The 72,089-nt window shown below is 43.6% G+C and overlaps 1 protein-coding gene and 7 non-coding genes across 8 annotated transcripts; 4 read left to right on the top strand and 4 right to left on the bottom strand.

Annotated features, from left to right (window-relative positions):
- Positions 1-27,555: 27,555 nt before the first annotated feature.
- Positions 27,556-28,437, bottom strand: LOC114430289 (uncharacterized). Its single transcript, XM_028398597.1, has 2 exons — positions 28,105-28,437; positions 27,556-28,011 (listed from the first exon to the last, which is right to left on the bottom strand). The coding sequence occupies exons 1-2, from the start codon at positions 28,435-28,437 to the stop codon at positions 27,556-27,558; spliced, it is 789 nt and encodes a 262-aa protein (XP_028254398.1).
- Positions 28,438-29,210: 773 nt separating this feature from the next.
- trnaa-agc (transfer RNA alanine (anticodon AGC)) lies at positions 29,211-29,283 on the top strand. The gene has a single exon. It is a non-coding gene; the product is annotated as a tRNA-Ala (tRNA).
- Positions 29,284-32,294: 3,011 nt separating this feature from the next.
- Positions 32,295-32,366, bottom strand: trnas-uga (transfer RNA serine (anticodon UGA)). Its single transcript has one exon. It is a non-coding gene; the product is annotated as a tRNA-Ser (tRNA).
- Positions 32,367-32,628: 262 nt separating this feature from the next.
- Positions 32,629-32,701, top strand: trnar-ccu (transfer RNA arginine (anticodon CCU)). Its single transcript has one exon. It is a non-coding gene; the product is annotated as a tRNA-Arg (tRNA).
- A 4,826-nt stretch (positions 32,702-37,527) lies between these two features.
- On the bottom strand, positions 37,528-37,599 carry trnap-cgg (transfer RNA proline (anticodon CGG)). Its single transcript has one exon. It is a non-coding gene; the product is annotated as a tRNA-Pro (tRNA).
- A 3,014-nt stretch (positions 37,600-40,613) lies between these two features.
- On the top strand, positions 40,614-40,705 carry trnar-ucu (transfer RNA arginine (anticodon UCU)). Its single transcript is given in 2 exon segments — positions 40,614-40,650; positions 40,670-40,705. It is a non-coding gene; the product is annotated as a tRNA-Arg (tRNA).
- Positions 40,706-42,560: 1,855 nt separating this feature from the next.
- On the top strand, positions 42,561-42,633 carry trnaa-agc (transfer RNA alanine (anticodon AGC)). Its single transcript has one exon. It is a non-coding gene; the product is annotated as a tRNA-Ala (tRNA).
- Positions 42,634-57,909: 15,276 nt separating this feature from the next.
- On the bottom strand, positions 57,910-57,982 carry trnak-uuu (transfer RNA lysine (anticodon UUU)). The gene has a single exon. It is a non-coding gene; the product is annotated as a tRNA-Lys (tRNA).
- Between the last annotated feature and the right edge of the window lie 14,107 nt (positions 57,983-72,089).

Genomic DNA, 72,089 nt, shown 5'->3' with positions numbered 1-72,089 from the left:
CTGGACAGTCCTCACTGCATACTGCAGGTTCTTAGGTCAGTTAATGTTATTATTAGGCTGAGGTCCAGTTTTTAAATCATCTGTCAGGACTGACAGACAGAAAAGGACCACAGACATGTGTATCTTCAGTCACTGTTGCTCTGATGACCAATCAGATCTACTCATATGTTCAAATGTTGCTCAGTAATTCAGTGAATAATTATTATTTTCTTCCCTCCCAGTAACAGTAAACTGTATGTTTTAATGTTATCCCATATTATTAGATGATCAGTGGTATCAATGGCTCTATCAATGTCTTGTATTGTTTTATTAGGTTGTGTGGCTGTGGTTTGTCAGAGATCAGCTCTCTGGGATCAGCTCTGAAGGCTAACCCCTCCCAGCTGAGATATCTGGACCTCAGTGGGAACCACCTGCAGGATGTGGAGCAGCTACGTGGTTTTCTGGAGAGTTGTGGACTGCAGACTCTGAGGTCAGTCTCAATAGTTTTATGTGTTGTGATGTAAAGTTTGTGGTGGGGTGAGCTCTGAAGTCCCAAGACTGCAGATCCTCGGGTCAGGGTAAATCTGGGTGTTGATCCAGTCTTCACATTTCATTGGTTGATCGGTTGGATTTTGCTGCTTATGTTTTGAACTGATGATGCATTACTAACCCCACCCAACCCCAGATGTTGAATGTCTGTAGGGGTTTAGTTCTTGCTTTTTGAGTTTATGATTTTGTAACTCTACTCTTGTCAAGTTGTCTGATCAATGAGGGAGGTTTGGGTTTACTAAAGCTCTTTGAGATGCAGCATGGTTTTGTTTTCAGTTGTATATCAGCATGAGTTGCAGATATAACTAGTACAAATGAGTTCCAAGATGAAATTGTTGGAACTTTCTGGTGTAAAATATTTCCGACAAACATGTGTGAACATAGAAAACACTTCAACAACATGTAGCACTCCCCTCTGTAGCCATATTGATGATGTTATGTGCGATCACAGACGGAGATCCAGAAGCAGGTACATTTACTCACTTTAATAGAGAAAACAAAAAACTACCACTGAGGCGAAAACTGAGCTGAGTCCAAAATATAACCAAAAACAACCACAAGGGCGAACTACGAGGTAACTTGAAGGAGGAACGAAAAACAACCACGAGGGCGAAGCACAACTCAGGTCCAGGGCGAGAAACAACCGGGTGGCGTGGCTGGAGGCCTAGGCAAACAACAAGGTAAGTCACTGGTCACTTAGAACGGACAGAAAGGTGGCTGGTTGCTTAGTACGAAAATAGCAGTGAAGAACTGGCGCCGAGGAGAAGGGAGGCGGCGCTTAAGTAGCCGGCGGAATGACGGGAAACGGAACCCAGGTGAGAAGAAGCCACGACTCCACCCAGCTGGACCATCGCGCCTGGAAAGAACAAAAACAAGGAAACGAGCAAGAAATGAAAAACACAGGAAGTGCCAGAGGAGCAACTCTCACCACATTACAGATGAGGGCAGGCTTTTGGGTTCTTTTAAAGTATTTATCCAATGTTTCTTAACCCTGATTAACTCAGTTTTAATTATTATCTTGGATGTCCCTTTAATACACACAAGTGCAGTGTTTGACCCATCAATCAAATGGCCATCTTTAAATTATATTTTTAATAAAGATCTTAACTACGTCTGCATATGTCTCTGCAATTGAATCCCTGCCCTTTCTCAGGTGAGTAATAAGTAACACAACACAAGGTTTTAGAAAAATAATTCTCAGTTATTTAAGAAAAGGTTAATGCTGGTGAACTAAGAACATGAAAATAAAATTAGAATATTGTTTTGGAGCCTTAAACATCAAATGTCACTTTTTTAAAGAAAAACACTCCAGCTGTTTGGAGGCAAAAACACAATATAACCTTTTTTCTTAACCCTCTAATGAATTCAGAAACTCAGTTTACCAACCTCAGGGTCACTTAAACAAAAGTTGTGGCCCCCACACCTTAATACACTCTATAAAGCAGCAACTTAAATGATTACAGACTGACATATACCGCAGCAGGCCTGATGCGGTGCTTGTGTTTGTGGAATAAAGGCTTTCAGGATTTCAGACACACAGCAGCTCATCGAGACCTTGCACCAAAAGCAACTGTCATACCTAGGCCTGTCATGATAACAGATTTTGCTGGGTGATTAATTGATTAATTAAAGAGAAAATATTGCGATAATCGCTAACATTGTCGTTTTGAGACCATGTTCAACTAATATAATGATAACGACATACAATGCAGGTACACCCTTTCAAAGATCAATAAACTTTAATGTCTAAAGAACATTTAACACTGGAAAGGCCCCAATCATCAACATTATTATTATTATTGTTATTATTAATGATATTAATATTAATGTTGATATTATTATTATGAGTAGTGGTAGGCCTATTACCATGGCTTATCTGAGCATAGTCAATGGAGTTAAGTCAAACCAACTAGCACGTCATGAGCAACAGAGAGCGAAACAACACGCACTCTCTGGGAGTGGGCTCACCTGTGCGCACATGTGCTTGTGTGCGCACGCGTTTGCGTTTGCATGTGTGTATGCGCATCAGGCCGCTGCAGACAGCTGCAGTGAATTTTACAAACGCCACCATGTAGACAGAAACACATAGAAACTGACAGCAGAGATGGCACCAGAGGACTGGGCAAGAGGACTAATGGGTGGCGCTGCAGTGATACATACATACATGAGCATGTTTAGTGTCGTGGTGAATTGTGGCAAATTGTTGAAACGGTGTTGAGCAGCTTCACAGCTCTCTGTGTTGCTGTAACGTCCAAGCCCTGCAGCGCTGTGACGCACCGGAGTGACGCCTTTTGTCATCCAGTCTCTTTGGCAGCGAGAGGGAGAGAGAGAGGAAAACAAACCAGCATGCAAATGTAATTTATCACGGCCGAAAAACTTATCGAGCCCATTTAATTTATCGTGCAATTAATTGATTTATTGTTTATCGCGACAGGCCTAGTCATACCCCTACACTACAGGACACAGAGCCACCCTGCACAGAAGGCGTTAACTTTGAGAGCCCTAATAAATATATATCTGAGTCCTGATCGGGAGGTAACATCCGATTCCGATCGAGTCTGAAATCACGTACTCGGGCCCGATTTCCGATCACGTGATCGAATCGGGACATCCCTAATTTCACAATTTTACTGACAGAAGTAAAGGGTTAACTCAACAACTATCACTGAGAGATTCAATAACTCCTTATTTATTTTAAGCCATGATGACAAATATAAAACCAACTGAAAATGAAACAGTTCTGTCAGCCTCATGGTGGCACTACACTAACAGGTTATTAGAACAAAATGTTTACATCTGTTACTGTCTACCTCTGTGCCACCATGACTTTAACCACAAAAACCACATTTCTGTTTCACTGTATTCCCAATGAGGCCATCAGCTGCACTGTCAGGTTTTAGAGACTTCACAGAACAGATCAGATTAAACAGATTAGAAACAGATTACCCAAAGCCTCCAAAAAAAGCTGCACAACAGGTAACTTAGTTCACATGAATCTGTGCTGATGTGTCTGCTTGTGTTGATCAGCACACACAATCAGTTCACATGAAGTGACTGAAACACAGAGGGAGGATCAATATAGAAGGAAACCCGCTCCCTGTCTCTCACTCCTGGCCTGCCCTATATGCCATAACGTCTGCTGCACCGTGTGCTTGCAGCTGAATCTCAGACCTCACCTGGCAACAATACATTTTTTTCTGATTGGCTGATTCCTGTTCTCTGCCATAGAAATGACAGATGATTAATAATAAAAAATGTACAAACATAATTCACAAATTATAACCACTGACATTACTAAGCTTAGACAATAGTGTCCTTTCATGTTGTAGAATTGTTTTTTTCATTGCACTGCTCTACTTTCTACAATTATTCAGTATGTTAAATGTACACATTTCATTTCTTTCAGACTGAGCAGCTGTAACCTCTCAGAGAGAAGCTGCGAAGCTCTGTCCTCAGTCCTCAGCTCCCAGTCCTCTAGTCTGAGAGAGCTGGATCTGGATAATAACGACCTGCAGGATTCAGGAGTGAAGCAGCTGTCTCATGGATTAGGGGGTCCAGACTGCAGACTGGAGACTCTCAGGTCAGGATCCAGCTTGTTGATCATCAGTTAAATTCTGCTTCATGTTCATGTTGAAGATCTGTTGGATTTTCCTTCTTTCTTCTTGAGTTCATGACATGTTTTGTACCTCCAGTCTGTCAGGTTGTCTGATCACACAGGAGGGCTGTGCTTCTCTGGCCTCGGCTCTGACCTCCAACCCCTCTTATCTGAGAGAGCTGGACCTGAGCTACAATCATCCAGGAGACTCAGGAGTGAAGCTGCTGTCTGCTTTACTCAACAATCCAGATTGTAGTCTGAAGACTCTCAGGTACACAGAGACCACAGAGCATGAGTCCTCCTCAGTCTGTCAGTTTAGCTCATATATCCACAGCTGTTGATGGATGGACTGAAACTGCAGAGAAGAAATAATCACTGATCCCTGATGTTCATCTTCCTCCATCATTAAGTGTCCATCATGTTAACTTCACTTTTCTTTATACACGTTCTTCATGTCAAAATACAAACAGACTGATTTTCAGTCACACTTAGTGCAGATCAAATACAAAATGATGCCCTACTTATTAATGTCCTCAGCTGTAAGAACCACTGAATTATTTCCACAAACAAATGTTCCTGAAACAATCCATATGTGAAGCTTCAGAGGAGACAACAACACAATGGTAGAAGGAGGAGTTCCTTCAGTCAGAGACAGAGAGCAGGGAGACACTACAATATTATCACTGTAAAAACTACACACAGACATGAGTGAATGTATTTATTTGAAGTGTGTCAGAAACTCTTCCATCCATGACACATGTGAACCAGGCTTGTGTTTGCATATAGAGTGAAAGGAACAAACAGTCAGAGACAGTGTGGCTTGTTTGCTGCTTTGGATAAATGCACAATGCTGAGATCAAACCTACACTGTTGCTGCATGAAGAGGATTTTACAGTAAAGCACTGACAGAGAGCAATATTTCACAGAATGGAGGACATGAATAAACACAGAGCAGATCAGGAGAGACTCTTCTGGAGTCGACACAGATGAGTTTCAGTCTGTTTGTGTGTCTCTGACAAACTGAGGAACTCTGCTTCATGTTGATCAGCAGTTTGGACTCATGTTGGTTAGAAAATCATTCTGACTGTGTTTCTTCCTGCAGGGTGGAGCATGGTGGAGAGCAGAGGTTAAAACCTGGGCTGAGGAAGTGTAAGTTTGACTCAGTCTTTCCTCATGTTATTGTGCATGAGTCAGTGTTCTATCAGTCCATCAGAGCTGTTGTAGCGCAGCCTCGGCGGTTGGATTTCTTTGGTGTTTACTGGAGTTTATTACTCCCCAGCAGGAGTTTTAGGTTCCAGCTTTGTCATTGGTTTTCCTTTTTTCTCTTGTTAGGGAGCTTTAGTGTGTTGTAGTGTCTCTGTGTTTGTTTGGGCACTGCTCAGCTCTGAGTTCATGAACTGCAGCCTAACACTGAAACCAGCCTGTGTAGCTGCCGATCTGAGAGTGGGGACGAGTGGGGAGGTGCAGACATGCTGTGTGTGGGTTTCCCCTCAGCCTGGGACATAACAGAGACAACCAAAGCAGACAAAAGACAAAATCCAATAAGAGACCACAAAGGGTTGAAAAGGTCCAAACACAGGAAGAAACAGCTCCACAGTCCAAAAGCAGGCAGGACTCAGACACAAAGAATCTCATCCAAAGGGTCAGACTGGACTGATGGACTGAAGAGTGAAGGCACTGAGACACTGAGCTGTGAGCAGCATTATTAGGGTTAGGGTTAGGGCGAGAAACGCCACTGTTTAAGAAAACGAGTTACCACCAAAATAAGTTTCACACGGGGTCTCTGTTTAAAGTTTTTAATCAATTTTAACAAAACACGTTATCCGAAAACTAGAAGTTTCATATAAACCCTTTTTGAAAGAAAACACTTTTTTCTGGATTTATAGCGTTTTGGAAGCAATCTCTTCATTTGTTAGGCGGGACAGCCGAAACCAGTTAAACAAGCTTTTACTGACAGCTCTGAACAGACCACATTAACTTATTATTCATTTTAGTGCAGCCGCCACAACTTCCAGTTCACAAACCATTTTTTAATCTTCAGTTATTATATTTCCTTTTATTTTGCTTTGTGCTTTGGTTTCATTCTGTAACACTGGACTTATTTTTATGAAGGTTTGAACTCTGACAGTGTTTGAACAGGAGAGAAAGGAGTATAAAGTGTGTAGTGAGGGGTTCACAGCCTTAAAGCATCTAGAATAACTGTAAAAAATAAAGCCCATCACTTCACGGATTTCACCTTTTGCGGGTTATTTTTGGAACGTAACCCCGCGATTAACGAGGGACCTCTGATGAGAAGGAAGAGACTGGGCTCTCAGCTGCAGTAAAGGGGGCAGGTCTGGCTCCAACACAGGTTTCAATGTGCAAGATGTCTTGCCCTCACATTCTTCTTCCATTTCCACTTGTCCTGAAACTTCGGCCTTCGCTGTCAACCTTCCTTTTCTTACTCACACTTGCCATTTTAGAAATGGGCAATAAAAAAACACAGATCACTGGCAAACAGGGTGGTGAGAGTTTGACCATGTTTGCTGCCATCTTGTGGTGAAATGTTAAATATATATAAATAATAATCATTTTTAAAGGTGTGATTTCATCCTGTGGACAACAGTACTGGTGGCATATTATGACATTATTGATTTTATGCCAGAGGCTTCGGCCCAGTGAACATATGAACTGGACTTTTGGTCTGTTCTACAGGAAAAACCCTCAATGATAATGCACCAACAATCCCAACCAAAGAAAGGAACATAAGGACAGAAGAACCAAACAGGAAAGAAAATAGAAATAACTATTGTATATATAACCTAGAAAATTTCACAAGACATTTTGAGTGGGCCAATGCGCGCTCACCCACACTCTGCTGCCGGTCCGCCCCATTATATACCACCAAACCTCATTCCTGATCACCGGCAGATGTGAAAGATGCCACTGATGACATTTCATGCTTTTACAGTGTTTCTGATTGGTTTTATATAAGGTTTAATAGGCCCCAAGCTTCTCCATTCATTCTGAATGGAGGAATCCTAAAGATGTGGATGTGACTTTGGCTGCTATTTTATGAAGTTTGGTAAAAGACATGAACATGAGGACTCAGTATGATAAAGTCCAACTCCTTATGAGCAGTTTGCAGTTGAAGTTGCAGTTTTTCTGGATTTTTTCAAACACCGTTTATCCGATCGCTACCAAACCTCAGAGGGTAGTAGTCCTGACCGAGCCGGTCGATTTGATGTATAATTTGTAGGGGTGGCTAGCACTAGTTAGCTGTGTAATGAAAAATCAGTGTGTGTCTGTGTAAGTGTGTGTGTGTGTGTGTGTGGGGGGGGGTGGGTTGGGGACACTCCCTAATGCATGTTAAAACATGTTTAAGTGTTTTATTTTGAAAATATACACCCATATCCTGTTATTGTGCAGGGTCTTTTATTTTGAAACTCCATGTTTGTGTGTCTGTGTGTTGGCAGGTGTGTATAGTGTGTGTCTGCATATTTGTGGGTGGATTGTATGTAGTTTACCAGGCCTAGTAAGGTGTGTAATGATTTGGAGGCTTTTATTTTGAAAATTTGTGTGTGTGTGTGTGTGTGTGTGTGTGTGTGTGTGTGTGTGTGTGTAGTTGTGTATGTTCCTGTATAGTTGTGTATGTGTGTGTGTCTGCCTCTGTATGGATTAATACAGTGAAGTTACATTGGTTTGAATGAACCCAATGCATTGTTAATGGGAGCGGCCATCTTTGCTGATGTAATCAGAGAAGTCAGTTAGAGCAGCGGTCCCCAACCTTTTTTGCACCACGGACCGGTATCATGTAAAACAATATTTTTACGGACCGGCACAGAAAAAAATATATAAAATAAAAACAAAGTGCATACAATGACAACTTACTCTTATGCTTAATTAGTGGGAGCCTTTGAGCTTTCTCAGCAATGAGGCGGTCCTATCTAGGGATAATGGGAGACATGACACCCGAAGCGTGTTTCTTATGTCCAGTCCACTCCGTAATTTTGTTTTGGCCGTCATTTATTGCTTCTGTCCTTCTTGTTCACATTTTCTTCTTTCAAAAAACTCCATGGCTTGTCTTTTAATGCAGGGTGCTTGGTCTTAAGTGCCAAAGCAGTTTTGAAGGCTTCGCCACATGTCACTCAGAGCGGTCTTGTGTGAGAATCACCTGTTGCAATAAGGACTTCTGATAGTCTTTTAAATGCAGGTTTCTTTTTCTTTGAAGGGGTAGGCTCCTCTTCTTCTGTCCCCTCGTTAGGTCTTTCCCCTTTCCGAAGAAGCTCTCCAAAGACGTTTGTTTTTTATTCATTTTTGCTGCTTTTAGGCTTAATTTTGGGGGGCCGTATCCCGTGACCGAGACCAGCGTCTGCAGGTGCTTAAAGGCACAAGCGGATGAATCTGATCGATTTATAAATGAAACAGCTGTCAGACTCAGATAATGAATAATATATTTTTTGCTCAGTCGTTCTGTGCGGCCCGGTACCAAATGACCCACGGACCGGTACCGGTCCCCGGCCTGGTGGTTGGGGACCACTGAGTTAGAGTACCTGTGGAGGTTACCATGGAAACGGCTCCCTCAGTTTTCGGCTTCCTCCCTGGTTTTGTGACTTTTGCCTTTTTTTTCTCTCTCTCCCCATTCACTGTCTATGTCGTTCGCCCACTGGTTTTTTGCGATTTACGTGAAAACCGTACGTCGGAGCGGAAAGAAAAGTCATAGCGCAGGTGTCCCGGTACAGCCGGACGTCCTGTAAAAGTTTCAGGTCGCTCACATTAAAGCTGTGGGACTAGTTCTGCTGAAAATGTGTCCAGAAGAAGGAGAATAATACAGAAGCGGAATAAGTATTTACAATAGTAACAGTGGAACAATATCAGGATAGATCAGGAGGTCTGAGTCTGGTCTTTCAGTCCAGATCCTCCTCCAGACTCTGATGAAGGAGCTTTTGGATGATGCTCTTTATCCAATGATACAGTTGATGCTGCTGTTCTTCTCATGTTCTAAATGTGTCGTCTGTCTTTACTCACATTGCTGCAAATATCCAGTTTGTGTTTGAACACAAAGCTGATAGTTGTGTGTTTGTTCATTCAAACATTAGTGACAAAAAGTCTGATGATAAACTTTGTATGAATGAACAACACATCAGTCAGTAAAGACAGAATGAAGCCATCAGATGTGTCAGATGATAAACTGCAGCTGTGTCTTTTTCTCTCCATCAGATTTCTGTCAACTTGAAGTCGACACAAACTCAGTGAACACAAACCTCGAACTGTCTGACAACAACAGGAAGGTGACACGTGTGGAGGAGGAGCAGCCATATCCTGATCATCCAGACAGATTTGACAGGTGTCCTCAGCTGCTGTGTAGAAATGTTCTGACTGGTCGCTGTTACTGGGAGGTCGAGTGGAGAGGAGAGGTTCATATATCAGTGAGTTACAGAGGAATCAGAAGGAAAGGAAACAGTGATGACTGCGTGTTTGGAGGAAACAATCAGTCCTGGAGTCTGATCTGCTCTGATCGTGGTTACTCTGTCCGTCACAATAACAGAGGAACATCCATCTCCTCCTCCTCTGTCTCTCACAGAGCAGCAGTGTATGTGGACTGTCCTGCTGGCACTCTGTCCTTCTACAGAGTCTCCTCTGACACACTGATCCACCTCCACACCTTCAGCACCACATTCACTCAGCCTCTACATGCTGGGTTCAGGTTGTGGTTGTTTCCTGTTTCCTCAGTGAGTCTGTGCTGTGTGTAGAAGCAGAGTGTGTGGAAGTGACAGCAGCTTCAACTTTGTGCTTTAAATGTTGATGATGTTTCACTTTCATTTGAATCACTGACTGTGATTTCAGGTCAGAACATGTTTTTGTCTTAGAAGCAGTGAAATGAAGAATGTGAAGCTGAATTTATGATCATGAACTTTGACATGTCCTCACAAATGAAACCCTTACATTAAGAAATGCATGATTCCATGTTGTTATGGCTCTGATATTAAAATGTAGTATTATAATAGGAGTTAATGGACCTAAGTGGAAAACACCATTTAAAACTGCTGCAATACAAACACTAATAACTCCAACTCAATATTTTGGATGAACTTTGACATGACAGATATAAAATAATGCCTGAGCCTCCCAACTTGTAAAATAACTTGTCTGTCCGTTCTTTCTCTGCTCGCTCTCTCCCTCTCTCTCTCCCTCTCTCTCTCCCTCTCTCTCTCCCTCTCTCTCTCCCTCTCTCTCTCTCTCTCCCTCCCTCTCCAGCCTCATAGTTCATCACGTGAACTATACTTTATACTATACTACAGTAAACAGTCCAGAAACAACATTCAATCAAAGCGTTTAGTTTACAGCGCCTCGTATCAACAGGACGTCATGTTTGTAAATATAAAACTCATTTTTTTAATGCCGCTATCACTACTAGCATTTTAAAATTCTCGAACTACTGCTCTTTACTTACATTTAAATGTGAATTCGGCACTCCTGCCGCTGCCGCTTGCTTGGTCCGTCATTGTACTATTGGACAAAAAGTAGGCCCGCAAAGCATTGTGGGATATTTAAGGCCACGAAGGATGGTAGCGATGCATCCTCCAAATTCAGGCAAAAGGAGGACGCATTTGGAGGACGCATTTGAAGGACCCTTCGACTTTTGGCGAATTGGGACAGCCTTCGCGCAGCTTTGTGACGTAAGCGGCCTTAAAATGCGCACTCCGAAGGATGCAGACCCTGAAATGAGACACAGCTATTGTCAGACAGGCTAAGACACACAGCAGCAAAAGAGGTGAATGTAGAATCTTATATCACACAGAAAACCACACCACAGTCAGATCTTTGACATAGTACAGCTCCTAGTTTGCCAATCAATATAAATAAAAATAGGCTAACCCACACACTAGCATCAATATTACTAAGTAAAGAGGGACTGATTATCCACAGACATCTGTCAGCCATTTTGTAAGCCTGAAAACCTTCTATCAGAAAAAAGATGGCTGACAATTGTGGAAATGTATGGTCAAACTTGGTCAAAATATATGTTTGTCTGCACATATGGTAAAAGTGTATGGTTGCTCATAGATCGTGACCTCTGACTGAGGTCATAAAGCATTCTGATGTTTAATGGTTAGTTTAGAAATTCGAACTGCAAACCCCTAAGTTGACCCATACAAGCTTGCCAAAGAGACAAGATATACTCAAGGCCGTAACAGGAGGACCTGTGAGAATACACACACACACTCACATCAAAGATGTGAGTGGGAGAACTTCAATGTCTTTTAGTTTCGTATACGCCTTCCACCTTGTGATTATTGAATATGCATGTTTCACTGAAAAACATTACCTTTTATGCCTTTCTATGTAAATGTAACCACACCTTGTTGTAAGATTAATAAAACGAGCCTAATGCATGGGACGGACAGAATGCAAATGGTCAGCTGCAGGAGCAGATCGAGGGGTCTGTATTGAGCTGTGCATTCTCCCTTTATAAAGGCGAAACTGAAACTGATCAGTACTGGTTTTCATTCAATGTTCTGTGCTTCGGGGACGGAGTCTGGGAATCCGGGGTGACCAGATTAGGTCACAACAATTGGGGGCTCGTCCGGGATCAAAGGCAAAAATCATCCTCAGATCCGTCAATTGAACACAGGGGCCGATTACGAACAGACAGAGGACACGTGCCATGGCAACAATAAGGTAAGCAGACCTTTTATATCTGCATTGACTACTCTAAAATGTAACGTGTCCCGAGTCTTAGTAGTAATCTGTCTGTAAAAGCAAAAAGAACATTGACTGAATGAATTTAACTGTAAGTGAATGAATATGACTACAGTGAAATAACCGTAAGTGAATGTATATGACTACGGTAAATGAGTGAATGATTACAGCTGTTTAAGAGATAAGTAAATGATGCCTGCAGAGGAATAATGCCTGCAGAGGAATAATGCCTGCAGAGGGATAATGCCTGCAGAGGAATAAGAGAAAAAGGGGTAGCAATTCCTGAGTGTGGCGACTCCACCGGTACTCTGACGAGGGGCCGGAAAAGCTGGGTTTGAGGCCCGGGGCTTGAGGAACCCTAAATCACTACAAAAAAGAGAGAGAGAACAAGACCAGGCAGAAAACACATGGTATGCATGTTGGACAGACTGGAAACTGAAACAATGACCGCACTAGTTAGGCGGGAGTTGAAGTAAGTCAACAGGCTTCCAAATTACAGATATATAAGATTCTGGTGTCACGGACAGAGGCTAGTCTCGAATCCATTGGACTGAGTACCAGGGACACAGCGTGCCATATTTCTCAGTCGGCCAGAATCTAGAAAAGAAAGGCACTCTTGAGACTCATAACTGTGAGTCGTCTGAGATAAAGACGACAAGATCAGAGAGTAGAGAGTAATTAATAAATAACTGTGAGCTGTTCTTACACTGAACGGCAAGACCAGAGAATAAGTCCTGTGAGTTCATGAAGCACCCCTAAAGAGAAACAAAGAGAAGTGAAGATACAGTACTGACACACACACACCGAGCTCGCAGTATAAATGGGTAAAGCATGAGTGTGGAATGTGTATGAATGCCAGAGACGAGGTGAACTGAAGCAGCAGCACTGCTGGAAACCTTAATCGGTGTAAACGTAAAGCAGTGGCCTGTTGAAGTAGGTTCACTCACGAACTGGATTAGTGTTTTTTGTTGTGCACATACTTTTGTATATATTTCTGATGTGAACATAGTTTCTGAACTTTTCTAACATCATAGTTTTGTTAACTCTTCTGAGCACAGTTTTGTAAATAACACATTATTATTAAGCTTTAGTTTTAATTTTCACGTAATCACATGACTGAGACTTTGATGACTGACGACATGGACGGAGATTTTAACAGAGACACTGTTGATGATGGGTGGGGTCCGAACAGCCCACTAAAAACAGTAGAAGCTCAACTGATTATTTTGGAGAAAGCGCTGCATCAGGCTTTTGACTCTAAAACCGCATCTGAAGAGATGACTCAGATGAGGGAGGCAGTCATTATTTTGCTGGGAGAAATAGGCCGTGGCATGAAAGATAGAGGTTGTTTACAGAAGGAGTTTTGGAGAAAGGAGGGTGAAGCGAAGGCAGAGAGGGAGAAGGCCAGGAAGAGTGCAGAGCAGTGTGGCTGGTCTAAGAAAGGGAGATTTAAGAGGGAGCAGGAAAAAGCAGAGGAGAAGAGAGCTCAGTGGGCGCGATGGGCTTTGATAGGTCAGGGTGTAACTCACCTCATGACCGAGAAGCCCAAAACACAGGATGCCAAAGCAGAAAAACTTAAGGATCCCCCACCGTATACACCACCCCCTCCTACTGCACCACCATCCTCTCATTCATCTGCTGGATTATATCCAGTCTTACAAATAACTCAAGGCACACTGGCCATAACAGACATGCCTGATTCCTCTGAGACGTGGTCTGATGACAGCTCTCACACGTCCCAAGTGAGTAGTGTGTCTGCTTTACCCTCGGGAGTTAGCACCCGTGAAGGGCCTCCAGAGGCCCCTGCCCTTTCACCTTTCCAGCTGCGAAAGGACAGAGAACTGAGCTGCGACGGAGCACTATGTGTTGCAGCTGAAGCCCCGCTGTCACACAGAACACAGACACCAGACATTGTGAACACAAAGCAGGGAGAAATAGACAAGGTGCAACAGTTGCAGGAGGAATTAAAGGAGTTGCGGGCTGCTATAACTCAGGACTTAACACCACACACATATGCACACGCTAACCCCCAATTTGGAGACGCTACACTTCACGTGGGAGGCGTGTGGAAAGATGGATCACAGGAAGGGAGGACAGCTGGAATTCAGATGCAGGTCGAGGGTGTTTGGTCCGCGGAGCAGGGAGAGATGTTTGATCTATTGCAGAGACAGGCCAAGGCTACTGAGGAGTGGTTGAAAACACACGAAGCTGAACACTTAGCACACAGACATAAAACACACCACATGACAACTAGATCTCAAGGACATGATAATACACAGACACTCAACCATCAGTTACCACTGATTCAAACTGAACACCAGATCAAATATCGTCCATTCCCACTAGGTGATGTACAGGCACTAGTGGATAAATTACCTCCAGTGGCCGAAGGTGGAGCAATGTGGCTGAGTCAACTTGACAGTCTGACAGCAGGTCACAGACTCGCTCTAGGTGATTTTCGGGCCGTTATTTCTAGGTGTCTTACAGCTTCAGAAGTGAGGGACATAGAGGAGGACGCCGCCACTACTAGACAGAGAGATGACACACCTTTCACTCAGGTCAGCACTGAAATAGGCAGAGCACTAAGACATAAATATCCTCTGCCTGCTGGAGCCGCCGTTCCCACTTTGAAATGGGACCCCAAACAGAGTCCAAGAGAATATCTTAATCAAAGCAAAGACACATGGATCAAACACACCGGGTGCCACCCTGGTAACCCAGGCATTCAGAGGGTGTGGTACAGGACCGCCGTCTTAAACGGGGTTCCTGAGACTGTAAAAACTGCCATGGATAATAACCCAGACATGGCAGGGTGTGATTCCAGTGTGTGGGAGAGACATCTAGTACATCACTTGGCACGTGCCCAAGAGGCAGCACAAGCTGACAGTAAAGATGTCCAGGATTTGCAAGCACAATTATTGAAACTACAATTGACTGAGGCCAGACAGAAGGCCAATGAAAAAAAGAAAGATAAAAATAATAAAGTCATGGTTGTCACTGAAAGCTCTGACGCACCTCCGGTCACACCTTGGGTGCCTCCATCACCTTATTCTCCTGATTATCAGCAGCCTACGGGGTCCTACAGGGGGTACGGATCAGGGAGGGGCAGATGGAGAGACAGGCGCGGAAGGGGTGGAACACTTAGGGGACAGCCGAGGGGAGACCCAGGTCGTGACCGCTGCTATTACTGTGAGGAGTTGGGACACTGGGCCAAGGACTGTCCACACAGACAGGGACCGTATGCCCGAGGACGTGCAGTGTCTGGTCCACGGAGGGCTTCCTCCCGCCCCCCAGGACCTCCATTCACTGGACAGTTTCCTGTTTCCGGCTGGGAACAGTGGGATTGTGACTTCTCACAACACTGACACACCCCACAGAGCAGCTCAGATTACATCGGCACGGCAGACCCGATGTTATCTATGCAAGTAGAGGATGAGACACTGCCTTTTCTGGTGGATACTGGCGCCACCTGTTCTACACTGTTTCAATCATCTTCTATGGAATTGTCCAACAACTCTATCACTGTGATGGGCTTCTCTGGGGATAAACAGACTCTGCCTATAACCACTCCCATGACTGCTCAGTTGGGACATCAGACTGTTTCACACTGTTTTGTACACTCACCTCTTCTGCCTCTGAATATACTGGGGAGAGACTTGCTGATTAAGTTTGGAGCATCTATTTTGTGCGGCCCAGACGGGCTGACAGTGACACTGCCGGACGGCACCAAGTTCCACTGTAATGTTGCAGACACAGGCGGACAATATCTGATGAGACCTGTGACTGACCCATGTGCTGACATCTACTGGGGCATGTTACATCCTGAAACTCCCCAGAACCCAGGAATCCTTTCTGCCTACCTGCAGTGGAAGCCCTGGATAGCGCAGGTCGAACCATATGTTTCTCCCCCTGACCCCCCTCATGTGACTCTATTTTATGACAGGCAGCAAACTGATTGGTACCATGAGAAGTTTGCGCACTCCCTAGAGGGACAGGACTGGTCTATTACAGTCCGAGACATTTTTGTGGCACCTGAGGGCGTGGCAGCCGGTGTGGACCTCACTCCAGAACAAATGTCTTGGTACATGATGAGTGACGAAGGGCATCCCCACGTCTCATTAGCTGTACATCCAAACCACCAGGCCAAAGAACTAGGTGGCATGGTTAAACGTGCCATGGGGCAATCAGACTGGCAACCCACACCTTTACCTCAAATCATGTATTCTCCATCTGCTAAAGCATACAAAATAACTGTTTCAACTATGAACACTGTCACTCTGGCACATGAACTGCTTGCTAGACATCATGGTAGAGAGAAAACTGATCATCCTCTGGCACAGGCTGTGATTGACAGCTTGTCACCACATTTATGGGCAGACGGCCCCACTGACGTGGGTCTGGTGGACTGTGAACCTGTGACGTTTCAGATTAACACACCAGGCCCTTTGTGGATACCACAGTATCCACACAAGCCAGCAGCCGGAGCTGGCATTGCAGATACTATTCATGGACTTTTTGAAAATGGCGTGCTGGAACTCTCTCACTCAGACTGGAATACTCCCATCCTACCTGTAGAAAAGAAAGGGACAGGTAAATATCGCATGGCACATGATCTGAGGGACATTAACGCTGTACTGTCAACCCCCACGGTACCAGTTCCGAATCCATACGTGGCATTGGCCCAACTGGATCCTTCACAGAGCTGGTTCACCTGCATAGATTTAGCTAATGCTTTCTTTTGTCTCCCTCTGGCACCTGAATGCAGAGACATTTTCTCATTCACATATCAGGGAACACAGTATCGCTACACCAGGCTACCTCAAGGTTTTGCGCTCTCCCCCGGTATTTTTAATCAGGTTTTGAAACAGATACTCAGTCACTGCACCCTCCCAGAAAACACTACACTCATTCAGTACGTTGATGACCTTCTTATCGCAGCTCCAACGGCAGCAATCTGCCTGGATGCCACGCAGGCTGTTTTGCAACATCTGGCCACAGCTGGTTTTAAGGTCAGCAAATCTAAACTCCAATTAGTCAGGAAACAAGTTGCTTTCTTAGGACGCATTGTTTCACAAAAGGGGGTCAGCATATCGCCTTCGCACAAATCTACCATTTTGCATCATCCGCGTCCTGACAAAGTGAAGGACATGCTCTCATTTCTCGGTCTGACTGGCTACAGTAGAAACTTTGTTGCTAACTACACTGGCCTCACACAACCTCTCAGAGACCTTGTCAAAGAACATGGCATGCGTAATGTGTCAGCTCGCCTGAATTGGACGCAGGCCGCGGAACAAGCATTCATTGCTCTTAAACAATCTTTGGCCGCTGCAGCAGAACTAGCCTCACCTGACTACACTTTACCTTTCTATTTGGATGTCTCTGGAACGGATGCCTGCATCAATGGCATCCTGTTCCAGAGAAAAGGGGGAGAAAGACTAATACTGATGTACATCAGCGTCCCCCTGGACAACATGGAGAAAAGACACCCTCAGTGCACACAACACGCAGCAGGAATAGCTAAGCTAATTCAAAAAACCGCACACATGGTCATGGGACACCAGCTGTATGTACTGACAACACATAGTGTAGTCGCATATGTAAACTCAGAGACATTCACACTCACCCCATTGAGACAGAGGAGGTTGAGCAAGATTTTAGAAGCACCAAACATCACCTTCACACATGAGGGCATCAACATGGCAGACCAGATAGGAGCTGGAGAGCCACACACATGTGTAGAGAGGGTAACCAGAGAAGAAAAAGTCAGAATGGATTTACAGGCCACACCACTAACAGAGGCCAGAAATCTGTTCACAGATGGGTGCTGTTTTAGACATGAAACGGAAGGACTCAGAGCAGCATACGCGGTTGTTGAAGACACAGGGGAAGAAATGAGAACACTGAAAGCAGAAAGACTGAAAGCAGAAAGACTGGAGGGACAGCAGTCAGCGCAGAGAGCCGAGGTGAGGGCAGTGATTGAGGCACTAAAGATAGGTCGAGGACAGGACATCAATGTTTTTACTGACTCAGCATATGCGGCAGGAGCAGTGCATGTGGAATTAGGGCAATGGCTGAGAGCAGGTTTTCTCACTGCAACTAACAAACCTATACGGCATGAGGCTGAAATGAGAGAGCTTGCTGAAGCTCTGTTGTTGCCTAGCAAAGTGGCTGTGATTAAGTGCAAAGGTCATGGAGCAGGAACTGACAGGGTCACAAGAGGAAACAACGCAGCAGATCAGGCAGCAAAACAGGCAGCAGGCTATGTTGAGCGAATGCTTTTTATGTGTTCAGAAACAGACTTGCCTCCCCCTGTTGATTGGACTGATTTGATGGAATTGCAAAACAAAGCCTCTCCACAGGAAAAAACACTGTGGAAAGCTAGAGGGGCGACTGACACAGGAGGAGTATGGAGAGGGCCTGACGGACGCCCCATACTGCCACCTGGACTGAGACAGACTGCCATGGAAGAAGCGCATGGGGTAGGCCATGTGGGAGTGGCACAGATGATGAAAAATCTTGAGCACTGGTGGCACCCCTACATGAAAGACATGGCTCAGTATTTGATCAGAACATGTGACCAATGTTGTAAATACAACCCCAGACCGACTATCAAACCAGAAATTGGAAAATATCCTCTAGAGACCAAGACAGGTAGAGAAATAATCATTGACTACACTGACATGGTTGACTCTGTGAGAGGATACAGATACATTTTGATGTGTGTTGATGCATACTCAGGATGGCCAGAAGCCTGTCCTGCAAAAAGAGAGGACAGTAAAACAGTCATTAAGTTCCTGATTAACACCTACATTCCCAGACATGGTTTCCCTGAGAAGATCAGATCTGACAATGGCACACACTTCAAAAATAAAGACCTCCAGCAGGTGGAGGCAATGCTGGGACTGAAACATGCTTTTGGTACAGTTTACCACCCACAGTCTCAAGGCAAAGTTGAGAGAATGAATCAATCTATCAAACAAAAATTGGCCAAAATCTGTGCGCAGACAAGCATGAATTGGCTGGATGCATTACCTTTAGCCCTAATGTCTATCAGAAGTTCAGTAAATCACTCTACAGGACTGACACCACATGAATTGCAGACAGGAAGAGCTTTTCCAGGACCACATTCTAAACTTCCTTTGATGCAACATGATGATCAGATGTTAACTTCTAAAGCTTATTTCCACGAACTGCAGGGTTTGGTGACCAACTTTTCCAAGCAGGTACAGGACCGACATCCAGCAGCTGCCAGCGGGGCTCCGCCTGAGGCTGACTGGGTGCTTCTGAGGGTCATCAAACGGAAGTGGTCGGAACCAAGGTGGACCGGTCCCTACCAAGTGACGGAACGCACCTCTCACGCGGTTCGGCTGAGAGGAAAGGGGGACACCTGGTATCACTGGAGCCAGTGCGCGGGCGCAGAGGAGCCTCAACGCTCTCTACAGGACGTCCAAACTGATCTGAGGGCACAGAAGCCTGAATCGGCTGATTCAGACACAGATCCTGTCACAAAAGGGGCAGAATAATCCCCTGACAGAGATCAAGGATCCCGGGTAGTCTAACCCCAGGGATCCGAAGAAAGAAGACGCATCCTGAGGACCAGAGGACCTGACGGGGGCTGGATGGACGAGGCAGACGGATCGAGACCCACTCGTGGACGGTTGAATAACACACTTTTGAACATTTTTATTGCAGGCTGGTGTATTGTTCTACTAGTGTTTACATGGGCAGTGGTGAAGACATTTCTACGTCAATGATCTGACATTTTATGATGTGTTATTTCCTGATTACATCACAGAATCTGTTTACACACCTGACTGTTAACGTGTGCCTTTAAAAAAAAAAAAAAAAAAAAACATTTTTTTTTTCTGCCTGACTCTGACATTCTAGCACATATATACACTCACACACGGACAGAGTACCAGTTTAATTTCTATTTAGTTTGACTATTACAGGGGGCGGGAACGGTGAAAGACCGACCGTCTTTAAATACCCCCACCAGTTGTCACTCACTTTTCAGCATGCAGTACCCTCCCTCTCCTCGGTTCGTTGTGAGTTTGCTCTTTCTGACTGTGATCATAGTGTCTCTTATCTTTTGGCTGCATTGCGACTTGCCAGGACAACGCTGCAACGGCACCTATTAACTCTGTAGTGAATACAACGTTTTGCTGAAGTATTGCAATTATGCCAGGGTTCCTGTTTTTCTTGTCCATATGTGCGCTGCTCCCAGTTGCACGGCAGACGGACACATTTGATCCATGCACTGACACCACCACTGGTGTACAGAAGACTGAGTGGCATGGAATATTCTGGTTTTGTTATACAGACAAAATTGATGCACTGGTCATTATCCCACGCGGCAGCTTGAGGGACCCTCGGCGGACGGGTGATTCTGCCCAGCAGTGGAAGGGATACACTTTGTATCTGGACGCCACGTCACACCCACAACCTGGCAACCGGGGCTGGGGTAATGTTTTTGCCACCACAGGTCACTGGCCTTCCGGTTCTTATGGCTTTGGCGGTCTTGCGCTGCGATGGAAGCAGGTTGTCAGTAATTTCACGGCAAGTAATAGTGTGATATCTTTTAGGGTTAACACCACCCAGTTTGATTTGCCTCGACCACTCCCCACCACATGGCATCCTGTCCCCACTTGGGTGGCTAACAATGGTACATGGTTTCTTGTTTGTGCTCTTTTTTCAGGTCATGACCCCTGCTGGAAGGTGGGATTTTGGCGTACTCATATTTTACTCCCCTCATCCACTCCCGCTGCTGTAGCAACCACAGGGACCTTAGTGCCCGGTAGATCCAGCTCTAACGGAGGAGGGGCTGTGGTCATACAAGGACAGGACCCGCTGTCTACTGACCAATGGTTTCAGGTTGCTACTGGTGTTACTGGGTACAAGAACAATTGGCTTTTACTAGCTGAACAATCGGCAAATGCATCTCAGGTTGATTGTGTGGTGTGCCTGGGGTCCAGGCCTTTGTTACAGGTGGTGCCAGCTTCCCTGACTGTTGACTGTTTTATGTCTGTTATGACTCTCTCTGTTCCTCCTGACGACTGTGCTGAGTGGGATATTATATTCCCCATCACTCAGCGGTCCATGCACCATCCCATTTTTTCTACCACAGTGGCCCCTGGAAATTTCTCCTGTGTAAACCTCACAGGGATGGGCAAACGGCTTGGGAAAATCAACAGGGCATGGTGCAACTACACTCATCCAGTGGGGAGCAAATTCTCACCTGTGTTAAGGGCTGACATCTGGTGGTGGTGTGGTGGCACTGCTCTCTTTGACCGCCTGCCCATCGATGCCAGAGGTTTGTGTGGGCTGGTGAGTCTTTTACTACCAGTCTCTGTTTTTCCTGTGTCCGCTGAACAGCTTACCCTCGCAGCAGATGATCCTGTGGGATCCGGCTTCCTGTTACCACGCCGCAAGAGGTCTTTTGCTTGGATGGCTAAGGGAGACCCTACTTACATTGATGCCATTGGAGTCCCCAGAGGTGTACCCGATGAGTATAAATTGGTTGATCAAGTGGCTGCTGGTTTTGAGTCTGCACTCTGCTGGTGGTGCACTACTAACAAAAACGTGGATCGTATTAATTACATTCATTATAACGTTCAGAGATTAGGCAATTGGACTCAGCGCGGTTTCGAGGCAGTTCACGGTCAATTGGCTTCTACTTCTTTGATGGCATTTCAAAACCGAATTGCAGTTGACATGTTGTTGGCCAAAGAGGGTGGTGTGTGCGCTATCTTCGGCGATCAGTGCTGTACTTTTATCCCCAACAACACAGCACCTGACGGGACGCTGACTGAGGCTCTTGAGGGTCTCCGATCTCTCAACCTCAAGATGAAAGAACACTCCGGAGTGCACACCTCCATGTGGGATAATTGGATGGCTGTTTTTGGCAGATACAAATCGCTGGTGTCTTCTCTTTTGCTGTCTGTGGCGGTCTTTCTCGTCATCCTTATGTTGTGCGGTTGTTGTTGCTTGCCATTTCTTAGGGCTTTGGTGACTAGATTGATTAACACAGCCATGACACCTTCTGCACACCACAACATTAACATGTTCCCATTGTTAGCAGAAAACTTGGAGGACTTGGAGGACGATCTGATTTTCGATGCAGGGATTTAAACTTTGCCATCACGTTTCGTTTTACACACTCACATGATATGTTTTTAACACACTCACATGATATGTTTTTAACACACTCACATGATATGTTTTTAACACACTCACATGATATGTTTTTAATACACTACATTCTCACAGAGTTTTCTTTTTTGCACCTTCATTAATGGTTTTGACACACATACGCACACACCAGGTGTTTGGATTTTATTCACAGTGTTGTTATATATAGATGTCACTTTTACCCATAGTTTTGTTTGATTACACACAGTGTTTTCTATTTGCTGATGTGACCGTTTGTTGTTTCTTTTGCTTATTTTGTGTTGGACTCTTAGTAGAGTCCAAAAGGGGGAATTGTGGAAATGTATGGTCAAACTTGGTCAAAATATATGTTTGTCTGCACATATGGTAAAAGTGTATGGTTGCTCATAGATCGTGACCTCTGACTGAGGTCATAAAGCATTCTGATGTTTAATGGTTAGTTTAGAAATTCGAACTGCAAACCCCTAAGTTGACCCATACAAGCTTGCCAAAGAGACAAGATATACTCAAGGCCGTAACAGGAGGACCTGTGAGAATACACACACACACTCACATCAAAGATGTGAGTGGGAGAACTTCAATGTCTTTTAGTTTCGTATACGCCTTCCACCTTGTGATTATTGAATATGCATGTTTCACTGAAAAACATTACCTTTTATGCCTTTCTATGTAAATGTAACCACACCTTGTTGTAAGATTAATAAAACGAGCCTAATGCATGGGACGGACAGAATGCAAATGGTCAGCTGCAGGAGCAGATCGAGGGGTCTGTATTGAGCTGTGCATTCTCCCTTTATAAAGGCGAAACTGAAACTGATCAGTACTGGTTTTCATTCAATGTTCTGTGCTTCGGGGACGGAGTCTGGGAATCCGGGGTGACCAGATTAGGTCACAACACATGGAAGCACAAGCAGCTCAGTATGTGATTAATACAATTTCAGGATCATCGGTGCTGTGCATAGGTGTCAGGCAGCTCAATTTACAACAGCATAGCATACAAAAAGTAACAAATATGAATCAGCATGGCTGCAAAATAAACACAGGTCAAGAAACAACCATCACCATGATGCATATAGGTCACACTGATGGTGTGTGAGTGACCCTGTTAGCAGACTGGGAGCTGTACTTGTTATTTAAAGTTCATTACTAATCCAGGACTTCTGGTAATTACCCACAAACACAGAAAGGTCCCTGCGATCTACAACCACATGTCAATGAGCTAAAAAAGGCTAACCCACACATTAGCATCCATGTTACTACTACAGAGAGGTAGCTGATTATCCACAGTCATCTGTCAGCCACTTTGTAAGCCTGATAAACACCTAACAGAAACAAAATGGCTGACATGGGAGCACAAGACAAAATGGCTGCCAGAGGCCATGACTGACAAAGCTCAGATCACGTCTTCTGTAGACAGCCTCACTGCTTAATGTAATGAACAGCATAACACAAAAACAAGTCTGAAGCAGCATAGAGGCAAAGTCAGCACAAACCAAGAACCAGCAGCAGGTGCATTCTCACAGCTTTAGTCTGTCCCTCAGCCACATTACACACTTACTATAAACACCAGTCTCTCAACCTGATTTAAATCGTATAAACTGCCAGTGATGAAAGAGTGAAGCACACATTTGCATCAGAAGCAGCAGAACAACACACAACACACACAAGAACTACATCTGTCAATTAGTAAAAAGGCTGTCCCACATATTAATGCTACCAAGGTGATGACAGTGTGCTTTAACACAGCACTCATCATCTATGGCCTCTCCTTATTACACTTTCAGTCACAACGCACTGCACTAACCACAGTAACCAAACATGGCAGACCACAGTCATTTACCCAGTCACAGCTGCACTGATGCTTTTACACTGTCCCACACAACTTCATTCATTGAGAGCATTATAGCACCAAAGCAGCACATTAATATGAAACCACACATGATTAGGACTCACTGACCCTGTTAGCCTTTCACATGCAGCAAAATACACTAATTAATTTAAATCATTAATTATTGAAGTAGTTAAGTTTAATTAATTTAATTTAATATTAGCAATATGCAGAGAGAAGACAGCATGAAACTGCCACATCATTACAGAGCTTCAGCAATATTAAGCAATGCTTATATTCTCAGTTCACTGTTAAAATGAATGAGCCCTGCTCCATTTAGCACCTGATTACCATAAGCCACAGTACTAGCAGCCGCAGGCTAACAGCCTCAAGCTAGCAGCCACGCCTGTCTGTACCAAACCAGCACGGCACAGACCGTTTGTAAAACACACCATAACCTCCAAAAAGCAGCCAGCACCATGAGAAGAGCTTTAAGAGACATTTCTTCCAGAACATTCCATCAACAGAGCTCAGCACATTTGAAACAGCAGCACATGTTAAACAGGCCAACCATTAGACTCACAGCAGAGCAGGTTATTGGACAAATACACACAGCACATCCACATTATCTCCACACTGCACAATAACACCAATGTATGACACGTTTTTAAACATGTAGCAACATTATCAGCATGAACATGTTAAGCTAGGAAGCTAACAACGAGCAGGAGGAGCAAACCGCGTCTTACCTCTCATAAGCTGATGAAGGAGGGTCTGACCGTCGTTCGCGCCACACGGTTTTTATATCAGGTCCAAGGGTCCAATCAGATGTCCCCTTCAGTGACTGTGCACCTGGCTGTCATAGGACGGACTGTCTGTCAGTCAGTCAAATGTCGGCCATGTTGGTCAGTTTGTAACTGGTATCTTTATTGGTTAAGAAAAGGCCGGTCATTATTCAAAATAATAAGTGTACTCAGTAACAAATTGTGATGTTAAAAATAGCGAAGTACATTATTTTGTTACATTTGTGCTTAAGTACAAGTAAAAGTACTGGCTTAAAAATAAAGTACAAGTACCCAGAAAAACTACTTAATTACAGTAACTTGAGTATTTGTAATCAGTTACTGCCACCCTTGGATATATGCAGTGCTTCCCCGGGATATTTGCAGTCCACCCCTGGACACATGCAGTCCACCCCTGGACACATGCAGTCCACCCCTGGATATATGCAGTCCAGTGCAGTGAGGCATGCTCTGATCTGTACAATGGAGAAACCAAACAACTACTCCAAAAACTGGCCTTCAATGTTTGTCAAAGTTTGTCAAGATGCTTATGTTTAAGGCAAAAGCTGTGACCTTGTTCAAGTTTTGCAGCGTATTTTCGCTCGAAGCCGTGAACACATGTTAATCAGACAGACGAGGTGGCCGAGTGGTTAAGACGATGGACTGCTAATCCATTGTGCTCTGCACGCGTGGGTTCGAATCCCGTCCTCGTCGTTTCAGTTTTTAAGGTCAACGTCCTGACACAGCATCATCAGTTGATGGTGTCATAAACATTCCAACTTAAGACAGTTTGGACAGTAAAGCTGGATCCATACTCCGCGAGACAAAGGGCGGAGAGCGCACTCCACGGGTGGTAAGCGACACAAAAAAAAAGTCTTTTCCGCACTGAGGTACCATACTCCGCGAGACGTGTGTCTGCAGAACTCCTCATACGGCCCGCCCACTGCAGCGCACGTCACCAGACACCAAACAGGAACAACATCACACACAGCCCACCTCCAGTGTTTGCAAACAGAGGAACAGAGGAAGATACAGCAGTTGACATTATGGATTTTGCAGCTTTGTTAATGCAGATGGACGAGGAGACGAACATGCATAAAGAGGATGAAGAAGAAGAGGAGTTGTTGCTGCTATGCACGGAGTTTGCGAGAAAAAGGCAACGTAGGTGGCACGTCCGGCCACTCAATGCAACAAGAGTCGAGCAGGGAGAGTACAGAGTCCTGGTGCAACAGATGCGGCAGATGGATGACAAGAGGCACTTTAGCTATTTCAGGATGTCGGCCGGACGTTTTGACGACCTTGTCCGTCGGATCACGCCGTTCATCCAGCATGCACCCACACACAGCATTCCCATCTCTATCCAGGAGAGATTGGCAGTCACACTGCGCATATTAGCTTCTGGGAGCTCACAGGCCAGTGTCGCCGCCAGCTACAAATTGGGACTGACAACAGTTTGTAATATTGTTTCCGAAGTGTCCAAGGCCATCTGGCTTGCCCTGCACAACGAGTTTGTGGCCTTTCCATCACCGACACAGATGGCCGACATAGCTGTGGACTTTTGGAGGCTGTGGAATTTTCCAAATTGTGTTGGGGCTATAGATGGAAAACATGTGAAAATCAAAGCACCTCCAAGAGCAGGAAGTGACTACTTTAATTACAAAGGTCAGCACTCCATTGTTTTGTTGGCTGTGTGTGACGCGCGACATAGATTTACCATGGTCGACGTGGGTGCCTATGGCAAAGAGAGCGATGGAGGAGTTTTTGATAAGAGCAACTTTGGGTCCGCTCTCAAGAATGGCCAGCTTCCTTTACCACCACCTGCTTGTCTTCCCGGCACGACCATCAAGACTCCACATGTGTTTGTGGGAGATGCTGCATTCCCCCTGCTTGTGAACCTCTCGCGTCCATTTCCAGGTAAGTGTCTCTGTATGCAGTAAATGAAACTTGATAGTGACGGTAAACAATAATAATAGTAATAATTTTTGTGTATCTGCTTAGATCGCAACCTCACGATGAAGGAGCGGATCTACAATTACCGCCACTGCCGTGCCCGGCGAAAACGCATTTGGCATCCTTACAGCAAGATGGCGAATTCTTGGTCGGCCGATGGAATGCAGGCCTGATAAGGCCGTGGATATTGTCAAGGCCAGTATTGCCCTCCACAACTACCTTTCCTGCACAGACGCAGCAAATGATCCAGCAGTGAGATACCTCCCGGAAAACTTTGCCGACTCGACTTCTGCTAATGGGGGGATGCTGCGGGGAGAGTGGAGGAGACAGGTGGAAGCAGACTGCAATCTCCAGGACACAGGGAGACTGTCAGGAGCCAGAGCATCCCGGGCTGCCCAAACTATAAGGAAAGACTTTACTGAGTTTTTTAACACCCCACAAGGACTTGTGCCGTGGCAAGAGGGCATTATACAGAGAGGGTGCCTGCAACAGCATGAGATGCGCGATTAAAAGTAACAATAGCAAAGATTCAGTGTTTGTGCTTGCCTTTATGACCGCATTTGCACATCTACTGCGTTCCAATGTGCCTGCAATATTTCAAACTGTCCGGTGATGAGCTGTGAAGATGCGACATTAAAAGTAACAATAGCAAAGATTCAGTGTTTGTGCTTGCCTTTATGACCGCATTTGCACATCTACTGCGTTCCAATGTGCCTGCAATATTTCAAACTGTCCGGTGATGAGCTGTGAAGATGCGACATTAAAAGTAACAATAGCAAAGATTCAGTGCTTGTGCCCGGGTATGTAGGAGTATATAGAATGGTAATAACAGTCACCATCTGATATGTGTGAATGGCTGTCTGGAGTTATTGGTGACAAATCACCCTTTACTTGCCTTTCTTTTGTATTGCTCATCATGCGAAACCAGTATGGTCTTATAAAATGCAAAGATGCACTTTGGTACTGAAAACACACGCTTTATTGATTAAAAAAAAGGGGGGGGGTATACAGGGACACATTCAAGATAACCTTGAATAACCTTCAAGATTGCCTTGTTCGACCTCTTGCTCAGTCTTGTGCATGAGGTTCTGCAACTGCCACTTGAAGTTTCTGAGCGCCTGTGGTGGTAGTGCCCTCATGAAATCGGTAACATGAAGCATATATCTTGCACAGGGGTCCATCAGCTGCTGTACGGCGTCCCTCCGTCCTGCCTGCATCAATTCTTCCCGTTCTGCCCTTCGTTTGTCAAGGATTGCAAGAGCACCTTCGAAATCCAGACATGTCTGATTGCCTCGCATTCGCTTCCTCCCTGTTCGCCGTGGAGATGGTGGAGTTGCGGGCAGAGGAACTGTGCGCCCATGCAGCGGAGTGGATGCCACAGGCGGCGCAGCATCCAGTACTGTGTACTCCAGCTCTGCTATGCTGCATACATCTGTGGTGCATGATCCCCCCTCTTCCGGGTCCGCTACAGATTGCTGAGAAGCAAATTAATAACACCGGTGTTACAACCCAAGACACACAACTGATATTAATTTTACATCACACACATGTTTAAAAGTAACGCTTACCTCGTCTAGTGTATCCAGGTCCAAGTTGGTTGATGTTTCCCGGTGTTTCACGTGAGGTTCGAGCCACTGTAGCGCCGTGTATACTACAGGGAATTTCTGCCCACCGGGATCACCACTTTTGCAATTGTGCACACGGCGTTTTGCCTTTGCAAATCTGTCGCGCAGGTGGCGCCACTTTTTGCGACACACACTCTCTTCCTTGCAAAGTACCGCTGCTATCTCCTTCCAGGAGTTGTTGGCCATCTGCGTGTCTTTATAGGTCCTCAGCGATGTGTTGTAGAGATGCTCGTATCTCCTCACTGCCTCAGCAAGCTGCTCCTCAAAAACATCCATCGTTGTATTTTTTTTTTTTCTGTTGAATCACTGCTGTTTATACACCAACCTATATACCTGGAGAGCCTCATGCGCTTCTCCACATTCATCACGCCCACATCACGCCCACAATAAATTCCGACCAATCACAGCATGGTCGCCGCACAGCCTTGAAAGACAAAGTTCGGCCCGGACCCTGTGCACAGGAGTGCGGATCAGCGGGCGGTCAGAGACAAAAAATGACGTCATTTTGTGGGCGTAACGTCTGCAGGGGGGGAAAATGTCTTTGTCTCGCGGAGTATGGATCCAGCTTAATACTGGTGTCCTATCTACACAGATCAGTCTATGGAGGAGTCCACAGTCTGTGCATTGGTCCAGCTGTAGGCATTAATGGAAAACCCACATTCAGTTCAACATTGAAGACACCTGGAGCCACTCTAACCAGATAATTAACTCAAAACACCTGCAAAGGCCTTTAAATGGTCTCAGTCTAGTTCTGTAGGCTGCACAACCACGGGGAAGACTGCTGACTTGACAGTTGCCCAAAAGACGACCATTGACACCTTGCACAAGGAGGGCAAGACACAAAGAGGCTGGCTGTTCACAGAGCTCTGTCCAAGCACATTAACAGAGAGGGAAGGGGAGTACAAGCAAGAGGGAGTACAAAGTGTTCCGCCCAAACAGGGACTTGATCTGGACCCTCAGATCAAAAGTCTGATGCTTCCAATACTTCACTAGTACACTTCATGTAGTGCAGTGAGTCCTGATTGACTTGCAATTGACCCTTTATACAAGGGGGATTAGCTCAAATGGTAGAGCGCTCGCTTAGCATGCGAGAGGTAGCGGGATCGATGCCCGCATCCTCCAGCCTGTGTTTTATGAGGGAGGGTGTAGCTGGATGGATGAGGATGGATGGATGATGTAGTGCAGCGGTCCCCAACCTTTTTTGCACCACGGACCGGTATCATGTAAAACAATACTTTCACGGACCGGCACAGAAAAAAAAGTGCATAAAGAGACAACTTACTCTTATGCTTAATTAGTGGGAGCCTTTGAGCTTTCTCAGCAATGAGGCGGTCCCATCTAGGGATAATGGGAGACATGACACCCGTGTGTTTCTTATGTCCAGTCCACTCCGTAATTTAGTTTTGGCCGTCATTAATTGCTTCAGTCGTTCTTGTTCATGTTTTCTTCCATGGCTTGTCTTTTAATGCAGGGTGCTCGGTCTCGCAGTTTTGAAGGCTTCGTTGCCTCATTTGCGAGTCTGTCGCCACATCACTCAGAGCGGACTTGGTGTGTGAGAATCACCTGTTGCAATAAATCCGTATTTTAAATAGGACTCCTGATATAGTCTTTTAAATGCGGGTTTCTTTTTCTTTGAAGGGGTAGGCTCCTCTTCTCCTGTCTCCTCGTTAGGCCTTTTCCCCTTTCCGAAGAAGCTCTCCAAAGACGTTTGTTTTTTATTCATTTGTGCTAGCTTGTGGGCTTAATTTTGGGGTGCCGTATCCCGTGACCGAGACAAGCGTCTGGACAGGTGCTTAAAGGCACAGGCGGATGAATCTGATCGATTTATAAATGAAACAGCTTTCAGACTCAGATAATGAATAATATATGTTTTGCTCAGTCTTTCTATGCGGCCTGGTTCCAAATGACCCACGGACCGGTACCGGTCCCCGGCCCGGTGGTTGGGGACCACTGATGTAGTGGACTCCCACCCAGCAGATCAGGTCCCAGAGGTTACAGCATCATTTATTAGCTGAGTTTCCCCTCAGGGAAGCTGCTGTTTACAAGCTGTTTACAGAAAGAAGCAAGAAAACAACAGTCAGCATCATCGTCCAAAAAAACAAAAAAATGACAATAACATGTGAGACAGAGAGTTTATGATCAGTGCTCCCCCTGCTGGTTTGGACATATGATGACATTTTAAATGTACCAGTCAAAAGTCACTCAGTGGTTTGTCTTTGTTTTTATGACTTTCTACATTGTAGATTCATCCGGAAGACATCAGAGCTATGAAGGAACACATGTGGAATGACGCAGTGAACAAACAGTGTTAAACCAAGCAGAATATGTTTGATGTTTGACATTCTTCCAAGCAGCCAGCTTTTGCTTTGATGACAGCTTTGCACACTCTTTGCATTCTCTCAATCTGAACTGAACCACCAATGCTGTGCAATGCTTACATCTAGTGGTGGAATCGCAGGCTGCAGCCTCCTCATTCCAAAATCAATCCCTCCTCCACATAAAGTCAGAAGTTCTAAATGTGAGTCATTAAATGAGAGGTTCCAGCAGAAACGTCCAAACATCTGAAGAGAAGCTGAGAAGCCTGAGATACAGGGGCTGCAAGCTGAGTTTCAACTGTTCCTGTTTAGACAATAAGAACAGATCATCACTGTCTTTTAAAATGTTCTGATCAAATCACATTAGTTTGTATATTTATATTACACACAGAGCTGTTGTTTCAGTCACATTCATTTGTTATGTGTACAGTGGGTGCAGGAAGTATTCAGACCCCCTTAAATGTTTCACTTTGTTATATTGCAGCCATTTGCTAAAATCATTGAAGTTCATTTTTCCTCATTAATGTCCACACAGCTCCCCATACTGACAGAAACACACAGAGTTGTTGACATGTTTGCAGATGTATTAAAAAGACAAAGTGAAATATGACATGGTCCTAAGTATCAGAGCCTTTGCTGTGACTCTCATATATTGAACTCAGGTGCGTCCATTTCTTCTGATCGTCCTTCAGATGGTTCTACAAATGTTTGTTTGAAATGTTTGTTCCACCATTTTGAAGACTTGGATTAAATTATGCATTCTGGGAAATTTTTTTACATTTTTTTTTATTTTAGGTACTTTAGTAATCCCAGAGGGAAATTGTTTAAGGCCCCTAAACAAAAGACAGGTCCTCTGGCCAGTAGGTGGCGCAGTGTCTGTTGCATTTCAGCATATCAGCTGTGCAGAGTCAAATGTTCAGCATGACTGTAAGGTTTCATCCACATAGGATGAAGAATGAGGGAGATACAGCCACAGAAACCCTGTGGGGGTCTCAGCAGGGGTTAATTGTCTAGTTGTTGAATCTAGAATCTAGAATCTTCTAATACGTCAGACAAAAAGACATTTCCTGGGACACATCAGCTGAGTGTGTGTTTGTGCAGTGAAATACACTTGTTGTGAGGACTTGCATCAGTTTACTCCTCAAACATACTCCTGAAACTTCTCTAAGCTTAATGAACAGTAAACACAGGTTCATGAAGCAGTGCTTCCAGCCAACGATCACACAGTTTAACACATCTTTGTTTTGTGTGGTGTTGTCAGACGGCAACCTTCGGGGTTCAAACTTGAAGCCCATGCGGAAGTGTCAAAACTTGTAATTCATGCCGCAACCACTGGGGGCTGGCTCCAAAAGCGAGTCATTTCCCATAGACTCCCATGTTAAAATGTCCGACTTCACAGCAGGAATGAACATGTTTACAGCCTGGTACAAAAAAATTCTGGTCTCAGATGATAGGTTCTCTTCTAGTGTCAATTGTATGGGGGTGATTTTTTTTTATATAACTTACTCGTTTTAATTATATTCGGACTTAAAATTCTGCATAATTATAGGCATTGCCACTTGAGCAGCAGAAGGCTGACGTATAACAGCGCGAGTTTCCTGCTTTCACGATGGCCCGCCCCCAAACTCCACTCGTGCTCCCCCTCTTTGTACGTATTTGGAGTTTTTGGCGGACGTGATGCTTCCAACATGGCGGCTCCCACGAGCCTCAGAACGGCTCTTCAGAAACAAATGGGTGACATCACGGAAGCTCTGTCTATAGTTTTTACTCTCAATGGGTTTTGTCTTTCTTTAAAAGGAACCTCCTACAGATCTTTGAAGGCATGAATGGGAATTGAACCCATGATCTTTGGTTTTCAAGACCAACGCCTTACCACTTGGCCACCACGCCTTTTTCTTTTAACTTCTTAATTGATCATTGATCGTGATCAACACACACAACATAAAACAGCAGAAGTCTTGTGATCCTACACTCAGAGAAACCACAACAGCATGCAGCTTTACCTTCAGGTCTAACAGCTGGGAGCTTTTTCCAGCATTATTCTGTCTCAGCATGATCATGGCTGACAGGACACACACATTTACATCAACACACACAGGCGGCCGCGTATGGATGAACACACTGACCCCTAAAGTGGATACAGATCATATCAGCCCCAGTGGCCTAATGGATAAGGCACTGGCCTCCTAAGCCAGGGATTGTGGGTTCGAGTCCCATCTGGGGTGTTTACAGCAGAGTGTTCTGTGTCCACTGGTCAGTGGACCAAACCAACCTGTGTGAAAATGCATTTCAATGTTTTCCCTAAACTCCATGTGTCAGCAGCTCACTTTTCATGAGCACTATGCTGCACAGTGAACTGATATACACTCTAAAAACAATAAGCAGGCTCTACTCAACGTCTTTGGTGAAACATTTTTACACTTCAAAATATTAAGTAAACATGAAACTAATTATTTAAATATACTATACAGTTAACAACCAGAAAGTGTGTCTGGGCCATGTGCAGGACTAGTTGACGGCCCATCGTTAGAGATTGAATGTGAGTGAAGTCTGCTAGGAAGGGATGAAGGGACAGAGCTGTAAACAGGTGAGAGCTGATGCAGCATCACTTATTACCTGAGTTTCCCCACAGGGAAGCTGCTGTTTACAAGCTGTCAGGTAGGTCTGTTAACACATATAAAAACAGCTTACTGAACAACAGTATAGATGTGAAGGTGAATATATGTCCCCTCACATGTTCCTCGGTTAAAAGGGTCATTGCATTGGCCAGGAATCGAACCCGGGCCTCCCGCGTGGCAGGCGAGAATTCTACCACTGAACCACCAATGCTGTGAAAAGCTGACATCTAGTGGTGCCATCGCAGGTTGCAGCCTCCTCATTCCAAAATCAATCCCTCCTCCACATAAAGTCAAAAGTTATAAATTCACCTCATTACATGAGCGGTTGTGTGTAATGACGCGGCTCACCAGCAGAGGGCGTGTGACGGAGCAACAAGCAGGAAACTACAGGGGAGAAGAGACACAAGCATCCACAGATCAGAACAGACACTCAGCTCTTCTCTCTAAGACCATGATGATACGTCACATATCATCACTGCACATGTTTTTGGCTGCACGTCTGGAAATGAGAGGAGACAGAACATTATCATACATGTTGCATAAGTAAAGTCACATGACTTGCACGACTGTAAACAAAGGAAACCACAGAAAAAGTCAAAGGATTCAATCTAGGCCACCTGCATTGCTGCATTAATTTCAGATTGCAGCCTTTCTCCCAGTTTTTGTCTGATGTCAACAGGCATCAAGTAGAAGCAGACATATGAGCTATGTTAAAGATGATAATATATGATGATAGATATATTAATGCTGAATCAATCTTGAACCCCTTTTTCTTTCAGATGACAAAGCCAAAGCAGATGCTGACGTGTCCTGTATGTGGTGGGATCTTCTGGTACGTGTCCAGGCACCTGATGAAGGCCCACCACATACAAAACCCACAGGAGCGCACCTTGCTCAATGGCCTGGCCACAGGCCACATAGCAATAGGCTGTGTGCAGTGTCCCGTGGCGGGCTGCACACCGCTGGTGAAAGATGTGAAAACACACCTTTCCAGGCAGCACACGGACAAGATTTCGCTGCATGAAGCCCTGATATACAGGCTGGTGAGGGCAAAGGTGTTGGAGAAGGTACTGAGATGCTTGATTCTATTTTTAGTTGTTTTTTTTCATGCCTATTCTGCCATGTATAATACCCCCCCACTTCCCCCGGGATAAATAAAGTTGATTAATTTAATTTGATTTGATTTGAAGCTCTCGGCACCGTGGCCGCCCATAGTATCAGAGCTGGACTTGCAGGCCAGGGAGGATGAGGCAGGGATGGCCTGCACCAACTGCCGGGAGCTGGCGGCCAAAATCATCTCATCTAATGAGGGTGTGGCGGTGCCGGCAGAGGTCGAGGTGGTGGTGCCTGAGATTCATGATGGGGAATTCAAGGAGAAGGAGCAGGCCAGGATGGGCATGTCGCCAGTGACCGTGGCACTCTACATCGGCCAGGCCACTGGCTTTGTGGAGTACTTGCGAGACACCCCTCCGCAGCACAGCCGGCTCAAGGCACAGGATGTGGTCGTCCTGTTCAGGTACCTCAAAAAAATGTACAGGGACCTGAACAGGACGATCCTGGGGCACCAGATTGCCGTGAAGGCTCGGAAACAACAGCAGCTGGTGAGCCGGGAGGCGCTCGGGACCTGCATCCACCTGGCCAGAGACAGGATTCCCTCACTGCTGGGTAATGCTAGACTCCACACACACAATCCCAGCTTCACATACTACACATACTTCATCAGTCTAATGGTATGAACTGAAAGTTAACCTTACTAATGCATCTCTCTCTCTCTTCTTTTCACAGACAACGTGGAGAAGGCCGCACCCAAAGATCCGGTGACAAGATACCAGTTCTTTGGGTACATGGTTCCTGACCTGCATCTAAGGGCACAGGACCGGGGTCCTCACCCGTATGCGGGTCAGGGAGGTGGAAAGGGCAGTGGGGGATGATAGTACGGGCTACCTCGTCAGTGTAAGTTCAAGATGCCCGCAAAAGAATTTACCATGAGTTTAAAGCCTCAGAAAGAACTAATGGTCTGTCTTTGTGTGTCTGCTCTTCTTGCAGGTCCTAGACCACAAAACATGCCGTAAATTCGGCCAGGCCCAGGTTTTTCTGGAGCCTGACGAAATTCAGTGGTTCAGGCGCTGGCTGAGGCTCCGTGGCCGGGCGGTTGCCACAAACTCGTTGTTTTTGAACTCCCTCGGGAGGGGGGAAGCAAAAAACATGACAAAATATTGTCCCTCCAGGCCGAAATGGGCCTGGAGGGACGGCCCACCCTTCTGGATATCCGCAGTGCTGTGGCTACCTACGTAAGTTTCAGATACTCTCCCAGTTTCCCTGAATGCCCTATGATCCATACAGATGTCGCCTTTTGCTTGTCTTTTTTCCACAGAACTTTGAGGACAACAATCCGACCATGAAGGAGGCAGTGTCCTCCTTCATGTGTCATAACATTGATACACAGGAGCGTTTTTACGCCTTACACAAAAACCTCGGCCGGGCAAAGTCCCTCAGGGAGGTATTTGTGCGAACTAAAAGACAGAGATGACTCCCCATCCACCTCTGGACTGAAGAGGGCCAGGGAATCATCTCTTGAGGCAGAAGAGCGCCCAGCCAAGGTAACTCACTTGTGTGCAGTTGGTGGAACATGCTGCAAGCCAATAAATGTTAGCATGTCAGTTAGCATGCCAATTTGACGGACCACCATTGTAGAAGTGACCCTAATCTGATGATGAACTGGCTTACCCTCAGGACAGCTACGGACAGTAACCCGCCATCTGATCAGGGACACTTGCCTGTAATGTACAGATTAATCCACAGGGAGGTGCTGTACTGGTGCCCAAGGTTCCCTCAGTGTGCAGGGGTGATGGATGGGAGTCATATTCCCATTATTGCTCCTGAGGATAACCATGCTGACTATTTTTTATTTATTCAACATCTGTCCAGTCAGCAGTCTTCCCCATGATTGTGTCTGCTTTGCAGGTGTTTTGAGTTCATCATCTGATCACAGTGTGACATCATTAGTTTATAATATTGACCTTTTCCACAATATTCTCATTTTTGGAGATGCACCTGTACATGGTGGCTGATTATGACAAACTAATGAAGTGCTGTGAAAATAAGTTAAATATAAAAACATGAGACAGTGGGGACCTTGGGTGTCTCCTTCAGCCACAGACCTTTGTCCAGACAGGCGTCAGACTGTATAACATCAGTCCATCTGTACTCTAACCTCTGTACTTTATCACCATGTTTACACCCAGTGACACTGATGGGGAAACAGTACAGTGTTTTTTCTCTTAGTGCAATAACATCCTCACCTACAGTGTAATACTCAGAGTTTTTCATGATATCATAACAGGACATAATACATCTCTGTGCATTTCTCATCTGTATATCTGCATATCTTATGACATGACATGACATCCACTGGTAGGTCATCGGTTCTTTGAACTCAAACATTTGAACTAGTGCCGTCACATGATCACAATTTTAATCACATTAATCACTGTTGCTGTATATTTATTGTGATTAACCTATACTCATTGGATGAACTCAATTAAATTGAGTTTTTCCATCCAATAAATACTGGTAGCCCTGACTCAAAACAAGTACGTTAATGCAATATAATGTATTTGAATTGGACCAACATGATTTTTTCAGTGCTGCTTAGGCTAACACAGATCGTTAGCTCTGGGCTAACGTTAGCCTGTGTTAGCCTGCTACACTACAAAAGTAAAGCAAAGCACTTTTGGATTGCGTTAGCTGGCGGCGAGCTGTGCTCTCAGTGTGTTAAGGATGAATTCAACGTGCCTGTGTAGAAAACTCCAAGTACTAACCGTGTTCACCACTTACCTCTGACAGCTATATGACGGGACCATAGACGTTAGCTACAACGAATGCTAACTAATCTTAGCTGCTTGTAGCCTGTCTACCCCAACATGAACAATGACTGACATTTCTTCTTAAACCCAAGGTCCATTTATCTTAAGGCATGCACATTGTTTCACATAAAGATAATAAACTTATTGAATAGAAGACAGAAAACTTACCAACAGTAGTTTCGTAGTAGTAGCAGAGGCAGATGACGGGTAGGACAGAGGCTGATCTCCTGATCTCCTTATTCAGTAGTGAGTTGACATTCCTTATTATTGCCGAGGGGATCGCTGGCTTAAAATGTCTACGTGCAGCCTCTACTTTCACTCCTGCCTTACAGCCCCTGTACTTCTTCCTCAGCTCTCCCTGGACCTTGGGCTGCATTCTGACTTTAGTCCTCAGTGCAAAGACTTCTTCTCTTGAATAAACAATATCAGTTGTAGATTGCTTCTAGGAGTTTGAGCAGACTGCTGTTTACAGGGTCTAAGTTGGAATATGAACTTGTTTGGGTTAAAGATAATTGCTATAAATGTAAACATAAGACAGACCTTCAATCTACTGAAGCTGAAAGAAGAGGGCTTGTCCAGGATTTGAACCCGGGACCTCTCGCACCCGAAGCGAGAATCATACCCCTAGACCAACGAGCCACATGTGACCTCTTGCTTTTCATGTTTCAGTCAGTGCAAGAACAACACAAAGCACATGTTCTTCTTAGTTTGACATTGGTAAAGATATGTACAAAGATTTCTGGTTAGGAATATATAGTGTTGAACAGGGACTTGAATCCTGGGCCCTCAGATTAAAAGTCTGAGTTCCTTCAAGATCCACCCACAGAGATCCTGAAAACATATAACTCAGATTCCCAACCAGAATAGTAGCAGAACTGAAGACACCACTTGGAGGAGTGTCTTCAAAAACCAATCCTTGAGTCCAATGTACCAACCAGCACACAGTAAGTGAAACAGGCATGTCCATGCTTCAACAATGAAAACACAGATTGGCCGTACGGGGATTGAGCTAACCGGCCCTATTGACTAACTTGACTGTTATTCTGGAATTCTGCCTATCATTCCGGAATACTGATGTCTATACTGGAATGCTACTGTTTATTCTGGATTTCTGCATTTCATTCTAAAATTTTGACTTTCATTATGGACTGCTTTTCATTCTGGAATGGTATCTTTCATTCCACAAATCTGCTTTTCATTCTGTTATGCTGACTTTTGTCCTGGAATGTTGCCTTCCATTTTGGAACACACGCTTCCATGACATCACAGGCCACTGTCAGGTTAGGGGTTTAATTCCAGAATTTTGTCTACCATTCCGGAATCCTGCCTATCATTCTGGAGTGGGTGGATGGATGTCTATTCCAGGATGCTCTCATTCTAGATTTCTGCCTTTCATTTGGGAATGCTTTCTTCCATTCTGGGATGCTTTTCATTCCAGTATGATGTCATGCTGACTTCTGTTCCACTATACAGAGTGTTATTCGGGAATTCTGCCTATCATTCCGGAATACTGATGTCTATTCTGGAATGAGGCCACTTATTCTGGATTACTGCCTTTCATTCCGGAAATTTGAATTTCATTCTGGAATGCTTTTCATTCCGAAATGCTGCCTTTGATTCTGCAAGTCTGCTTTTCGTCCAAGGCGCTGTGTTAAGGTTGCAGTCTCCGCTGGAGGACAATCCTGAGACAGAAACTGGTACACCCAAAGGATAAAACTCCCAGGGAGAAACACAGCAATATCATATATGCAGTCCAGTGCAGTGAGGAATGCTCTGATCTGTACATTGGAGAAACTAAACAACCACTCCACAGGAGAATGGCTCAGCACAGGAGAGCCACCTCCTCAGGACAAAACTCAGCTGTTCACCTCCACCTCAAAGACAAAGGACACTCCTTTGAGGACAACAATGTTCACATTTTAGACAGAGAGGAAGTCAAGGAAGCCATCTATGTTAAGCTGGAAAAACCTTCTCGAGGTGGTGGCCTCATCTTTTTACCACATACAAAGCAGTTATTTCATCCATTCCCAGGAAGTTTCACTCCAAGTCACATGCTAACAGCAAGAACAATGGGCTGTCTACCAGCAGTCTGTCGTGACCTTCCCTGGTCACCCCGGATTGTCAGATTCCGTCTCCTGTATTCAGAACATTGAGTGAAAGAAAATACCCTGGGTTTTGTAGTTTCGCCTTTTGCAAAAGGGATAACACAGTGAACACAGGCCTTTCAGTCTGCTTCACTCCCGTCCATACGTGTTCTGCCCCTCCCTGTACACAGGCTAGTTTTATTGAAAGTTGAGTTACATTTGCATAACAGATAAACAGTTCTTCAAGACCATCGTAGGTATTTCCATATTGGGACATGTTGCCCTTTTATCTCCACCTACTAATTATCATAATTGGTCTAACATATTTATGACTGTGAAAACACTCTGTCCCTTCTATGTTGGTTGATTTATCTTAGGTCCGTGGCTCCTAGTGCTTCGGCCTTCACCTCATCAAAGAGTTCCTCCCTAACACTCTGTAAGAGTTATAGATGTGTTTTTCTCTAAGTGTAAGCTTATATAATCAAATACATACATGGTCTGTATCATGTCATTGCGTAAATAACCTTGTATACTTCACAAGTCTCCTAGTCGTTAGCCAGTCATTAGACACACCTGGCACAGGCAGCCAGATCATCACAGGTAACTATGGAAACATTTAGTGCTATTGTTTGTGAGTTTTATCCAGACCACCCACTGAGGTCTGCAACCACATATAAACCATGTTTCCCCACCAACAGATCAACAACTGATGAAGCTGCTTGGATGAGCAGTGAAACCTCTTCAGGAAAACTCTACAAGTCCAGACGCCTTGCTTCAATCTTCTCTACAAACATGCCAAAGCAAACAGTTTTTACCAACAATGTTACACACTGAGTTTTGAAGGTCTTAACCACTAGTCTTAAGTTGGAATGTTTACGACGTGTGAAAAATTGTAATTCACGCGTGTTATTACCCACAGACTCCCATGTTAAAATGTCCAACTTCACAGCAGAAATGAACATGTTTACAGCCTGGTACAAAAAAACATTCTGGTCTCAAATGATAGGTTCTCTTCTAGTGTCAATAGGGGGGGTGAATTTTGTTTTACAACTCACTCGTTTTAATTCAAAGTCAGCTTTATTGTCAAATCTGCTATATGTGCTGGACATACAGAGAATCGAAATTGCGTTACTCTTCACTCCATATATAACATATAATTAAAAACTTGTGTAAGTGTAAAAAAATGTACCTACAATGAGGCACACACAAAATTCAAGGCACAAAATGAAGGCACAATGCACTCAGTGATGCTGTAACCTCTGTTATGCTGACTTTTTAAAAAAAAATACTTTAATAATCCCAGAAGGGAAATTGCTTAAGGCTGCTGCCAAGCAGTGTCATACAATGACCAGCACTGGAGGCAATGTGGGTCAAGGACACACAACCCTGCTCTACCACTGAGCCACTGCTGATGTTGCCTTCCCTTCTGGACTGCTGACTTGCCAGAATACTGACTGTTACTCCTGAATTCTACGTATAATTCCGGAATTCTGTTGACTATTCTGGAATGCTGCTGCTTATTCCGGATTTCTGCCTTTCATTCTAGGACAAACAAATGGACTGCTCTGTGGCTCTGTGGCACAATGGATAGCGCATTGGACTTCTAGTTAAACACAGGAGAAGTGATTCAAAGGTTGTGGGTTTGAGTCCCACCAGAGTCAAAGTGCCTTTTAACTTCCTGTGGCGCCGTCCTTCAGGGTGGATACAGCTCCTGTCCTGAAAGCTAGAAAAAAAGGACTGCACTCAGACATCCCGGAAAACAGCGTCACTGCCCCCGGCTTTGTGACTGTACAGGTGGACAGAGATCTGACTGGTATGAGCTTTTGCTTGGCACAGAGGCAGCTAATAAACTGAAAGTTGTACCTTTTTCAAATGACATGGTGAGGAGGAGAACAGAAGATCTCTCAGCTGACATTCAGGCACAGCTGCTGGATAGACTGCGATCATGTAAGAAATGTTCCTTTCAGTTGGATGAATCGACAGAGCAGAGCATCTCCAGTGCTGCTCAGTTGATAGTTTTGGTGTGCTATCCCTGGAAAGGAGATATTTTGGAAGACTTTCTGTTCTGCAAGTTATTGCGCAGATAAAGTCTGTCAATCCAGAGATTAAAGCTGCTCACTGTATGCTGCTGAACATGAGGCACTGCTGGATCACTCTGAGGTGCGATGGCTGTCACAATGGCTGCAGCACAGAGCTCAATCAGAGGGAAAGAAGAAGGAGCAACATCACTGGAGAGCAGACTGGAGAAGAAGGCAGCGTGCTCAGAGCAGTCAGAAACAGGTGCTGCAGGGTTTCAGCCTTTCTCTGACACAACCTGATTCAGATCATGTGCTTCATCTGGTGCAGAATGATACAGCTGTAAATCCGAATGAACTCAAAATTCATTAGTAATCCTGTACTCCTGTTAACCTGTCATTGTGATCAACAATTACATAATACAATTAGCAGAAAAAGTGTCAATATTATTACAAAGGGGCAGCTAATTATCTACAGGTTTAGATTTTGTTAGCCACAACACCCACTGTTTTAACGGAGACAAAATGGCTGACAGTAAGTAAATAGTAAAAGTACATTATTTTGTTACATTTGTACTTAAGTACAAGTAAAAGTACTGGCTTAAAAATAAAGTACAAGTACCCAGAAAAACTACTTAATTACAGTAACTTGAGTATTTGTAATCAGTTACTGCCACCCTTGGATATTTGCAGTCCACCCCTGGATATATGCAGTCCAGTGCAGTGAGGCATGCTCTGTTCTGTACAATGGAGAAACCAAACAACTACTCCAAAAACTGGCCTTCAATGTTTGTCAAGATGCTTATGTTTAAGGCAAAAGCTGTGACCTCTTTCAAGTTTTGCAGCGTATTTTCACTCGAAGCCGTGAACACATGTTAATCAGACAGATGTGGTGGCCGAGTGGTTAAGGCGATGGGCTGCTAATCCATTGTGGTCCTGACACAGGATCATCACTTGATGGTGTCATAAACATTCCAACTTAAGACAGTAATACTGGTGTCCTATCTACACAGATCAGTCTATGGAGAAGTCCACAGTCTGTGCATTGGTCCAGCTGTAGTCGTTAATGGAAAACCCACATTCAGTAGGTCAGGAAATGAGAATATGTGAAAAGGTTCAATATTGAAGACACCTGGAGCCACTCTAACCAAATAATGAACTCAAAACACCTGCAAAGGCCTTTAAATGGTCTCAGTCTAGTTCTGTAGGCTGCACAACCACAGGAAGACTGCTGACTTGACAGTTGCCCAAAAGACGACCATTGACACCTTGCACAAGGAGGGCAAGACACAAAGAGGCTGGCTGTTCACAGAGCTCTGTCCAAGCACATTAACAGAGAGGGAAGGGGAGTACAAGCAAGAGGGAGTACAAAGTGTTCTGCCCAAACAGGGACTTGAACCCTGGACCCTCAGATTAAAAGTCTGATGCTTGCAATACTTCACTAGTACACTTCATGTAGTGCAGTGAGTCCTGATTGACTTGCGATTAACCCTTTATACAAGGGGGATTAGCTCAAATGGTAGAGCGCTCGCTTAGCATGCGAGAGGTAGCGGGATCGATGCCCGCATCCTCCAGCCTGCATTTTAGGGAGGGTGTAGCTGGATGGATGAGGATGGATGGATAATGTAGTGGACTCCCACCCAGCAGATCAAGTCCCAGAGGTTACAGCATCATTTATTAGCTGAGTTTCCCTCAGGGAAGCTGCTGTTTACAAGCTGTTTACAGAGAGAAACAAGAAAACAACAGTCAGCATCATCTTCCATAAAAACACATGACAATAACATGTGAGACAGAGAGTTTATGATCAGTGCTCCCCCTGCTGGTTAGGACATATGATGACATTTTAAATGTACCAGTCAAAAGTCACTCAGTGGTTTGTCTTTGTTTTTATGACTTTCTACATTGTAGATTCATCCTGAAGACATCAGAGCTATGAAGGAACACATGTGGAATGACGTAGTGAACAAACAGTGTTAAACCAAGCAGAATATGTTTGATGTTTGACATTCTTCCAAGCAGCCAGCTTTTGCTTTGATGACAGCTTTGCACACTTTGCATTCTCTCAATCTGAACTGAACCACCAATGCTGTGCAATGCTGACATCTAGTGGTGGAATCGCAGGCTGCAGCCTCCTCATTCCAAAATCTATCCCTCCTCCACATAAAGTCAGAAGTTCTAAATGTGAGTCATTAAATGAGAGGTTCCAGCAGAAACGTCCAAACATCTGAAGAGAAGCTGAGAAGCCTGAGATACAGGGGCTGCAAGCTGAGCTTCAACTGTTCCTGTTTAGACAATAAGAACAGATCATCACTGTCTTTTAAAATGTTCTGATCAAATCACATTAGTTTGTATATTTATATTACACACAGAGCTGTTGTTTCAGTCACATTCATTTGTTATGTGTACAGTGGGTGCAGGAAGTATTCAGACCCCCTTAAATGTTTCACTTTGTTATATTGCTGCCATTTGCTAAAATCATTGAAGTTCATTTTTCCTCATTAATGTCCACACAGCTCCCCATACTGACAGAAACACACAGAGTTGTTGACATGTTTGCAGATGTATTAAAAAGACAAAGTGAAATATGACATGGTCCTAAGTATCAGAGCCTTTGCTGTGACTCTCATATATTGAACTCAGGTGCGTCCATTTCTTCTGATCATCCTTCAGATGGTTCTACACCTTCATCTGAGTCCAGCTGTCTTTGATGATACTGATTGGACTTGATGAGGACAGACACACACCTGTCTGTATAAGACCTTACAGCTCACAGTGCAGGTCACATACTGGGTGATGACGTCCTCCTGCAGGTGTTACTGTGGAACAACTGCTCTGGATTGGGATGAGTCTGAATAGAACTTTGTTAGCTTTGTAAAGCTGTGTGGTAGTTAGAGAGGAACTGAAAAGAGTCAACAACAAGGAGTTGGTCTACAATGGAACAAAGTTAAACATCAGGGCTCGTCCGGGATTTGAACCCAGGACCTCTCGCACCCTAAGTGAGAATCATACCCCTAGACCAACGAGCCATGTGTGACCTCCTTTATAGGGCTGTCTTGATCACTGCCTCTCATTTCCACCTGTTGTCTGTTCCATTTGCACAACAGCAGCTGAAACTGATCCACAGTCAGTGTTGATCCTAACTGGACAGGCTGGTTTCACACAAGTGTGGCCACATCAATTTTACCACTGGATGTAGTGAAGTTTGTAGTTATCCAGAGAAGGACTGTGTACTTTATGATTTGTATCTTAAGAGGAGATTTGCATATTAGGGATGAAATAAATACAGCATGAAATATAAATAAATAAATAAATAAATTGCAAATGTCCCTTTTGGGGCTCCATAAATGTTAATCCTAAAAAGGAACATCCAGTGTGGACATACACAGTGAACATAAACTGCTATAATAACAACTTTAAAAACAATCAGACTAATTCCACTGTGATCCTTAGTAGCATTATCCGTAATAAGATTGTCAGTGAAGAAAACAAATATAAACACACACACTCTTCTCCCAGCTCTTATAAAGACATCGTCATGGCAGCAGAGTCCTACCGGAGCTCCAGAGAGACACAAACAGCAGCAGCGCTCTGTGACCCATGTCCACTCTGTGTGTCCTCCAAACAGTCTTCCTCAGGTCTTTATCAGGACAGCAGTCAGGTCCAGCCCTCTGGGGGGTTCTGCTCTCAAAGGTGATCTGGAATGACAGCTGACAGCAGAGAGAGGAGAGCTTTAAATGTACTGCTACAACCTGATTGGCTGCATGAGCAGCGAGGCAGCGCCTGATTGGTGGAGGAGCTGACTAGAGAGAGTGTCAGTGCATCAGTCATGTGACTTATCAGCTCTGCTCTTTCTGCCTTTTCCTCTGAATCTTTTCATCTCATCAGTGTTCCGACCTCATACGTCCTGCATCAACATGAAGCTGCTGTTTATTCATGCATTTCTAACACACAGCTGACAGGTCCGTCACTACCTGCAGTAAGGTATTGGATCTGGACTGGAAGCTGAGTGAGGAGAGAAGCATTCTGAAGGCTTCCAGTGACTGACGTGTGGATGTTGAATCTGTCTGAGTCCAGTGTTCAGCTCAGTCCAGCTGCTGCACACAGTGAGGAGCTGTGACTGCATCCAGCTCAGTCCTGCTATGAACTGTGAGTCTGAACTTTGGGGTCGACCCTGCAGGATCCTGCAAAGGCCCAACAGCCTGTTGTACTGATGCACAGGAAGCCTTTCCACAGTTGAAGCAGGCAGTGTGTGTGTCTGAAGCAGTGTATTGTGTGTATGTGTGTCTGTCTGTTAGTGTGTGTCAGTGTCTATATTGTGGCCCTGTGTTGGCCTCTCAGGGAGTGTTGTGTTGTTGCTGCTGTCTCTCCCCTGTGTGTGCAGGAGGTTGCTGGGTGGAGCTGATCCTGAGCTTATGCAGCTCTCCTGTGCTGACGAGCTGGAGACGGTTTAAGAGTTCCCAGTCTGTTTGCTTCACTCTCTCTCTCCCCGTCTGGCCTACTAGGAGGGCTGCTCTCTCTCCAGCCTGCTGCAGGCATGGCGGTGTATTTTGTTTGCACATTTCCAGTTTGTCAATTGTTGGTGTACAACTACTGTTCTTTCTTCAATAAAATGGTCAAACGGTTAAGGTTGTGTTTGTCCTCCCCAATGTGTCACACTTTCTGAGCCGGTGTGACAATATATGTGTGTGCATGTCTGTAAGAGTGTGTGTATGATTGTGTGTTGGTGTGTGTGTCAGTGTGTGTGTGTGTGTGTGTGTGTGTGTGTGTGTCTGTGTGTGTCAGTGTGTGTGTGTGTGTGGTCAGCCTTCATCCTTCCTGTCAGCAGAGCAAAGCTGTATCAGTGTCTCATCCAGGTCTCAGCTCCTCAGGCTTTCTTCAGAAGAGCTGTCACTGTTGGAGTATCTGTTGCACAAGTGCTGCACATATCTGATCTAAGTTCTTTCTGAATCCTCACATTTAAAGTTACAGAGAACTTTTACAAACTCCCTTCTTGTTGGCTGCTACAAGCCGACAGCCTCCACACATCAGAGGCCTGCACACCATGAGCTTCCTGCACTTCCTGCTGTTGATGACAGCTCTCTCTCAGATTGGGAGATTAGACTGATGTGACTGTGACATCATGACGTCACTATTCAGAGCCTGCTGTTTAACATGGTGCTCACAGAGAGACAGAAACAGCAGCAGCACTCTGTGAGCCAGGTCCACTCTACTTGGAGGAAGTAAAACGCCTCATTTCATCAAGATGGAGACACTAAAGAACACAACCAGCAGCTGTGACACATCAGCTTTTCCTCTTAATCTACTCAGTTCATGGATGTTCTGACACACGTCCTGCCTCGTGCTTCAACAGGAAGACTCATCAAGTTGATAGCAGCTTCAAAATAAGTGTGTATAAGTATTAAAACACTAAACTGTGACTTCAGTGAGTCTCCTTTATTTGAACTGATTCATAAAATGATCATAAACACATGACAAATGAAATCCATTCAAACTCTGAAGTTCACCTCATCATATCCCAGTGGCAGACAGAACAGGCCCCCTGAGTGACAGCAAAGCAGTGAGCCCCCTGCTGGTGATCAGCTGCATGTACCAGAAGCAGACAGAGATTTCTGATATGATGTTAAAGGTGTCACAGAGGAGGATCCGACTGTCTGACCTCTGATTCTTCTGTCAGCATCAGACACATCACAGTTTGATCAGTTTTCAGATCACACACAGCAGCATCAGTAACACTGAGCAGACATTACACACTCCATCAAACACACACACACACTGCTCACTTATAACAGGGATAATAAGTAAAGTTCTTTACAATAAATTCACATTCACATTTTATTATCACTTCACACATGGCACAGTATATATGGCAGAGAGTTAAAGGTGGAATATGTAGTCAGAGTTAATACCAAATATTGACACTAGGTGGCAGCACTTCAGCCTCCATCCACTGCTGCACTACCAGCACCACTCTCAGTGCTTTTTGTTTCCATTGACTGTACAACATGATTCAATCCATGTTATTTATATGACAAACTATGTGTAGTGTTTCTATGTGTGTAGCTGACATGTTGCTCAGCTTCCATTGGACACATATACTAGATGGAAGCTGCAGCAGGATTGGCTGATGACTGATCACAGGTGTGAACAATCAAACCTGCGAATGAAATGGAAAACAAGTAAAGGAGCACCAACACCAAACTGGACAGGACAAACTGGACAAGACCATGCACTCATGGACAGAACCAACCTGGGTCGTCAGACTCTTCATCGTTACCTTTTGCCGGTTGTTGTGGCCGAGTGGTTAAGGCGATGGACTAGAAATCCATTGGGGTTTCCCCGCACAGGTTCGAATCCTGCCAACAACGGTTCTTTCATCTCCAAGATCACTTTATGCCCCTCCATCGTTTACACTTAACAAGTCTGATGTGTTAACAACGAGCTCTATGAAAAAGGTCATCTTGACCAGTCAGAGTGCTGCCATTTATATTGACTGTCTGAGGACCAAACCCTGGCACAGTCCATCTGACACTTCCAAAAACTATCATTTTAAAAACGCTGGGCCGAGAGCAACTGGTGTGCAGTGAGGAGGCAAAGGATAAAACGTCCCAGCACATTTCAAACCCAGTTTCACCTTGAGGCAGAGACTGCTTCACCTTAAGGACAAAACACCTGGGAAAGGCAGATCTCAAGGTACTACAATAGTCAGAATGATTCATCATGTGGTGACCAGATGAAAAATCTCATCTCTGGCTGAAGACTTGTTGAGATAGCATAGACAGACACACTCTGAGTCTGTCCACATCAGTGTCAGTGAAGATTTCAGATTGTTTATTAAGTATTCATCCTTGAGATTTTCCAAAATTGTTGTGGACAGCACGCTTTTCATGTCAGGATGGCCGAGCGGTCCAAGGCGCTGCGTTCAAGCTGGGGAACATTCGTCCGTCTAAGATGGGGAAGAAGGGGGGAGAAGAAAAGAAGAGGAAAAAGAGGGGAAAAGGGGAAAAATGAAAAAAGAAAGGAAAGCTGTGGAAACATATCTAATTTATGTACGTATTTCAAACTTTTGAAATACTTAGGATTTTACTTTGGACCACAGCTTGGATTCGAACCGGCGACCACAGGAATGCTACTGTTGATCTGCATCTGCTACATTTTTGGCATCATTTTTACAAATGGACATATGGATAAACGTTTTAATAGTCTGCCTAAAGTAAACGGAGTGTTACTATTAAGCAGGGACTCTCCTGTGTTGTACTCTATTTACCCTTGTTGCATAACACAGACCACAGACACATGAAATGAGACTGTTTCGGGTTTATTAACTCAAAATCATATTTTCTTACATCCCAAATAACGCTGTAATCCGACCCATATTTACAAATAAATGTCCCTTCAGTCCCGATCAAAAAGTAACAGGCAAACAGGCAAACAAACAAAAAACTCCTCCTGGTGAACCCCACACAGGATCCTCTCTCTCCCTGGGCGATCCTTGTCCATAAAAACAAATGGTTATTGTCCGTATTTTTTTTTTCGAATCACGGGTCCCTCTTACTCTCCCCGTTTTCCCGTTTTCCTTCTCCTGTCTGCCACCGCTGTCCTTCACGTCTCTCTCCTTTCACCCACAGCATGTCAGCTGGCAAAATAGATCACCCAACCCCCCGCTGTCCTCTGACACGCCGTGTACCACAACATATAATATAAAATATAAAATAAAATATTACAAAGAATGCCGTAGCTTTAAGCAGCATTAAGGGACAATGTTTATTTACAGGAAGACATTTCTATATGGCCATACACCATAAAAATCTAAATAACTTATGTGGTAGTGCTTAAACGGTGCTGTGGTAGTGCTTAAACGTGGGTGGAAATACTTTGATTCTCAGGTTTGGTGTTTAACCCTCATGCGTTGTTCGGGACATTTTTGTCCTCTGAGAGAAATTTTTCTGTTTATTTTGGCCATAACTTTGTCAATATGTGGACAAATTGAATCATTTTTCCTCAATAAGCTTAATTTTACATAAATTTTGTTAATATGATTTTAAAATTTTTCATAGGTCAACGGTACACTGTGGGCAAATTTTACCCCCTAATGTGTTGTTCGGGGACAAAAACGTCCCCTAACTTTAACGGTTTTAAAAATATATTAGATAAATATTTTTTTGAAATTTTTTTGCATAGACCTTTTAATTAACTTCAGTTCTAATCAACAGTAGTGAAAAAATCATTTTCCCCCAAGATTTTAACCCTTTAATCACCAATTTTATAAGGGGTGGTGCTGAAAATTGAAAAAAAAACACACAAAATGGCTCATTTTTAATAGAAAAGGTGAATGTGGACTGGATTCTTTTTAACCTTTATTATAGTCTTGGTCATGTCAAACATCAGTAAAAAAATTGACTTTATTGCATTATTAGTTTTTGCACAGCACTGGATTTTCTTTTTTTCTCCCATTTTGTCCCATAGACTTACATTATAAACACACTTTTTTTGACTGCACAGCCATGGCACTAAATAATCATGCATTCTTGATTGTTGGTGGTTTACCCTGTTGGTAGGAGGTAACATTTGTGATTTTTACAGTTAACAACTTAATTACCATATTAACCCTTTACCTGCAGGCCTGTGCTCATGTACTGTAGTTTCTGGCTTAAGTATATGGAGTTATAGGGAGTATTTTAGCACATAATTGTGTGTCTACACACTGTGTGTGTATGTTAGAGAGGAAGAGAGCCATTTGCACACTGTCAGGGAAGGAAAGTCAGGAAAATAAAGTTACTAAGTAAGTGAAGTGTACCTAATTCAGACGTACAACGGCAATGCATAAGCATGTAAAATGAAAACATCCAGGAGTTCTGGCGTCTGAAGTTGTGGATGGGTAAAATAGCTGTTTTTTTTTTTTTTTTTAGCTTTCGGAAAACACGTCCTCCAGTAGAGTGACTTTACTTTTAGGTTAGTGTCTCAGTTGAGATCACTGAATTAGTCTAAGTGAGGTCTAAGTGCCCCTTTTCCATGGTGTGTTGCGCTCCACACGACCATACGTACATGTGCATGTTACTAAATAGACACCATAGATAGATAACTTGATAACATAATAAATAATCATTGACTAACCAAATCTAATCTACAGTTTAGTCCCCTACTAAAATTAGTATTAAAAGTAGTTTAGTAAAGTAAAGTAAAGTAAATTTGTTGCAGCCCTAAAAGTAAGTGCCGGGCCCTTTGATGCTGAGAGGTTCAGACTAAACAAAACAAAAACACTAGTGGACTTGCATGCATCCTCCTGGTCATTTAATGGTGACAAGAGCAGCAAGCAGCATGAAGAGAGGATTCACCTGTGCATGAGTGAAGGATTCACTTGTGAACGAATGAAGGATTCGCTTGTGAACAAGTGACGGATCTACTTGTGCAGCCTTCACAGCTTCACAGCCCTTCATAGAGCCAGGCTGCACAAGCATTTCCAGAGATTGTGCACAAGTGAATCCTCTCTTCATGTTGCTTTCTGCTCTTCTCACCATCAAATGACCACAAGGTCACATGTAAGACCACTTGCCTTTTTGTTTTGTTTAGTCTGCACCTGTAGACATCAAAGGGCCACACGTGCATAGCAACACTTTCTTTGTTTTTGTTTACTATGAAGACTCTGTGGTTGTGTGTACTCACAGACAACAAGATCAGTGTGCAAATGGCTCTCTTCCTCTCTAACATACACACACAGTGTGTAGACACACAATTATGTGCTAAAATACTCCCTATAACTCCATATACAAGCCAGAAACTACACTACATGAGCACAGGCCTGCAGGTAAAGGGTTAATATGGTAATTAAGTTGTTAACTGTAAAAATCACAAATTTTACCTCCTACCAACAGGGTAAACCACCAACAATCAAGAATGCATGATTATGTAGTGCCATGGCTGTGCAGTCAAAAAAAGTGTGTTTATAATGTAAGTCTATGGGACAAAATGGGAGAAAAAAAGAAAATCCAGTGCTGTGCAAAAACTAATAATGCAATAAAGTCAATTTTTTTACTGATGTTTGACATGACCAAGACTGTAATAAAGGTTCAAAAGAATCCAGTCCACATTCACCTTTTCTATTAAAAATGAGCCATTTTGTGTGTTTTTTTTTTCAATTTTCAGCACCACCCCTTATAAAATTGGTGATTAAAGGGTTAAAATCCTGGGGGAAAATGATTTTTTCACTACTGTTGATTAGAACTCAAGTTAATTAAAAGGTCTATGCAAAAAAATTTCAAAAAAATATTTATCTAATATATTTTTAAAACCGTTAAAGTTAGGGGACGTTTTTGTCCCCGAACAACACATTAGGGAGAAAAAAAGAAAATCCAGTGCTGTGCAAAAACTAATAATGCAATCAAGTCAATTTTTTTACTGATGTTTGACATGACCAAGACTGTAATAAAGGTTCAAAAGAATCCAGTCCACATTCACCTTTTCTATTAAAAATGAGCCATTTTGTGTGTTTTTTTTTCAATCTTCAGCACCACCCCTTATAAAATTGGTGATTAAAGGGTTAAAATCCTGGGGGAAAATGATTTTTTCACTACTGTTGATTAGAACTGAAGTTAATGAAAAGGTCTATGCAAAAAAAATTCAAAAATATATTTATCTAATATATTTTTAAAACCGTTAAAGTTAGGGGACGTTTTTGTCCCCGAACAACACATTAGGGAGAAAAAATGAAAATCCAGTGCTGTGCAAAAACTAATAATGCAATCAAGTCAATTTTTTTACTGATGTTTGACATGACCAAGACTGTAATAAAGGTTCAAAAGAATCCAGTCCACATTCACCTTTTCTATTAAAAATGAGCCATTTTGTGTTTTTTTTTTTCAATTTTCAGCACCACCCCTCATAAAATTGGTGATTAAAGGGTTAAAATCCTGGGGGAAAATGATTTTTTCACTACTGTTGATTAGAACTGAAGTTAATTAAAAGGTCTATGCAAAAAAATTTCAAAAAAATATTTATCTAATATATTTTTAAAACCGTTAAAGTTAGGGGACGTTTTTGTCCCCGAACAACACATTAGGGTAGTGTTTGCGAACAATGCATGAGGGTTAAACACTGCACCTTAAATAACATTAGTAAGCACCGAGTGGCAAAAACAAAATCCACTTTGTGTAACGACCGTAACTCAACAAATCTATCAATCTATAAAAACGTGACACAGTACAAGAGTTTACATGACACACAAACGTAAAATAGTGTCACACGGCACTGTAGCAAGTGTTTAATTACCGTACCGACTGTTTTTCTCGCTAGCTAGTGCAGAATGAATGACGACCGGTATGCGCCATACTGATTCTCTGCTCCAACATTTGTCCACCGTGATTGGTCAAATGTTGGAAATGTTGGACAGTGGGGAAGAAATCCGCTAGCTGATTGGGCGCACCTCCAGCAATTGAAGGCTTGTGATTGGCTCTTGTGTCCAACATTTTCCAACATTGTACGGACGATCCTTCGCCAGCTGGCGTTCAAGCTGGGGAACATTCGTCCGTCTAAGATGGGGAAGAAGGGGGGAGAAGAAAAGAAGAGGAAAAAGAGGGGAAAAGGGGAAAAATGAAAAAAGAAAGGAAAGCTGTGGAAACATATCTAATTTATGTACGTATTTCAAACTTTTGAAATACTTAGGATTTTACTTTGGACCACAGCTTGGATTCGAACCGGCGACCACAGGAATGCTACTGTTGATCTGCATCTGCTACATTTTTGGCATCATTTTTACAAATGGACATATGGATAAACGTTTTAATAGTCTGCCTAAAGTAAACGGAGTGTTGCTATTAAGCAGGGACTCTCCTGTGTTGTACTCTATTTACCCTTGTTGCATAACACAGACCACAGACACATGAAATGAGACTGTTTCGGGTTTATTAACTCAAAATCATATTTTCTTACATCCCAAATAACGCTGTAATCCGACCCATATTTACAAATAAATGTCCCTTCAGTCCCGATCAAAAAGTAACAGGCAAACAAACAAAAAACTCCTCCTGGTGAACCCCACACAGGATCCTCTCTCTCCCTGGGCGATCCTTGTCCATAAAAACAAATGGTTATTGTCCGTATTTTTTTTTTCGAATCACGGGTCCCTCTTACTCTCCCCGTTTTCCCGTTTTCCTTCTCCTGTCTGCCACCGCTGTCCTTCACGTCTCTCTCCTTTCACCCACAGCATGTCAGCTGGCAAAATAGATCACCCAACCCCCCGCTGTCCTCTGACACGCCGTGTACCACAACATATAATATAAAATATAAAATAAAATATTACAAAGAATGCCGTAGCTTTAAGCAGCATTAAGGGACAATGTTTATTTACAGGAAGACATTTCTATATGGCCATACACCATAAAAATCTAAATAACTTATGTGGTAGTGCTTAAACGGTGCTGTGGTAGTGCTTAAACGTGGGTGGAAATACTTTGATTCTCAGGTTTGGTGTTTAAACACTGCACCTTAAATAACATTAGTAAGCACCGAGTGGCAAAAACAAAATCCACTTTGTGTAACGACCGTAACTCAACAAATCTATCAATCTATAAAAACGTGACACAGTACAAGAGTTTACATGACACACAAACGTAAAATAGTGTCACACGGCACTGTAGCAAGTGTTTAATTACCGTACCGACTGTTTTTCTCGCTAGCTAGTGCAGAATGAATGACGACCGGTATGCGCCATACTGATTCTCTGCTCCAACATTTGTCCACCGTGATTGGTCAAATGTTGGAAATGTTGGACAGTGGGGAAGAAATCCGCTAGCTGATTGGGCGCACCTCCAGCAATTGAAGGCTTGTGATTGGCTCTTGTGTCCAACATTTTCCAACATTGTACGGACGATCCTTCGCCAGCTGGCGTTCAGGTCGCAGTCTCCACTGGAGGCGTGGGTTCAAATCCCACTCCTGACAGTTCCTCCTCTGGAGGAGAAATAAGTTTTCATTTAAAACGCTGACTGATCTAACCCAGACCACAAAATCCAATTGAATGATTTCATCTGTTATGATAATATTAAAGGTAACAGCTGAGACGTTGGACAAAACTTTCAGGGGTTCTTCCTGTTTTTTCTTGCCACTGTTGCTCTTAAGGAGGGTCAGTCTCTGGCTCCAATCGGATGACATCACAGGTCACTGTCGGGTTAGGGGTTTAATTCCAGAATTTTGTCTACCATTCCGGAATCCTGCCTATCATTCTGGAATGGGTGGATGGATGTCTATTCCGGAATGCTGCCTCTCATTCTAGATGTCTGCCTTTCATTTGGGAATGCTTTCTTTCATTCTGGAATGCTTTTCATTCTAGCCGTTTCGCCACTCTATATTGGTGAAACCAAACAACCACTACACAGAAGGATGGCACAGCACAGGAGAGCCACCTCCTCAGGACAAGACTCAGCAGTTCACCTCCACCTCAAAGACAGTGGTCATTCCTTTGAGGATAATAATGTCCAAATCCTAGACAGGGAGGACAGATGGTATGAAAGAGGAGTCAAAGAAGCGTCTATGTGAAGTTGGAAAAACCCTCTCTAAACAGAGGGGGAGGGCTGAGGCATCAGCTCTCACCTGTTTACAACTCTGTCCTTTCATCCCTTCCTAGCAGACTTCACTCCCACTCAAACTCTAACGATGGGCCGTCAACTAGTGAGGCAACAGCTCTCACCTGTCCACAACCCTGTCCCTTCATCCGAGAGTTTCTGGTCGTTAACTGGCCATTAACCAACTATAGCAGGGGTCGGTAACCCGCGGCTCTAGAGCCGCATGTAGCTCTTTAGCGCTGTCCTAGTGGCTCCCTGGAGCTTTTTCAAAAATGTTTGAAAATGGAAAAAGATGGGGGAAATATAATTTTTTGTTTTAATATGGTTTCTGTAGGAGGACAAACATGACATAAACATTCTTAACGTTTTCCAATGCTGTAAAAATGTTTAGAATAAATATTCAATTTCAATATTTCTGTCAACGAAGATTTGCGCCATAGCCTGCGATACACGTTTCTATCAGCAGGGCGGGATGCCAGGCAGGTGGCTGTTGTAAACAAACCGGTGGCTGTGTGATGGGCCATGGATCCCAAAGGACCGAATCATTTGCATTCATTGCCAATGCGGAAGGATTGCCTGAATGTTTGCTCTGTAGTGAGAAGTTGTCAAATAACAAAAAGAGTAGAAGTGGAAGCCAGTGGAAAATGTCTTTCCACTTCCTAAGCCAGTGGAAAGACATTTCCAGGGAAGGCATGCTACATTTGCAGCCGAGTACCCAGTTGGGAGTGAGAGAAAAAGTGCGATTGCATTACTTCTGGAGAAATTAGAGCAGCGCAAAAATAGATTTAAGAAGTGGATTGCATCTCCAAACATGAACTACATCAAATCAAAATATCGCACCCGCCTCACAGATGAGAGCTTGCAGTCCTGCGTCAAGATTAAAGTTACATCTTACATGCCCGATGTTGAGAAGCTGACCATTGATGTCCGAAAACAGACGTCACATTAAACGTAAGAACACAATCCTGTCATAGGCACATATTTAGTAACGAAGTGGCTGTTTCTATAAAGTGATTTCATTGCATTTCTTTAATTTCATCAAAGCAATGAAACATAATTCATTAATATTGTAATGGAGTTGTCGTACAACAGAGCAGTCACGTGGTGCGTCATTCAGGATGCGCTGCAGGGAAAATAAACATGTAATCATGAAGGTTCATTATGTATTTGTAGCCAACTTAGTCATTTTGATAGTAGGCTAATATAGCTAATATAGATACATACAGCATGTGTTGCCTTTATTATAAGGCTTATATAAGGCTTTTAATTTTTTGCGGCTCCAGACATATTTGTTTTTTGTTTTTTTGGTCCAATATGGCTCTTTCAACATTTTGGGTTGCCGAACCCTGAACTATAGGGATCGTAGTCATGTGAGCTCCTGCAAGATCCACCCACAGAGGTCTTGAACACATAAAACTCAGATTCCCAACCAGAAAAGTAGCAGAACTGAAGAAGACACTTGGGGAAGTGGCGAAACGTCTTCAAAAAAACAATCCTTGATTGACTTTGTGGCTGTGGCATTAGCTCAACATTGAATCATAAAGTGTATTTGTTGCATAACAGGAAGTGGTCTTGTATTAGTGTGTGACCCTCCTGAGCGCTTTGAGACAATGTCTGATTGTAATATGCCCTATATAAATAAAACTGAATTGAATTGAACTGAGAAGCAGAACCTCTCCTTTATAGGGGTTGGTAATTGTCTCGCATTGGACAGAAATGAAAACTGTGTTTAGATAAGCAAAGATGCTAGCAGGTTAACAGTACTGCAGTGGTTAAACCCGATGGGCCGCTGAAGGGCTGAAAACGTGCAGGCACTATTACTTCAAATTCTGACACGGCCATGTTTGTAGTCCAATGAAAGAGGACAAGCTACTGAATTGAATGGTATAAAAAATCTAATGGACTACAATACCCAGCTGACATAAAATCCCTGCGTAAAGACGCAACAACACTAACGCTAGTGCGCGTAGGTGTTTGTGGAGGTTGTAGTTGCTTTAGTGTGCTTCAGTGACTTTTGGTGAATTTCAGTGAGTTTCAGTGAGTGTCAGAGGTTTTTTTTTAGGTTGTTAGCTAGCTTATCTCTTCTTCTTGCTGCGTCGAGAGGGGCATGGAGCAGAATTTCAACGGCAGGGATTTCCTGATTTGTTTGACCCCGTTGCCAGCCAGTTGAATGTTGGAAAAGATGGACCCAGTTTATGAGTAAGTTTTGTACATTTATTTTGAAGTGTAAACTATTTGTTGCTAATAAAAATGATTTATTATATATATATATACACAGTATAGTATACAGCAGGGTGGTAGTTGGGGTGAGAGAGGAGGATGCAGAGGATAGTGGTGATGATTCACTGTGGCAACCCCTAAGGGAAGAGCTGAACAGAGATGAAGGATGATTCAATCCTATTCAATACTGTCTTTACATATTTTTTACATAATATGTATATTTCAATATGTATGCAATTACAGATAAAAATAAGTGTTATTATTTTCATAGCCAATAAGAGGGAAGAGCCCAGATGGGCCTGGGACCTGGCTTTCCTCTTCAGCGAGGTCCCAGGCCCATCTGGGCTCAACGCTGAGGCATCACCTCTCCTTGTTGTTATTGTATTTTTCTTACTTTACATTTGGTTGGACTTTCATTATTTTACATTAGTTATTAGTTATGATAATAAAAACTGCTCTATTTGGAGACAAAATTATACATTTTGATGTTTTTGATTTTACACTGTGCATAATGGTAGAAGTTGATGAAGTACAAGGTAAAATTCATACCCAAAAGCTCCAGTAGATGGCAATAGACTAGTGAAATGGATATAAGTTGTATTTTTCAGCCACTTCCCATTGGAAATGATAAGTAACCTATTTGGCAATGTGGTGCCAAATTGTGCCAAACTGAGTGTCCGCCTGGTGATATCCTTACTAAAACCTTTGTGAAGACTTTGCTCTTTGTTCAAATTCTATCAAATTTGGTACATTTGTAGCCAAGGGATAGCTGAATGTGATCAATGGCATCTGTGTACATAGAATCATTGTTAGCATACTGTTTTCTGCTGTCAAACAGGAAAAAAACTTGAGGATAGAAATGTTACATTTCTCATTTAGTTTATTGTAATTCACTCAGGCATACTAATAGACACAATATTTTAAACACTGGAAATGCATTTTCCGAGGTCCCTGGATGTTCCTAGACACCAAGAACATGCATAATGCACGTTATTATTGTCTTTTTAGGTGATTTTTTTTTTCTTTTAGGGTTTAAAGGGTTAACATCTGAATGTGGTGTAACAAGAGTACAAAGCTTGCCGCCCAAACAGGGACTTGAACCCTGGACCCTCAGATTAAAAGTCTGATGCTCTACCGACTGAGCTATCCGGGCTCTACATGTCATTTCAGGGACTAATTCTGTGCAGACAGGTTAACTGAAACAGAGAGCATTGATTGGCTACATTCAAACATATAAGAAATTCGCTGAATGCTTCTTTAAGGGTGAACTTCCTGTGTGTGCAGACAGTGGAGGTGGTTTCAGGTGTTATAAATTGGCATCTCCATGGTTCAGATGAAGAAGTGGTTCCAGTTCCTCACATGCTCACATCTGCTAGTCCACAGAGGACAGTGGTCCTATACACATAAAGAACACATACTTAATGAATGTATGTGTTTTTATAGAGGACTTCTTCATATTGTCTGAACCTGAGGAGGAGGAGGAGGAAGTCCTGTTCATATCACCTGACAGGACTGATTCTGGTGTCAGCACATGTTGCTTTAATCTACAAAGTGAAATTGTTATTTGTTGCCAGTCATACACTCTCAGACTCTGGATTCCATCACAGGACAATGTGGACCTCATGACAGTGTTGCATGGAAAGCCAGTTCAGTTAATTTCTTGATAGTAAATATTTTATTTCTCGCACTAGTAAGGCAAAACGTTGCACTAGTTAACTAGTGAATGCATTTAGAGCTGGTTAGTGTTGGGTGTATGTGCTTCAGGGATGTTATTTTAGGTTTGTTGTTTGTATTCATGTTAGTAAACTTGATTAGTTTTTGTGTTGTGTCTCCTTTCTATTGGCTGTTGGCAACACGTGTTTGCAGATGGGTTAAGGGTGAGCCTATTAGAATATGAGAGAGCCTGTTCATGAAGAAGGTCATGACTGAACAGTGTATGAACGTTCAGGGAGAGCAGCTCACTGTTCACTGGTGCTTTTGTTCTTTTGTGAAAAGGTAACGGCAATTAAATAAAGAGATGTTTGTTTCAAATAACAAAAGTTAAAGCTGTGCCTGTTTTTATTGCACAGTCAAACTAATTTCATGACAAATAGCCTATATCATAGAATTTTAGTCGACTAAATCCACGGCAGATTTACTAGACTAAAAGTTAAAAAATGTTGATGATTAAAATGTTTCTAAAATCAAATGACATTTTAGTCACAAGACTAAAATAAAAACTCCCAAACCAAACCACAACCACAACCAAACCAACCGTGCCTCTGCACCACCTGCTGGCCAACCGGAACAGACTTACATGTATATCTGCATATCTTATGGTTGTTCTGTAGCGTCTTTATTTTTACTTTATCTGTTATGCTGCTGCAATGACTTCATGTTCCTCTGGGGGTCAGTATCATCTTATCTGGTGGTAAAAACCGCGACTTATTGTAAATGTGTAACACAGCAACATTTAAACTTTGCCTTGTTGGTCCTATCATGAGCTACATATTTACAATAAATGTGTTTAGTGTTGGTGGAAGCAACAATACTCCAGATGACCAGAACATGTTTGTTGATATTAACAGTGAGAAATGTCGCAGCTAGCTTAGCACACCATGCAGGTAAGTGCACTTTAAATGAAGGACTGTATTTGAACACACAGTTTGTCACTAATGTCCCTGAACATGTTTGGATTCCACAGCTTTAGTTTGAAGCAGTGTTTTACTAATAATTTATGCTTTTACCACATGTATAAATCAATCTTATCAAAATAACTCAACACAAAATAAACGTGTAAAAGCGCACATTTACGGAGCGTCATTGAACGCACCGCGACAGCGCCACAAAGATTTGGCGCAGTTAAACGCAGCGATCGTAGCGCGCTCTGACCGGCTGTGCTTCAGGGTTGGTTCAGAAAGGTCCACAGCTGCGTGGTAGCGCTGCAGTGTCTCTCTGAGTCTTTCTCTGTGTCTTTGCTTCTTTTTAACGTCCCGGGCAGGAGCAGGTGAGTGATCGCAGTTCCGCCGACGTCACAGGTTGAGGAGAAAAAGGGCAATCGGGCAGTTCAACAAATTTTAGAATTCAAATGTAAATGTTTCTGATCCATCACCAGAACACTGGGAAACACATTTACTACCCTTTGTGTCATCAGGGACAAAAATGTCCGCTTCTAAAAACTGCTCTAAAAACTGAACAGATTCATATTTTTCTGCATCAATATGTGGAACAACTTCAGGACTGCTCAGAACTACCAAACATGACATCATTGGAGGAGTTTAACGCTTTAAATGCCAGGTAGATTGCATGATGCAAATATTTCATGTAAACATGCACAAAACAAGTCATTGTACAAGTTGGGAGGCTCAGGCATTATTTTATATCTGTCATGTCAAAGTTTATCCAAAATATTGAGTTGGAGTTATTAGTGTTTGTATTGCAGCAGTTTTAAATGGTGTTTTCCACTTAGGTCCATTAACTCCTATTATAATACTACATTTTAATATCAGAGCCATAACAACATGGAATCATGCATTTCTTAATGTAAGGGTTTCATTTGTGAGGACATGTCAAAGTTCATGATCATAAATTCAGCTTCACATTCTTCATTTCACTGCTTCTAAGACAAAAACATGTTCTGACCTGAAATCACAGTCAGTGATTCAAATGAAAGTGAAACATCATCAACATTTAAAGCACAAAGTTGAAGCTGCTGTCACTTCCACACACTCTGCTTCTACACACAGCACAGACTCACTGAGGAACCAGAATACAACCCAAACCCAGCATGTAGAGGCTGAGTGAATGTGGTGCTGAAGGTGTGGAGGTGGATCAGTGTGTCAGAGGAGACTCTGTAGAAGGACAGAGTGCCAGCAGGACAGTCCACATACACTGCTGCTCTGTCAGAGACAGAGGAGGAGGAGATGGATGTTTCTCTGTTATTGTGATGGACAGAGTAACCAAGATCAGAGCAGAACAGACTCCAGGACTGATTGTTTCTTCCAAACCAGCAGTCATCACTGTTTCCTTTCCTTCTGATTCTTCTGTAACTCACTGATATATAAACCCTTCCTCTCCACTCGACCTCCCAGTAACAGCGACCAGTCAGAACATTTCTACACAGCAGCTGAGGCCACCTGTCAAATCTGTCTGGATGATCAGGATATGGCTGCTTCTCTCTCACATGTGTCACCTTCCTGTTGTTGTCAGACAGTTTGAGGTTTGTGTGCACTGAGTTTGTGTCGACTTCAAGTTGACAGAAATCTGATGGAGAGAAAAAGACACAGCTGCAGTTTATCATCTGACACATCTGATGGCTTCATTCTGTCTTTACTGACTGATGTGTTGTTCATTCATACAAAGTTTATCATCAGACTTTTTGTCACTAATGTTTGAATGAACAAACACACAACTATCAGCTTTGTGTTCAAACACAAACTGGATATTTGCAGCAATGTGAGTAAAGACAGACGACACATTTAGAACATGAGAAGAACAGCAGCATCAACTGTATCATTGGATAAAGAGCATCATCCAAAAGCTCCTTCATCAGAGTCTGGAGGAGGATCTGGACTGAAAGACCAGACTCAGACCTCCTGATCTATCCTGATATTGTTCCACTGTTACTATTGTAAATACTTATTCCGCTTCTGTATTATTCTCCTTCTTCTGGACACATTTTCAGCAGAACTAGTCCCACAGCTTTAATGTGAGCGACCTGAAACTTTTACAGGACGTCCGGCTGTACCGGGACACCTGTGCTGTGACTTTTCTTTCCGTTCCGACGTACGGTTTTCACGTAAATCGCAAAAAACCAGTGGGCGAACGACATAGACGGTGAATGGGGAGAGAGAGAGAGAAAAAGGCAAAAGTCACAAAACCAGGAAGCCGAAAACTGAGGGAGCCGTTTCCATGGTAACCGTAACAGCAGCATCAACTGTATCATTGGATAAAGAGCAAAAAAAAGCTCCATACAGGAACATACACAACTACACTCACAGACACACACACACACACACACACACACACACACACTTACACAGACACACACTGATTTTCAAAATAAAAGCCTCTAATTCATTTCACAGCTAACTAGCGCTAGCCACCCCTACAAATTATACATCAAATCGACCGGCTCGGTCAGGACTACTACCCTCTGAGGTTTGGTAGCGATCGGATAAACGGTGTTTGAAAAAATCCAGAAAAACTGCGATCGACCCTCCCCACAGGCATCAAATCACTGTCAAAACTTTGAAGGCATGGCGTTTGGGCATGCTTTCACACAGAACCTTCATTCAAAGTGTAAAATGTAGATAAACATTAGACCTCTGACATATTGAGTCCCCATGTCTATGCCACGTTTTGTTTTGACAGGCAAGCCACTTAAGCTGACCTAACCCCCCTCATAGGAAATAATGGGAAACTGGTGAGATCCCTGACAAAACCCAGCTAACTTTGGAAGCCTATCAGTCTGGCATGCCTCTACACGGAATATTCATTTCAACTACAAACTGCTCATAAGGAGTTGGACTTTATCATACTGAGTCCTCATGTTCATGTCTTTTACCAAACTTCATAAAATAGCAGCCAAAGTCACATCCACATCTTTAGGATCCCTCCATTCAGAATGAATGGAGAAGCTTGGGGCCTATTAAACCTTATATAAAACCAATCAGAAACACTGTAAAAGCATGAAATGTCATCAGTGGCATCTTTCACATCTGCCGGTGATCAGGAATGAGGTTTGGTGGTATATAATGGGGCGGACCGGCAGCAGAGTGTGGGTGAGCGTGCATTGGCCCACTCAAAATTTCTTGTGAAATTTTCTAGGTTATATATACAATAGTTATTTCTATTTTCTTTCCTGTTTGGTTCTTCTGTCCTTATGTTCCTTTCTTTGGTTGGGATTGTTGGTGCATTATCATTGAGGGTTTTTCCTGTAGAACAGACCAAAAGTCCAGTTCATATGTTCACTGGGCCGAAGCCTCTGTCATAAAATCAATAATGTCATAATATGCCACCAGTACTGTTGTCCACAGGATGAAATCACACGTTTAAAAATGATTATTATTTATATATATTTAACATTTCACCACAAGATGGCAGCAAACATGGTCAAACTCTCACCACCCTGTTTTGCCAGTGATCTGTGTTTTTTTATTGCCCATTTCTAAAATGGCAAGTGTGAGTAAGAAAAGGAAGGTTGACAGCGAAGGCCGAAGTTTCAGGACAAGTGGAAATGGAAGAAGAATGTGAGGGCAAGACATCTTGCACATTGAAACCTGTGTTGGAGCCAGACCTGCCCCCTTTACTGCAGCTGAGAGCCCAGTCTCTTCCTTCTCATCAGAGGTCCCTCGTTAATCGCGGGGTTACGTTCCAAAAATAACCCGCAAAAGGTGAAATCCGTGAAGTGATGGGCTTTATTTTTTACAGTTATTCTAGATGCTTTAAGGCTGTGAAGCCCTCACTACACACTTTATACTCCTTTCTCTCCTGTTCAAACACTGTCAGAGTTCAAACCTTCATAAAAATAAGTCCAGTGTTACAGAATGAAACCAAAGCACAAAGCAAAATAAAAGGAAATATAATAACTGAAGATTAAACAATGGTTTGTGAAATGGAAGTTGTGGCGGCTGCACTAAAATGAATGATAAGTTAATGTGGTCTGTTCAGAGCTGTCAGTAAAAGCTTGTTTAACTGGTTTCGGCTGTCCCGCCTAACAAATGAAGAGATTGCTTCCAAAACGCTATAAATCCAGAAAAAAGTGTTTTCTTTCCAAAAAGGGTTTATATGAAACTTCTAGTTTTCGGATAACGTGTTTTGTTACTAAATGATTACAAACTTTAAACAGAGACCCCGTGTGAAACTTATTTTGGTGGTAACTCGTTTTCTTAAACAGTGGCGTTTCTCGCCCTAACCCTAACCCTAATAATGCTGCTCACAGCTCAGTGTCTCAGTGTCTCCACTCTTCAGTCCATCAGTCCAGTCTGACCCTTTGGATGAGATTCTTTGTGTCTGAGTCCTGCCTGCTTTTGGACTGTGGAGCTGTTTCTTCCTGTGTTTGGACCTTTTCAACCCTTTGTGGTCTCTTATTGGATTTTGTCTTTTGTCTGCTTTGGTTGTCTCTGTTATGTCCCAGGCTGAGGGGAAACCCACACACAGCATGTCTGCACCTCCCCACTCGTCCCCACTCTCAGATCGGCAGCTACACAGGCTGGTTTCAGTGTTAGGCTGCAGTTCATGAACTCAGAGCTGAGCAGTGCCCAAACAAACACAGAGACACTACAACACACTAAAGCTCCCTAACAAGAGAAAAAAGGAAAACCAATGACAAAGCTGGAACCTAAAACTCCTGCTGGGGAGTAATAAACTCCAGTAAACACCAAAGAAATCCAACCGCCGAGGCTGCGCTACAACAGCTCTGATGGACTGATAGAACACTGACTCATGCACAATAACATGAGGATAGACTGAGTCAAACTTACACTTCCTCAGCCCAGGTTTTAACCACTGCTCTCCACCATGCTCCACCCTGCAGGAAGAAACACAGTCAGAATGATTTTCTAACCAACATGAGTCCAAACTGCTGATCAACATGAAGCAGAGTTCCTCAGTTTGTCAGAGACACACAAACAGACTGAAACTCATCTGTGTCGACTCCAGAAGAGTCTCTCCTGATCTGCTCTGTGTTTATTCATGTCCTCCATTCTGTGAAATATTGCTCTCTGTCAGTGCTTTACTGTAAAATCCTCTTCATGCAGCAACAGTGTAGGTTTGATCTCAGCATTGTGCATTTATCCAAAGCAGCAAACAAGCCACACTGTCTCTGACTGTTTGTTCCTTTCACTCTATATGCAAACACAAGCCTGGTTCACATGTGTCATGGATGGAAGAGTTTCTGACACACTTCAAATAAATACATTCACTCATGTCTGTGTGTAGTTTTTACAGTGATAATATTGTAGTGTCTCCCTGCTCTCTGTCTCTGACTGAAGGAACTCCTCCTTCTACCATTGTGTTGTTGTCTCCTCTGAAGCTTCACATATGGATTGTTTCAGGAACATTTGTTTGTGGAAATAATTCAGTGGTTCTTACAGCTGAGGACATTAATAAGTAGGGCATCATTTTGTATTTGATCTGCACTAAGTGTGACTGAAAATCAGTCTGTTTGTATTTTGACATGAAGAACGTGTATAAAGAAAAGTGAAGTTAACATGATGGACACTTAATGATGGAGGAAGATGAACATCAGGGATCAGTGATTATTTCTTCTCTGCAGTTTCAGTCCATCCATCAACAGCTGTGGATATATGAGCTAAACTGACAGACTGAGGAGGACTCATGCTCTGTGGTCTCTGTGTACCTGAGAGTCTTCAGACTACAATCTGGACTGTTGAGTAAAGCAGACAGCAGCTCCACTCCTGAGTCTCCTGGATGATTGTAGCTCAGGTCCAGCTCTCTCAGATAGGAGGGGTTGGAGGTCAGAGCCGAGGCCAGAGAAGCACAGCCCTCCTGTGTGATCAGACAACCTGACAGACTGGAGGTACAAAACATGTCATGAACTCAAGAAGAAAGAAGGAAAATCCAACAGATCTTCAACATGAACATGAAGCAGAATTTAACTGATGATCAAAAAGCTGGATCCTGACCTGAGAGTCTCCAGTCTGCAGTCTGGACTCTTCAGTCCACGAGACAGCTGCTTCACCCCTGAATCCTGCAGGTCGTTATTATCCAGATCCAGCTCTCTCAGACTAGAGGACTGGGAGCTGAGGACTGAGGACAGAGCTTCACAGCTTCTCTCTGAGAGGTTACAGCTGCTCAGTCTGAGAAAAAAAAGATTGAACACAAAGTCAATGTTTTATTGTTCATATAAAAATCAGCCATGTTTGAAATGGTTCATAAATCCACCTACAGAACTTTGTTGGAGGCTTTGACCACTGGCAGCAGCCTCAGAAGAGCCTCCTCTGAAGCAGAGTATTTCTTCAGGTCAAACACCTCCAGATCTTCTTCTGATGACAGTAAGATGAAGACCAGAGCTGACCACTGAGCAGGAGACAGTTTTTCTGTGGAGAGACGTCCTGATCTCAGGGCCTGTTGGATCTCCTCCACTAGAGAACGATCATTCAGTTCATTCAGACAGTGGAACAGATTGATGCTTCTCTCTGCAGACACATTCTCACTGATCTTCTCCTTGATGTACTGGACTGTTTCCTGATTGGTCTGTGAGCTACTTCCTGTCTGTGTCAGCAGGCCCCGTAGAAGAGTCTGATTGGTCTCCTGTGAAAGACCCAGGAGGAAGCGGAGGAACAAGTCCAGGTGCCCACTTGGACTCTGTAAGGACTTGTCCACAGCACTCTGGTGGAGGTGTTTTAGTTCAGCTTTGTGTCCAAAGACTTTAGACCACAGAGGTGTTCTTTTTTGTTTTTCCAGCAGGTTGACAGCAGAGCTGATGAAGGTCAGATGGACATGAAGAGCAGCCAGAAACTCCTGAACACTCAGATGGATGAAGCAGAACACCTTGTCCTGGTACAGGCCTCTCTCCTCTTTAAAGATCTGTGTGAACACTCCTGAGTACACTGAGGCTGCTCTGATATCGATGCCACACTCTGTCAGGTCTGACTCATAGAAGATCAGGTTTCCTTTCTGCAGCTGATCAAAAGCCAGTTTTCCCAGAGACTGGATCATCTCCCTGCTCTCTGGACTCCACTGTGGATCTGTTTCAGCTCCTCCATCATACTTGATCATCTTCACTTTGGTCTGAACCACCAGGAAGTGGATGTACATCTCAGTCAGGGTCTTGGGCAGCTCTGCTCTCTCTCTGGTTTCCAACATGTCCTCCAGAACTGTAGCAGTGATCCAGCAGAAGACTGGGATGTGGCACATGATGTGGAGGCTTCGTGATGTCTTGATGTGGGAGATGATCCTGCTGGCCTGCTCCTCCTCTCTGAACCTCTTCCTGAAGTACTCCTCCTTCTGTGGGTCGGTGAACCCTCTGACCTCTGTCACCACGTCCACACAGTCAGGAGGGATCTGATTGGCTGTTGCAGGTCGTGTGGTTATCCAGAGGCGAGCAGAGGGAAGCAGCTTCCCCCTGATGAGGTTTGTCAGCAGCACATCCACTGAGGTGGACTCTGTGACATCAGTCAGGGTCTCATTGTTCTGGAAGTCCAGAGGAAGTCGACACTCATCCAGACCATCAAAGATGAAGACCACCTGGAGGTGCTGAAAGCTGCAGATTCCTGCTTCTTTGGTTTCAGTGAAGAAGTGATGAACAAGTTCCACCAAGCTGAACTTTCTCTCTCTCAGCACATTCAGCTCTCTGAAAGTGAATGGAAATGTGAACTGGATGTCCTGGTTGGCTTTGTCTTCGGCCCAGTCCAGAGTGAACTTCTGTGTTAGGACTGTTTTCCCGATGCCAGCCACTCCCTTTGTCATCACTGTTCTGATTGGTTCCTGTCTTCCAGGTGAGCCTTTAAAGATGCCTTCTGGTCTGATGCTTGTTTCTGGTCTGTGTGCTTTCCTGGATGCTGCTTCAATCTGTCTGACCTCATGTTCCTCATTGACCTCTGCAGTCCCTCCCTCTGTGATGTAGAGCTCTGTGTAGATCTGGTTCAGAAGGGTCGGCTCTCCTGCTTTAGCGATCCCCTCAAACACACACTGGAACTTCTTCTTCAGGTTAGACTTGAGTTTACGTCCACACTCTGCAGCACGAGTTCCTGAACAAACAATAAATGTCATTAATAAGTGAACGCTACAATAAATGTGTCAAATAAATATTTTCTGTCTCCATGAAATCTGTTCATCAGTTGTAGACAAACAGTTTGTGTTTTCAGTCAGAAGAATTCACAGATGTCTGCATCATATTAACAGCAGAGTGTGTAAATGTAAACTTCATTTCCTCTTTCCATCATGTTAAAGCTCTTCAAATCCTCTTACTGCTCTGCAGACGCTCAGCCAGCTCCTCCTGCTTCATCCTCCTCAGGAAGTGCACTGTGATCTGCACTAATGACTCTCTGCTGCTCCTCTGCTCTTCATCCTCCTCATCCTCCCTCTGACTCTCTGAGCATTCTGGGTAATCTGGACTCAGGAGCTTCTGGATCTTCTTCAGCTCATCCTTCACAAACCTGACAATGTTCTCCTCCAGCAGCTGGAACAGAACAACAGAGTATAAACTCTCAGACTTTGAGGAGCAGAATAACAGTTTAGTGTTTCATGATATTACAGCTTATGTTCATACATGTATTACTTGAATCTACAACATTAGATATGAAGTGTTGTGTATGCACAGCTGCTGTAGTTATAAGTATTACTACCACAGTTCTGTCTCTGTGAATGCTTGCTCAGGGGTCAGGCTCTGGGTCTCTGTAGAGCACCAGGACTGTTGTGTTGTAGTTAGAAGCTGTTTGTACTCACCATAAATATGGCGTCCTGAGCAGGAGTCTGAACACTGGGTTGCTGCAGTCTGTGACAGAAACATCAGCATTTAACAACACAATCACTTCACTAAGTGTTTTGATGTGTTTTCACTTTAAACAGACACACAACAGTCAACAGACTGGTGACAAACAAGCATTGTTGTATTAAAAATGAAAACTATCCCAACTCCACACATCCAGCTCATGTTGAACCTGTTGCTGCTGCTTTAATGACTGAAGCACAGCTTTAAGAGTTCCATTCCACTTCCACTGTCATCATATGTTCACATTGATTTAGACCAGGGTTCAATTAAAGTCCCTGAGGTCCAGCTGTTCACATTTCCTCCAAGTCAAAGGTCTGAGCTGATGTCTAGCTTGTGTCTTATTAGCTTCCCCTATGTCCACATGTTCATATGTTTCAGTAATATCTATTGTCAGTTTTCAATGCAGGAAATGTTTACCTGGGGCACAGCTAGCTCTGTTACCATGAATAAAAGTAGTCCCAGGCAAATACATTGAAGGCCTTTATTTCAGATGAAAGAAACTGAAACCTCAGACTGAAATAAATACAAAGTGCAACAGTCAATGGACTGGTGAAGAAAATTAATTAATACACAAAATGTGTGTATTAAAAATGAAAACTATCCTGACTCCACACTGTTCAGCTGCATCCAGCAGGTTTGTAATTTGTTCTTCTTCACATATTCTGCTTTAATGGCTGCCAGCACAGCTTTAAGAGTTCAGTTAAATCTTCCACTCACCATGTTTCTCTTTCTTTAACATTAAGCGATGTGCAGCAGGATGGGTTTGTAATGAATCGCAGTCAGACAATGATGCAGTGTCATGATATAGAGTCTATATCATGTGTTATGACTAAGTCATATTTTGTGTGTGTGAGTGTTCTCCCTCCCCGCCAACAGGGGGGAGCATACTATTGGTTCTGCAGCTGGATGACATGGAGCTCGAGGATTGGAGGACACAGATGGGCTCTGAATTTAAAAACCCTCCACATCAGCCACCCGATGCTCTTGCCCTCCTCTCCACATCTCGAGAAGACTGCACTCGATTTTTGCTTGTATATTAGACATTAGACTGTGAATATTAATTTATGTAATTTAGACTCGTCGTTTGATTTTGGCTTTACCAAGAGTAATTGAATTTAAGTTATTATTACATACCAGGCACATTTGAGTAGGGGTGAGAAGCCGTTTTTGTTTATTCGTTTTCTCCTGTTTTTTGTTAGGAAGTCAGGGAAGTCACCTGTATCTTTGTTTGAATCTCTTTTCTTTTGTTCAGGAAAGACAGGAGCTGAGAACCTTAGTTGTTTTGTTTGTTATTTTGGCATTGCTCACCCTGAAGGTTTCTGTTGTCTCGGTTCGTTTATAAATACATTTATATAAATTCCATTCGTCGTTGATATTTTTTCATATCTACCTTGGGAGTCGGAACAGGAAGGAAGAGTCACTTTATGCTACAACTAGGTTTCCCCTAGGCCGGTTGTAACATAAATTGGGGGCTCGTCGATTCTTTTGAAAGCGTGTTGGTAAGTAAAACGTTTGTTATCGGTAAGTTAAATTTGGCTCGTTCGTGTTTTGATTCGTGTCAGTAAGTAATTGGCAATTCGTCGTTTTTTTGGAATATTGTATTTTTCATATTACTCTGCATAATACTGGTTGACAGTTTTGCTCTGAATATGGAGTTTGATCTAGAGTATTTTGTGAAGAATCCTACAGTCCAGCAGTTGGACAAGTGTAGGAAGGTGGATTTATTAATGATTGCTGCGCGTTTTCAGGTCAGAGTGCCTCAAAACGTTAAAAAGGAGGAACTGAAAGAGCTTTTGCAGGAAAAGCTAGTGGAGGAAGGTCTGTGTGTGTCTGTGCCCTCTGTAGAGGAGGCGGCGAAAGCTGACGTGAGCTCCCGTGACACGGTGCGGCCCAGCCCAACCGCTCCCTCTGGTCCGTCTGTTACGCCTGCTATGACGGCAGAGGAGATGCAGCTAACTCTCAGAATAAAAGAAATTGATTTGAGAAATCGCGAGTTAGAGGTGGAGGCCATGCACCTGAAGGTGAGGGCCTTAGAGCTAGAGCGTCTCCCCTCTGCGACTCCACACCCATCTGCCTCACGACAGGTTCCTCATTCTCCTCGTGACACATTTGATGTGAGCAAGCACATTGCTTTAGTGCCACCATTCAGAGAGTCTGAGGTGGATTGCTATTTTAGTGCCTTTGAAAGAATCGCAACCACTCTGAATTGGCCGGTTGTAACACATGACACTGCAGACCTTTGTTATTTCCTTTACTTAAAGCCTTCAGAAACCACCATGAGATGATAACATGACAACATAAATACATACTGATACTTTCTATTATACATCTACAAACACAGACCTGCTTATGGGTCTTTTACAGAGCCAAGCAGACCCACATGATCATTGAAGAACTCTGCTAAGTTACAGAAACAGGACTTAAAGTGGTATCAACATTTTTGAAATGTTCACTTTTCATGGACACAGAGCTGGATCAGTGTCCATGATGGCCACTACAAGAGACTGAAAGACTGTTATCACACAATTTATTTGATCACAATTTGACCAAATTCAACCAAAAACACCGAAGAACAGAAGCCACCTTAAAGTTCTGCACAGGCTGTGTTCAAGTCAGAATAATCAGCAGTGTGAGGTACGTGCAAAAATCCAAACCAGGACCCTGGGAATCTGAGGAGGAGGAGACTAGCTCCTAGCTACATATAGGCTGACAGCTACAGTCGTTTTGGGAAGTTGGTCCAACTTTCTATATTTCTGCATAAATATGACCCGAAACACGATCAATGCTGAATTCTGCAGGCCGACAAAACATAGCTGAGCTAGACAACAGAAAAATGCATAAACCGCTAGCGATTAGCACAATGCTAATTTGCATTGAAAACCCATAAGGTCGCTAGCGCTATTAGCGTCACACTTTTAACCCGTTTTCTTAAACTTAAATAACTTAAAGTGCCTCCTATGAGCACATGACGTAAGGTAAGGGCTTATGAAACATAATACTTACAGACAGATATTCTCAGACGACTAAAAAACATGTAGCAGGATGAAAAAACACAGCAGAAACTTTCCACTTGGCTCTGGAACCATTATGCTACTACGGAAGCCTCGTAGGACAATCTCAACTCAAACATAGGATTTTGGCTGACTATAGGGGGCAGCACAATAATATTTACATACAGTGTATGAATCTATCATTTATTTAAATGTTTTATTACTGAAATGTCTTTCCATACTTTGTTTCAGTGGGCTGCCTTTCTAGTACAGTGAGGCAGATGTTTAAGTCATGTTTATGCAGACATATAGAAGATTTTAAATGATTCATACACTTTGAAGCAGCACTGTAAATATGCATTACTCTGTGCTACAGATGCTCCAAACCATCAACCACCTGCAGAGCAAACAGACACATACAACCCCAAGAGTCCAGCAGAGCTCATCACAGCATGGAGACACTTCCAGAGTGATTCTTACCTTTGATCATCAGATGGCTGATCAGCTTTGAAACTAATGGGCCTACCCATCGACCGATCACTTTTCATGGACACACAGCTGGGTCCAGGTCCAGCAGAGTCTGCTCTCACATCCTGGATCCTGATAGAATCACAAACACTGACTCTGAGCTTCTTCTGGAAAAATGATGCTGAACATCATGTTACACTTTAAATGTTTAATAATGATGGAAACAAACTGCAGCTGTGACATTAACTCTGACCTTTGACCCTCAGATGGATCAACATCTTTGAAATCAGGGGGCCGATCCTTTGACCAATCACTCTTCATGGACACACAGCTGGCAGCTCCAGGTCCAGGTCCAGGCCCAGGTC

The sequence above is a fragment of the Parambassis ranga genome, unplaced genomic scaffold (assembly GCF_900634625.1).
Source record: "Parambassis ranga unplaced genomic scaffold, fParRan2.1 scaffold_22_arrow_ctg1, whole genome shotgun sequence".
Taxonomy (NCBI): domain Eukaryota; kingdom Metazoa; phylum Chordata; class Actinopteri; family Ambassidae; genus Parambassis; species Parambassis ranga.
The sequence above is the reverse complement of the archived record's forward strand: the minus strand, read 5'-3'. Positions and strand labels throughout refer to the sequence as shown.

What these genes read in the sequence shown, in the direction of transcription:
- LOC114430289 (XM_028398597.1), bottom strand. Translation starts at nt 28,437, where the DNA reads ATGGATGTTTTTGAGGAGCAGCTTGCTGAGGCAGTGAGGAGATACGAG. An exon ending in ACCTGGATACACTAGACGAG is followed by an intron (nt 28,012 to 28,104) that starts GTAAGCGTTACT and finishes TTTGCTTCTCAG; the next exon opens with CAATCTGTAGCGGACCCGGA.